Raw genomic sequence first — 72,089 nt, forward strand, 5'->3', positions numbered from 1 at the left:
TCAAGTGATGAAAGCTTCACCATCCTCCCCTCAAAGAAAAGCTCTAGCTCAAGGGCTTCATCACACAAGCCATCTCAAAAGCCATCTCACAAGTGCCTTATGGCCAAAGGTATGGATAACGATGTAAGTGATGATAAATCCAATGAGGATTCCCCCTCTCAAGAAGAAATCATTCATTTGATCAATGAACAACAAAGGGCCCTTAAGAAACAATCTAAAGAACATAAGAAATTCAATGTCTTCAATGATATTCATGCTACCTTTGTTTCTATTTATGAACAATTATTGACCAAATTCAATTTGCTAAAAAAAGAGCATGAAGAGCTTAAGGTAAAATTTGAGTGCATTGAATCTTAATCTAAGGCCCCTTTGGAGCAATCTACCTCTCTCTTTAATTTCAAGCATAAGGTAGATGATTCCACTTCTTGTGACATTACTACATAAACCCCTATATATACCGGCCCATCACTGTCGGTTCCTAATGGGCCAGCAGTAATGGGGAATTGCTGTCGGTTCATAAGCCGCGTGGAAAAAATACAGTCATCGTGGCTTACAAACCGGCAGTGATGCCCTGCTCCATCTTCATTGCCGGTTTAATCCACCGACCGGCAGTGATAGCAGAGCATCATTGTCGGCTTGTTATATGAGCCGATAGTGATATCTCGACTATATAAAAGTCGCCCTCTCCTTCCCCAAGCCCGAGCACACAACAGAGAGGAGATCTATTTGCTTGGCGGTGGCTATTTTTGGTCACCAAGTTCTTAGTGGCTTCAAAATTTTGTGGAATCCTCATGCCCTAAGTGTTCCAAGGTATCTAACTTCATCTCCAATCCATTTCTCGTTGAATTTTATTTGCTAAATTGCTCTAGATTTTTAAATGATGGAGATGCACCTATGGCAATGATGTTTTAAGACAATGTAGATGCAATTATATCTCATTTATTATACGGAAGCTTCAATTAGTAGCTTATGGTGGAAAGTGTCTTTATTATTGATTTACATAAGCTATAGGTTTGAGCATTTTTATTTTTTATTTTTAATGAATTAGAAAAATTAGCCATAAAATTAAGATATATAGCAAGCTTTAGTTATATTTTTTATATTTTAATTAATTTAGCAAGCCCCAATATAGAAACTTTAGGTATGAGCATATTTATTTTTTATTGATAATGAATTAGAAAAATTAGCCACGCTATTTATGTATGTTACAAGCTCAATTTTTATATTTTAATTAATTATCATGCTCCTATATGAAAACTTTAGGTCTGAGTGTATTTATTTTGATTTTTAATGAATTAGAAAATTTCTCCATGATATTTAGGTATGTAGCAAGATCCAATTATATTTTTTATATTTTATTTAATTAGCAAGCTCCAATATATAAACTTTATGTATGAGCATATTTTTTTTATATTTACTTAATTAGTCCTACAAAAGGGTTGAATAATAAAGAAAATTTCTATGGATGGCACCAACAAATACTCATCGGAGTACGTGAAAGCATACAAAAGGCGGCTCCTCCAACCTGGGCCAATTGCCGGTAGGAGATGATGAGGTAATTTATTTGTTGGTGATCGCAAAATCTTCTAGATGTTATGAATTTAGATTTGATATAATTATAGATGGACAAAAGATGGTTGTACGATGCGAGCCGTGTGAGTGCAGAGTACAAGAGCGGCGTGGATTGTTTCCTGGTACAAACCGCGGTGCACAAGTTAAATACAAAGTCTCAATACATGTGCTATCCATGTGTCGATTGCGAGAACAAGAAGCAGTTTTCCACCACCCAGCAAATACATTGCCACTTGATGCCAAGGGGCTTTATGCCTGGCTATACTCGTTGGACCGAGCACATTGAAGCTGAGATCGTACAGGAAGGGCAATACATTGGTAGAGAAGATGAATACTTGTGCACCGATATGTCGGCTGCTGAATACACCGATATGCCACCTGCTAGAGATACGTTGGTCGATGATGATCTAGAGGAGATGTTGGCCGACACCGACGCTGACGCCGTTGATCTGGAGCAGATGTTGCATGATGGGGAGGGGAACTTCACCAATGAAAGAGAATTTCAAAAGTTCCAGCGTATGGTAGAGGACTTTAAAACACTGTTGTTCCTGGGGTGCGAGAAGGAGCACACAAAGTTGTGTACCGTGCTTTCACTGCTACAATTGAAAGCAAGCAACGGGTGGTCTAATACAAGCTTCACAGAGTTGTTACTGTTCTTGCAGAAATTACTTTCAAAAGGAAATGTGCTGCCAGAAAACACGTAACATGCCAAGCAAGTTGTGTACCAATTGGGGTTGGAAGTGCAGAAAATACATGCATGTCCAAACGATTGCATGTTGTATCGCAGAGAGCATGCAGACTTGGAAGCGTGTCTCGTCTGTGGTGCATCACGGTACAAGCGTGACCGTGATGATATCGATGGTGAAGGAAAGAATAAAAGGCCTCCCGTCAAGGTGATGTGGTATTTTCCTATAGTCCCCCATTTGGAGCCTTTATTCGCGAACAAAAGGCATACCAAACTGATGTGGTGGCACACCGAGGAGCGCAAGGACGATGGAATGCTGAGACACCCCGCTAATTCTGCACAGTGGAGAAATATCGATAGGAAATACAAGGAGCCCTTTACAGAAGATGCGAGGAATATAAGATTTGCGTTGAGTATGGATGGGATGAATCCATTCAGCAACATGAGCAGTAGTCATAGTACTTGGCCTGTGACTCTATGTATCTACAACCTTCCTCCTTGGCTGTGTATGAAGCGAAAGTACATTATGATGCCGGTGCTGATACTAGGGCCGAGGCAACCTGGCAACGATATCAATGTATACCTGAAACCCTTAATGAAAGATCTTGTAATATTGTGGAACGATGGTGTGCAGGTATGGGATGCATACAAACGATAGAACTTCACCCTACGCGCAATGCTGTTCGTAACAATCCAGGATTGGGCAGCCCTTGGCAGCCCATCGAGCCAGACTATCAAAGGTTACAGTGCATGAGTGCATTGTTTGGATGAAACAGAGAGCTTATGGCTAAAGAATAACCGAAAAATGGTGTACCTAGGTCATCGTAAATTTCTTTGCAAGAATCACCCATACCGCAGCAACAGGAGAGCTTTTGATGGGAAAGTTGAGACTTGATCACCTCCTAAGCATCGCACTGGGAGACAGGTATATGACATGGTAAAGGGACTTAGGGTTATCCTTGGAAAGGTACGCGGGAGTACACCGGTTCTGAAATCAAATCTTAGAGCTCCTATGTTCAAAAAGAAATCTATTTTTTATGACTTAGCTTATTGGCTGGATTTGGTGGTTCGACACACAATCGATATCATGCACATTGAGAAGAATGTGTGTGATAGCTTGATTGGTACGTTACTAGACATACCTATCAAAACAAAGGATACACTCCAAGCACGAAAGGACCTGAAATGTTTAAAACTCAGATAGGATCTACATCCCGAAGATATGGAAGAAGGTGACAAATATCTTGGTCCCGCTAGCTACAGTATGAGCAAGGTGGAGAAAATTGCAATGTGCAAGTGCTTGCATGGAATCAAAGTTCCATTGGGTTACTCTGGCAACATAAAGAGACTAGTAAACATGAAAGATTTGAAATTAACTGGCATGAAGTCTCATGATTGTCATGTGATGATGACACAGATTCTTCCAATTGCAATTAGATGTATTCTGCCATCGGAGGTCCGAAACCCAATCATAAAGCTGTGTCCGTTCTTCAATGCGATATCACAGAAGGCCATCGATCCGACCAAGCTAGATAAGCTGCAGGAAGACGTGGTCGAGACTCTATCCCAGGTTGAGGCATTGTTCCCTCCATCATTTTTTGATATCATGGTGCATCTCATTGTTCACATTGTGAAAGAAATACGGATTCTTGGCCCTGTGTTTCTGCATCAGATGTACCCTTTCGAGAGGTTCATGGGAGTTCTGAAGAAATATACTCGTAACCAAAATCGGCCAGAAGGCTGCATGGCTGAGGGCTGGGGAACTGAGGAGGTCATTGATTTTTGCGTCAACTACATGAATCTCAAATTGATTGGTGTGCCTGTATCTCACCATGAGGGGAGGCTACAGGGGAAAGGGATGATAGGTGCAAACTCATTCTGCAAACTACTTTCACTGCCAGTGAAGTTATTGGGCCAGCAGTGAAAAGGGTAATTTCACTGCCGGTCATCATATTGAGCCAGCAGTGAAGGTACCCTTTCACTGTTGGTGCTCAAATTGAGCTAGCACTTTCACTGCTGGTCGTTATATTGAGTCGGTAGTGAAGGTACCCTTTCACTATTGGTGCTCAAATTAAGCCGGTAGTGAAAGCCCTCCCCTATATTATATTGGTTGATGCCCGCCCTCTGACTCTTAGAAAAATTGAGCCTTGACTATGCCCTCTATGACACCGCTGCCTCCTCGACACCGTCGGCTCCTCCCCGACATCGTCGTCCCTGCCACATCCTCCCCGACACCGCCGTCCCCGCAGCATCCTCCCTGACTTCGCCGTCCCCAGAGTCCCACCGTCCCCGTCCCCAGAGCCCCGCCATCCCTGTCCCGGAGCTAAGGCCACCATCTCCATCCCCTACACCACCATCCCGCTCGTGTCACCGTCGTCCGCGCTCGCCTGCCTCGTCGACCGATAGAGCAAAGGTAAATCCCCCGCCCTCCTTGGTATTGGGTTCCTCGCCGACCGCTGTCAGTTTGGAACTTGGTATTGGGTGAACTATGAGCTGTGCTGAAACACCATTGTGATTAATGAAGTAGAACTAGATGATAATGTATCATAGTTGCATTGGTAATAGACCAAATTGGTAACAGAGATCCCTTTCCACAGTTTATCCTGGTAGTGGTGTAAAGTTTGTTCTGTTAGAGTTCAAAAACCAGTAGGCAATTTGCTTGATGCAGTTTGTTCTTCACTGATGCAGTTTATTTTCATCCATTGTGATTATTTTCATAGCACATGTATGTTAATTGCGACTGATGTTTGCTTGATACATTCTATTATCGGGCAGTTTGATATGTGGTTATTGAGAACCAATAGGAAGAAATGAAGTATGATTGATGTATCAGATTGTCATCCAATTCAAACAGCATCCGTATACAAATGAAACTTGTAATCCAAAATTCACAAGGGACTTCACTACTTGATCATTGCCTAGGAGAAAATAATCACATTGCCAAGCATTGCATACTACTCATGTACGCATTGCACAAGGCTGGAGTCATGCATGTAGGGAAAAAAGAATAAGTACAGAGGGTGGCATGGTGATAGGAAAATATATATAGTGGCGATGATGATATGTCTCGAGGATGCATTCTTATTAAGTAAGCATTTATATGCCAGTCTAATAGTTCAGAGAGCAGCTTCTCTCATGACGAGCTGGAAGCCCTATCTGAGGTTGACCTCTAGAGTTTTCTTTTAGCCCAAGCTAAAAGAAAACTCTAGAGGTCAACCTCAGATAGGGCGTCCAGCTCGTCTTGTGAGAAGCTGCTCTCTGAACTAGTAGGAATGGCACATAAATGCTGACTTGAGAAGAATGCTTTCTCTCCAAACAGGTAATCAGTACTAAAGTCCTAATAAGGCCATTTGCTAGAGCCATTGTGCTGTAATGTAACATGAACACTATCTTTTCTTCATAGTAACATTTTTTGGTGTTAGTGTGGTTTGTAGTATATCATTTTTGCATATTCTCTGAAATTTAGGACTGCTATGATATGGTATGTTGTTCATCATGGTCGGCAAAGTGGAGTGTTCTTCAATTGGGAGGAATGCCACGCACAATTTAATGGATTCAAATGAGCATGTTACAGAGGATACAAGTCCAAACATGAAGTTGTTGCAGCATACAAAAGTCAAGTCATCCAAGCCGAGCTAAAATGGGCTAACTTTGAAAATAAGAAATGTGATTTCACGTGTAAAGATGTCATAATCCTAGTTCTGGTTGTAATCATCATTATTTTGCTATGTAAGATAATGTGACTTGTAAGATCAATGTGTCAAGTGTCAGTACCTTTATGCCTATTTTGCTTTGTAAGATGCAACTTTTTTTGTTAAATGTGGTCATAACCTATCGATTCCTTCATGGTTATCTCACTCTTTCGACAACCTCCCTCCCTCCCTCGTTGGATTTATCTCTATCTTCCTCCTTCCTCTACTCTTTATATGTAGAATACTCAATCGTTCGTCGTCATCGTATGCAGAACTCCAAGGAAGTGATGGCATCACCAACCGCCAATCCAGGCCAGGTGTTAGAAGGAGATGTAGTGCCACTGTCAAACATTGAAGAAGGTAGCCCGAGCCACTACCTCAACCTAGACCAAACAGACACCTGTGGAGGCCATGAGGTAATTCATAAGTAGATGAATGCATATGTTGTACATATTATTGTATAGGTTCCCAATAGTTTTTTCTCTTATGCGCAAATGCTTGATGCTCCAGAGGGTCACGACAATGATCAATCCCAGGAGCGGCATCGTCTCCAAGGTCCCTCGAAGATGCCTACAGGACAATTTGCGATCACAGAGGTCTCACCAGTAGGGGAGCCAATTGCACCAGAGAGAGTTCTGGGCCATACAAGTCAGTCTGTGGGATTACTGTTAAGGATCATGTGTCCATCGGCTACAAATTATGGACTGGTGAACGAGGTAATTTGCACATGGTTCATGATTCGATCAAGAATGATATCTTGTGGCCCAAGATATTAGAGAAGTTTGACTTCCCTAAAGAGACATATATGGAAGTAGTTAAGCATAAGACGCTAATGATCATGGGCCTTTCATTTAAGAACTGGAAGGGGACACTGAACATAACGTATATGTAGAAATGTACAACGTCAGGCTTCGGCAAATGGCCGCAACTGGAAGATCATTGGCAATCCTTTGTGGAGTACAAGTTGTCAGAAGAAGCACAGAGGTTGAGTGAGGTGAACAAAGCAAACTCGAAGAAGAACCTGTACCCCCACAAAGTCAGTAGTCATGGGTACTTGAGGAAAGAAAGGTAGTGGTAGCAACAGCTAGATGAACGACGAGAGAGAGGTGTCACACCTGAGACAGAGGGCTGGAGTGAACGATCGATACACTTCCTTCTTAGGAGGGGTGCTTCTTACTCGTCTGATGGAATCTTATCTCCAAAGACCTGGAAGCGACGCAAGATATTGCAAGAAAGCTTGCGGAAGCCCACGAGCAGTCTTCACAAGGCTCTTTCAAGCTAGACAAGGATAGGGACAAGCTCATCTTGGCCCTAGGAAACAAGGAGCACAGTGGTTGCACACGAGGTGTTGGGGTGATGGGTTGGAAATTTGGATTCCCAGGTGACGTCGGCAATTACAAGAGTCGAAAGAGATCCCAAGTAGTGCGAGATGCAGAACAAGAGGCAGAACAAGCTAGGATGACAGAAATGGTTGAACAAGCACTAAAAAAGGAGAGGGAACATACAGAAGAAAAAATAGCACAAGCAGGGCTGAAAGCGTCTCCTGATGGTGCGCGCTCCAGTCCCAGTGGTCGTTGGAGTAGCTGTGCATCTACGGGAGTTCCGGGAGCTGACTCCATCACTTATCCTGTGGACCTCATCACAGCACGAACACCGTGTGAACTATACATTGGTGGTAGGAACATTACTATCAAGGTGGCTTCCGGCGTGGCTTATCCTCGTGGCTCCCATGAACAATTGTACAGACGTCCGATACCGGAGGGCTACGCTGTCGTCGAAGTGGACGAGGCAGTTGACCAATACTGCCATGTTGAGGTGGAGTACCCCGCAGAGGAGGGGGTGAACACTATAGGAGAGAACGAGCATACATTCATCGCGTGGGAGAAGACCTACACAGTGTTTCCACTAGGCACAGCTCCCAAGAACCTCTACTCTCCAGTACACCTCAGGCCATCATCGCCTCTTAGATCTCCCTCTCCTCACCCATCTCCTAGAAGAAGTCCACCTCCTCAGCCATCGCCTCAAAGAAGTCCACCGCTCAAGAAGCCAGCACCATCAAGAACCGTAGCATCCAAGCAAATGACATCATCTAAAAAGTCAGTGGCATCTAGAAAGCCACCGACTGACTATGAACGCATCAATAAGAAGAAGGCCAAGAGCGAGTCAGGCCTAATCATTAAGGATGCTCCAAGCATTGCGGACTTCCTAGCTGAATCAAGAATAACAGCAGAGGAACTAGCATGGCTTACTGTGGGAGCGGATATCCAAAAGATGGATGTTACATGGCCGTTTGAGTTGACCAAACCTTTGGTCAAACCAGATATAGAAAGAAACCTTACAACTCAAATGCGTCGATTATATTAGTGGTATTTGGAGCATTCCAGATAGGCTTTTTAGGCGTTCCCCGTAAGATATACAGATGATTATTTTCTCAACGGGGATGGCTCCTTCTGGGTGTATTTCAATGACTTGTATTAATTGTATAAAACAGATGCTCTTGACGTGGCTATAGTCAGAGTGTGGGCTCTGTAAGTGACTTATGCATATAATTCACATTATATGATCTTGTACCTTGAAATTGCATAGCTAACTTCTCTCTTTTGTAAAATGGAGATCCAAGCATGCGGACAAGACTTAGATAAGAAAGTAGGATTCATTAATCCTGGGCTTGTGAACCAGAAACTTATAAGGGAGAATCCTAACTTCACCGAGGACTACATATTGAAGTGTCTGCTTCACCACCAATACAAGAAATTCATACTTTTACCCTACAATTATGAGTATATGTTTGCACGCCAGGGCTTCCTCATTTTATGGGCAACTCGATTCTAGTACTAATTTGCTATGGTGACATATTCTGCAGTTTTCATTGGATCCTCCTTGTCATCCACCTAGACTTGAGCAAGATCATTATCTTGGACTCACAAAAGAGAGATCAGACGACTTACCAACACCTCATCGACATGCTAAATAGGTTATCTTGAACATTTAATCTTCTCGATGATTGCATCTAAGTTTAATTGGTATTCATATTCACATACAGGGTGTACACAAGATATTGAAAAAAGAGTATCATCTATTTTCCAGTCAGCAAGCAATATGATGTAAAAACACACTTTTTGGTATGCAGGGAATATTCATGTCTTGCATTTCCTACTGAGTAAAAAGGTTCAATTCATTCCACCGATGAATCCTTTCCTCTTGAAGTGTATGAGGCAGGTAGCCGGCAATAATCTCTGCGTGTTTTATGTTGTTACTAACATGCACACATTCAGCCCAGATGAAGACGCTGTTAGGTTCAATGATCTTGAGGTATGAAATAACATATCGCTAACTTCTTTTCAATTTCTATACGTGTTCAAGGACTAATTCTTTCGATTCTTCAAACGCAATGCTCGAAACTACGCACAAATGCATTACAACCTACAGAAATACATGCCCTTCAAGAACAGATCGCCCGGTTCTTCTTATAACATACTATCAACCCAAACGGCTAGTTTCATGAATCGATCATGCCGTGCACGCATCACAGATCTTCAGATGACACCATTCCTTCTAGTAGAGAGTATGCGACCAGGAGGAAGGCTACCAAGGGGCTTTACAACGTATTATATTTCACCAAATGACACGATATTAATGTATGTCATTAATTACTATTTATTAATGAATGATATGAATTACTATGTATGATGCGAAGTTGGTATCGACGGGATGGCCTTCCAACGATGATGCGAAGGAGGAGCAAGAAGCAGCGGCTAGGAAGTGTGCCCAAGAAGAGGATGAGAGGCTGGCCCGTCAGCTGTGCGCTGCAGAGGAGCAAGAAGCTACATTCCGTAAGCATGCCCAGGAGGAGGAGGATGAGAGGGTGGCCCGTCAGTGTGCTGCGAAGGAGGCCGAAGGCTCAAACCGTAGAGGCGTTCAGACGTCAGACTTCAATGTCTTTGACACGCTGGCGAGCCTAGAGCTTAGGCGACACTGCGGTTGATCAGGTGTGGTCAGGTCCAATGCTCCACCACCATCAGCCCCCCAGCGTCCCCAGATGTACACATGCCAACAGTCAATAGTGCGGAGACGCGGTCCTCATCACGGGAGAGGAAGAGGTAGAGATAGAGGGATACTGGACTGGCTGAACTCGACCAACTTTTCAGGGAGTGACCTGTGAGAACTATTATGTACATATGTGTGTTTGTCGATGCCTATGACTTGAAATATGTGTTCATTACTATGTATTAATGAAGGTGCATTTATTATTGATTTACATTAAATATATGTATCATTGTATGCATGTATTGAGAGAGAGATGTAGAGATCGAGGAGTGAGAGGGAGTACAGACAGAGGGAGGAGGGGAGGGAGGAGAGGCAAAACACTACCGGTAGTGATTTCAGGTTTATCATTGCCGGCTGAATGATTTAGCCGGCAGTGATGCCTTGGGTATCACTATCGACTGAATCCTTGAGCTGGCAATGATAAGGCCCTTCACTGTCGGTCCACCGAGCCGGCAATGATATTACACGACTCTCATTGCTTGTTGCCCACTGTCGGCTCTAAAACTGGTAGTGAAGGTGGTTTTGGAACTGGCAGTGATGGGGGTTTCTGCAGTGTACGGGGTGGAGCCTCCGACTTGGTGTGGAGCGATGGCAAGACACGTGTACGGGGACATCAATACCCTTGCTTATGTGGCTCAAGCTCCAAAGTTATCATGGCGACAAGTGACCAGAAGAGAGGCTTGCGGTGAAGCCTTGTCTTGGTAGCTTGGTGGCTCAACCTACTTGGGGCCTTGGTGGCTCAAGGGCCATGACCGGGTACCGACCAGGAGCATGTCCTTTGTGGAGCTCCAACGTGGACTGGGGATGGCTTGTGTGCCACCGATACCATGGAATAAAAATCCTTTGTGTCGATTTTGTCTCTCTACCTTTTATACGTTTCTGCATTTACAACTTGCAATTTACCTTACTAAAGTAGGTTGCAATCCTCTTGAGCGGTAGAGTAGACACACTAGATAAACCTAGTTAGATAGAAAATTAGACAGGTCTATCTTATGAAGTTTTTGAAGCCATTAGTTTCTAAATTTCCTAATTCACCCCCTAGGACGTCACCGATCCTCACAATTGGTACCAGAGCCTTATGCTCTTGATAGGTTTAACCGGCTAGAGTTGTGTTGTCCGAAGTTGGGATGGATACTCATAGCACTTCACATTTCGACGACACTAATTTCCCCTGTTGGAAAATTATAATAACTTGTTATTTGCATGCTAAAGGTTTAGATGTTTGAAGAGTCACCAAAGAAGGGATGAGACACGACAAGGTTTGCCAAGTGACACAAGAAAGCACTACATGATTCAACAAACAACCCTGCCTTGGCCTTAGAGGCACATCCTTCAACACTTCAAATCTAAAACCTCACAAAATAAATTTAAGACCATCAATGTCATATTGAGAAAAGCGTCACTCCCAGAGCCAATGGACCATTCCACTTAGGCTAACCCAACAAAATAACTACCACAAATAACCATTCCAAAACTTACATAGACATTCCAATTACGAGAGATTACTCTCGAACATTAAAGAATCTAACATATAAGGCCCTATTTGGAAGCCCGGTTTTGGGTCCAAAACTGATGTAAAACACATGCCCTATTCTTTTTCCGAAGTGGACCGAAAAATTTGTTTGGATGACCGGTAGCACACTAAATTTCCAGCCCGTTTTGGCCCATTCTGTCGGATTGGAAAACAGATCTCGGGACGTCTAGAAAAGAAAACGATAACTATCGGGCGCAACTCCTCGTCTCGTCCCACCCCCATGGACTCCACTTGGCCTAGCTACGGCGGCAATCCGGTCGGCGACGGCTGTGGACTGGCGGGCGAGCGCATCGGAGACGGCTGGGGAGCGGCGGCCGAGCGCACCGACGGCTGGGGAGAGGCGGCTGAGCACATCGACGGCGGGCAAAATCCTCACCGTAACCGTCCGGTCCTCAGTCTGCGGAGCTGCCATCGTCCTGGCCTTCATCTGCACTGCCCTGGCCTCCATCTGCATTACCCTGGCCTCCATCTGCACTGTCGATGCCGTCCCGGCCTCCACGGCCGCCGTTCGGTCCTCAACCTGCACCATCACCGTCAGTGTCGTCCCTGTCTGTTGTCGTTCAGGCCTTGATCCGTCGCGGCCTATGTCTTTGATCTCATGCATCTGCGTTGTTGCTGTCGTTCGACAACAACGATGGGCTTGAACTCTGCATTCCAGCTCTAGGCAAGAGCAATAGGCTCCAGGCAAGAGCTATAGGCTCCAGGATATGGACATCTTTCCTCCTGCTTGTTGCAAATGGTGAGCAAATCTCTGTGATTTTGGTTCAGAATTCTTGATATGTTACCTTCCTGAGTTATGATTCATGTGATTTTAGTTGGGATTTGGATCTCTCTCACTCATTGGTTCTGAAATCATCTTGGTTCTGCTGTGATTTCTGTTCAAATTTGGATCTTATGGTCCCATTTGTGTTTGATTCATTTAATTTTGGTTGGGAATTGATCTGTAGAGAATTGCTACATGCTTGCTGATGCTACTAATTTACCGGGGGGGGGGGGGGGGGCTCACTAATTTACACTGCTATTTTTGGATCTTTGGATTCACTAATTTACACTGTTGTTTTATGCCTTACCCAAACAATATTTTTCAGGGGAGAAGTAATCCTTCGTATTCTTGTGCACAAGAAAATACAGGTGTAACACAATTACAGGTGAAAAAATTACAAGACTTCCAAACAGGCCCTAAGACATGCAAGCATTCCACCATAAACACGGGGTCTTGACTAAATCTCAAAACATCAACAACTAGGGTACAATCCTAGCAAAGATTATAAACACCTCCCAGAGCTCCACTCGGGTCTCGCCCTCAACACATCTTCACATCTAGCAAAAAGATTACCTTGACCTCATAAGGAAATTCCCTACACTATCCTAAGGTTTAGGATATGAAAACGTCATCATCTGCCTTCTAGGGTAAGGCACACATCGACCCACTTCTCTGACATCCCAAGAACGAATAATTAGGGTAAACGACATGGGGGCTAGTCCATCTCATACCCAAAACATTCGCTCTATATGTGGGTAATTGGATCACATACCTAACATTCGGTCAACCTCACCTGACAACGCAGAAGAGGTAACATGGGGTCCCTCCACTTAACTCATCTACAGTGCTGCACAACAGTTATGTTATTGACCCTCTTAAGCTTTTTGGTCCTACAGGCCACATCACTTCTTACTATTGAAAAGGACAAGCAACAACAGTAATTAGTCAATTTATTTGATCAATATATATAGAAAGAGTAATCATTAGACAGCTCTATTACATAGCAGCAAAAGTAATAAATAGTGCATAGAAACATCAAAACATGTGCACTGAAATGCAGATTCCTCTCCCACCTTATTTGTGCAAAGTGTGTCAAATTTCAACAACTTACCCTAAGACCTAAAGCCTAGGCTCTGATACCAACTATTACACCCTACTTTACAACTAAGCAAATATCAACCAAATATTCAAATTTTCGCAGCATCTTCTCTATAATTACGATACAACTGGCATCATAATCACATGCAAAAGATATAAGATATAAACATCATATGAAAATTTCTCACGACGCAACCACGCTATACAGTTCTTTACAGCAAGTAAACAATTGATTCTACTTCAAGGAAAACTTATTATGATGCAAACGACATACTACCAGAAACAAAGTTTCAGAACGCGAGTTCGGTTATTAACATTGTGGCAAAGAAGTGCGTGCAGCTACTAAGCCCCATGCCCATGATGCACGTCAACAACCTAGGTGTACCTGTAAGAGAGTAAACAAGGGTAAGATAAGCACATCAAGTAATGGCTATGAATATAGACATATCTCACCTAGTTAAAGAGTGATTTAGAAACAACTATTTTACTCACCAAGCAAGATCAAAACATATGAATTTAAAGGGAGTATTCTTCCATACGATATAATATCCATCAACATAACAACAACTACAACAATCTCCCATAAATCATAGCATTAAATTCTCTGATATTCTGTATTCATCAAATATTGTATAAATGTATGAATGCCATGATGTAACTCCATTTGAGAGGTTTGTGCTGGACGATGTCAACCTCTCATGCAACTCCATGTACCGGTACGAGTCACGCACGATGGCAGTAGTCAGCCTTTATCACCATATGAAGTGCATAAATACAAATGTACATATGTGAATTAATGTCAATTCTTATATTTTTCTTTTGATGACTGATGATAAATAGCACTACGATTGATTCATGATGTCAACGACATAATCCAAATCAATAAGAACGGAATGGGTTTAATTCGTCAAATGCAACATCATCTATGATTTGAATGAATTAGAATATACTTCAATTTTATTTGCAAAAGAAGATATGAATATAAACATAGTACTGAATTTTACCCCAATGTTACTTATCTTTTACCGATGGTTGTGGAGGAAGCTCGTCTAACCATGATCAGAGGTACCACCACACGGAGTCACCTGATTCTCCGCATATATTCTCTAGTAATGAGATTTGCTTCATTAGTATTGCATTCGGCATCAAAGTCTGCAGTATTCGCTTAAGCTGTGGTACTATTATTTTATTCTTGAGCACATTTGAGTGGCTTGCATAAAGAAGATAGATAACCATGGAAGAAATCATTTTGTCCCTTTTATCCAAAGGTGGGATAGATACAGCTTCACTTCACTCTCTACCAATTTATTGTTCAAATATAAATGGTGATACAAAGGGTGCACTGGTAGGAGTGCTGGAGTAATATTATAGCCTAGCTTTGCTTTGGACACAGCTTCGGTGCTGGTGGTGCAAGCTGCTGGATTTGGCAAGAGGAAGAGGAGAGGTTTCTTATATTCCAAATATAACTAAATTGTTGAAGGAAAATAGATCAGCCTGAGGACAATGGTTGAAGATTGCTATCAAAGGTCCCTCCAGAGCCTTTGGTCTCCAGACCCTCAGAAGGGGGCCTGACTTCCGGAAGCTGCGAGCCCCTTTAGGCCACCTCTCTGGTACGAACGTGGCCTTTCCAAAACTCAGAGCTACAGCAAGCCCCTCCGGTGCCTTCGGCCTCCAGACTCTCAATAGGAGGCCTGGCCCCTGGAGGCTGCGGACCCCTTCGGGCCACCCCTCTAGTGCCTATGCGGCCTCCCGAAGCCTAAAGATGCAAAAGGTCTCCGAAGATAATATTAGGAAAGAAAGGACACGCCCTATAACCAACCTGACATGAGGTGACAGACGATTAATGTCGGTGCAAGTGATCCTTATCCTGACACCCTAGTGCGATGAAAGTCGTCCTGACACCCCCGGTAGAGTAGCGCCAGGCCGCAATTGGCGACCAGCTCACCCCTCAGGGGGTAGGCACCACAATAGTTACCACGGTAGATATTTATCTTCTATGTAGGATAAAAAGTAGTTATCCAGGATAAGGCCTAGCAATTCGGTCAGGTCCTAGATATTTGTACATTGTGACAATGTACACTAAGCTATGTACCACCCTATAAATAGGTGATCGTCTCATCTGGGCAGGGACGGGTTACTAGGAGAATGCTCAATACAACACAAAGGACGACACACAGGACACAAAGGTGCACAAACACAAAGTCACACTATGATACTCCCCCTAGATCGATTCATTTTTCTACTATCAATGCATTTGTGGTGTTCCTTCCTCTCAAACATCATTGCCAAGCTTGAGTCTCCTCCTTAGAAAAAACTCTCACCGTACTTGCTGGGGCAAGACGATCTCTTGCTCCAACAATGCACCGTTTGTGAGAACTCGAACACAGAAGTGCTAAAGAGAGGTAGGAATCCACCAGAAAAACCATCAAAGCGCTAGCTCTAGCCACCATATCCACTGTTACAACCATATGCGTGGCTTTCTTAGCCATGCACACCGCATGCACCCTCCAGCCCTGATGCCGTGTGGGACAGTGTTCCTCCGGCCTTGACCAACACAGAACCTTGGGTTGGTAAGGAAACTCCAGACAACGAGGAAGCCTTCCAGCGTCTGCAAGGTGAAGACCTCGCCGCACAAGGAAAGGTCATGGCCGAGGCCGCAGCCAAGCAGGCCGCTTTCCAGTGGTTCTGGGCAGTTGAACCCAGGGGTATTCCCGTCTGGGCTTGGTCCCAAAGTATCTCCTTCGACAGCACCTGGGATGCCTCGAGTGAGCCACCATCTTCGGAGAGTCTGTCCACCTAGTGTCCTCCTTGGGCCCCTGAGGCAAAAGAGGGTTCCGAGGAGGCATAGGGCTCTTTAGTGCACAGACCCCACCAGGGCCCCTGACGCAGCCCTCATGATGCCAACCATGTGCAGGGAACCCCAAGTCCACCTCGTCCAGGGAGGCGTAGTCGGAGCCACTCCGGCTCCAAAAGCCGGTTCACCGAACGACCTCGACGGTCTCCCCAGGGAAGGAGGAACTGGGGAAACCATGGGCTCTGATACCCTCGGAGGCATACAGGTGCATCCTACACGGACTGGGGCGCGGCCATAACACCGATGACTACTGAACCCTCACAACTTTCTAGGAGGAATACCTCAGAAGAAAAGCAGGATACCTCACCGTAGAGGGAACTAGCGAACGACGACACAGGGGTCGGAAGCATGGGGCACGCTCCCGGGAAAATCCCTGGTCCTCCGACCCTGCTCCGTCGCCACCAATTCCGCCACCGGCGGTGCAATATCCCAGCGACGAGGACTAAGTTGGAGAATGCCGTCGCCAGACTCCGGACGGATTACCTCTAGAGCTGGGCAGTGGCTAAGGGATGAGGGGACCGAGGACCACCTCTCCCGACTTGCCATCAGTTTCGCCTCTGACTCACCGTTGCCAGCCTCCGAACAGATTATGTCTAGAGCCGGGCAACACATAAGGGTTGATGGGGCCGAGGACTACCTCTCCCGACTAGCCTTCGGCTTCGCCTCTGACACGCAGTTGCTAGGCTCCGGACGGATTACCTCCAGAGCCGAGCTATGGCTAAGGGCCGAGGGGGTCGAGGACCACCTCTCCCGACTAGCCTTCGGCTTCGCCTCAAACACGTGCTCCCCAGGCTTTGGGCGGGTTGCCTCCGAAGTCGGGTAGCAGCTAAGAACCCGAAGGGTCGTGGATCACTTTCGGAGCTTCTCCCCAAAGGTTCCAGATGGATTTCATTGGGTCAAAATTTGGAACAAATTTGGAAGAAGGCCCTACCAACGTCGAACCCTAGGAGTACGTGATGTTCGGGGACGACGAGGTTCACCACTGCTTCGCCCGGCCCTCCTTAGTTACCCTATGTGTCTACCGTACCAGATTTTTGAGGACACTTCTCCCCAAGAAGGAACGAAGCCGGCTATGATCTATATGAAGTCTCGATACATTGATCATCCGAAAAACCAACCATCACCTACGAAGGGGTCGAAGAAGCGTGGCACGAAGGCACAAAGACATGCAGTCACCTATTCGAAGAATCCCCTTACACTTCAACCCCAAAAGAGATACAATCACCCCCAAAGATCCAAATTATATTGTTAACAACTCGTGCATCTAGAGGACGCATGCAAAGAAGCAACAGTACAAAGGCAGCTACGGAGGAGATAGACCCCGAGAGAGCAAACCAGGGGGAGAAAGAGTACAAGGTGGCAAAAAGCAACTATGGCCTAAAGGAGGGCCATAGTCGAATGGCAAGATAGGGATGTCCCACGGCTTCACCAGAAGCTCCCCTGAAGATCACCTTCACCTCCTACGGGTCCCGGTAGGGGCCGCGCATGGAGCGGTGTATGCACCTCATCTATAGCCTGCGTTGTGGAAGCCAATGTAGTAGCTAGCCCCCGAGCTATCAGAAGACAAAGAAGAAACCGAAGAAGCCACCGTCGGGGCCTCCTCCCCCTTCTTCCCGGCCTCCTCCCTAGCTGCTGAAGCCACAAGCTTCTTCGTAGACGCCTGCTCCTCCTCGTCGTTCCCCCTCTGCAGGACATCCCAGTCAGTCTCCTCATCGTCGTCGGAAATATCAATGATCTCAACAAGCGTGGTCTCCTGTACTGGGGGTTGAGCAGGGGCGGTAGCCAGCTGTCCACCCCACAGGGATGGAAGCAGAACGGCCACCGGTGCCACCACTGGTAGTTGAGACGGCCAGCCCAGTAGAAGCAGTCGAGATCATCAACATCTCCGAAGAGGATGAGGAGGAAGACAATGACATGTTCAAGTCAAGGTTGAGTGCTTATCCTGATACCCCAGTGCGATGAAAGTCGTCCTGACACCCCCGGCAGAGTAGTGTCGGGCCGCAATTGGCAACTGGCTCACCCCTCAGGGGGCAGGCACCATAATAGTTACTACGGTAGATATTTATCTTCTATGTAGGGTAAAAAATAGTTATCCAGGATAAGGCCCAGTAATTGCCAGATCCTAAATATTTGTACATTGTGATATCTTGTAAACTAAGCTACGTACCACCCTATAAATAGGGGGTCGTGGTCATCTGGGTAGGGATAGGTCATAAGAAGAAGCTTAATACAACACAAAGGGAAACACTAAGGACACAGAGGTGCACAAATATAAAGTCACGCTGTGATACTCCCCCTAGACCGATCCATTTTTCTATTATAAATACATTTGTGGTGTTCCTTCCTCTCAAACTTCGTCTCCAAGCTTGAGTCTCCTCCTTAGAAGAAACTCTCGTCGTACTTGCTAGGGCAAGACAATCTCTTACTCCAACATAAATTGTAAAAAAAAATAATCAACATAGCAAGGGAATAGGCACATTGAAAAAATCCAGTAGTAATTCCATCACCATAGACCATACCATTTGTCTCCAGTCCTAGGGGAAATTGGAGGAGCCATTTCACTACTTGTTCCATCTTGCTAATTGGGGTTATCTCGCTCTCCTGCCGTCATTCCCCATGATTAAATATATATCTATCTCTTGGCTTCCACCATAAATCCAAAAAATCAGTCATGGAGTCAACTACGCGGGCTCGATCATGGCAACACAAGTCCAATAGTCCCAATAGTGCACCTGAAGCACCAACAGACATATTTGACACCATAAATAGAGCAGACAACAAGCTGTCATCACCCCTGGAGAGCACATACCGTGTACCAATTCTCATGGAACCAAATTCTTTCTCAAGCCAGACTCCAATCAGTAGGAGACTCAACATATTAGCAAGCATGTGGACGGTGTATACTGCACAAAAACTATAAACAAAACATGGCACACCTCTCCTTTCGCCTTGCTTCCTTCTCGGCACCAAAGTAGCAGCAAGCCATGGGCCTAGTAGTAGTGACGGCTGCAGCTGCAGCAGCAGCCGGCAGCAAGCACCAGCGGCAGTTGGCAGCGCAGCCAGGCTGCCGAACAACCGGCGGCATGAGAGGAGGCAACGCACCATGGAGCGTCAAGCTGCTGTGGCGGTGCAGTAGGCCGTGACAGCACAGTGCACAGGAGCGGCGCGTGCGGTGGGGAGGGGCAACAATGCGATTGGGAAGGGCAGTGTGGCGCGACAGTGCAGTGGGGAGGAGCGGCGTGATGACCAACAGCAGCGAGCCGGCGGCGTACGGCTAGGGGCGGTGGTGATCAGGAGGGAGGTGGTGAGCTGTTGAGCAGACGACAATGGGGAGTCGGGAACAACAGACTCGATCAGTCAGGAGGAGTCTGGATGGATCGGGGTGGTGACCGATCCATCCACGACTTTATCCCCTCTCATTTGTTTTTTTAATTAACGGTCTAGGTTCATTGGGCTCGCTACGGGTCACAAGGTATCCGAAGTGGACTTTTAAATAGCAAAATGGGTTTGTCTCAACGAGATCTAAGCGGCTATGGTTTCCAATCTTCCATATGAGCAGCGGATTTAAAAGTCAACTATTTGGTTCATATGGTAAACACTAATGAAGACAATAAATACCTTTTTAATTCTTGAAAAGCCTTCTCTGCATCTTCCATCCACTCGAAACGGTCGTGTTTCTTTAGCAGCTTGAAGAAAGGCACCCCTCATTCGCTCATCTTGGAGGTGAATCGACTAAAGGCCGCTATGCATCTTGTCAATTTTTAAACTTCTTTCAGTGTTCGAGGTGACCGCATCTGGTCAAGAGCCTCTATTTTGCGTGGATTGGCCTCAATGCATCGACTTTACACTAGGAAACCGAGAAGCTTGCCGGACGGGACGCCGAACATGCACTTCTTGGGGTTAAGCATCATACGATACTTCCTGATGTTATCAAATGTCTCCTTGAGATCATCAACCAATGCATCTTTGATTCTAGACTTGACTACAACATCATCAATATAAGCTTCAATGTTGTACCTAGTCGAGGGTCATAAACAATTTTGAAGACATCGTTGATGTAGCGCCAGTGCTCTTCAAATCGAAAGGCACCTTTACATAGCAAAATACACCAAAGGAGTAATAAAAATAGTTTTTTCTTCATCTTCTATCCCCATGCTAATTTGGTGATACCCTAAATAGGCATCTAGAAAACACAACAATTCACAACCTGCCGTGAAGTCGACTATCTGGTCGATGCGAGGAAGAGGAAAAGGATCTTTGGGACAAGCCTTGTTGAGGTTGGTGAAGTCAACACACATTCTCCACTTGTTGTTGGCTTTCTTCACAAGGACTAGATTCGTGAGCCGTGTAGGATGATGGACCTCTCGGATAAAGTTCATCATTGGGAGTTTGTCGACATCCTCCTGGATGGCTTGCTTTCTATCCTCTGCTAATCTTTGTTGCTTTTGCACCACAGGTTTGGCACTGAGTTCCATAGCTAGTTGACGCTCAATCACCTCCCTGGGGACCACGGGCATGTCGGACAGTTGCTACGCAAACACATCCTGGTTTGCCTGGAGGAAAGCGATGATATCAAATTCTTATTTGGGATCAAGGTTGACCCTATCTTGACCATCTTGGCTAGTTCAGACGGGTCGAGAGGCACTGCCTTGCTGCCACCACTTGCCTTCGTGTCCTTAGCACTATCTTTGTTCTCACCTTTGGTGGCGTTGTCGGATCTGGAGGCATTAGTGAGGCTCACGAGCTTGGAGTCCATGACCTTAGTGGCGGCTTGGTGCTTCTAGTGCTTAGACTCCACACTTCTTGAGGTAGTTGCCATTTGGTAGAAGTGTTCGACCATATCTAGGCTCTACTTATTGCATTTTATCACTCCACGTTGATCTCCCTTGATAGTTATGGCCCTATTAGGGCATGGAATCTTGAGCACCTGGTATGTGTCGTGCACTATGGCCATGAACCTACCTAACAATGGGTGACCTAGGATTAAGTTATAGGCCATCTCGAAATCCACAACATTGAAGGTCAGCTTGTCTATATGGAAATTGTCAAGTTCGCCAAATGTGATCGACAACTCGATCTGGCCAAGTGGCAAGGTCGATGAGTTTGAAGTTATAGAAAGTCTTAGCTCCTATCTTGAGCTTAGACCTTTGGATTTTCATCTTGTCTAATGTATTAGCAAAGATGAGGTTGAGCGAGCTACCCCTATCGACCAAGGTCCTATAGACTTTGACATTGAGGATAGTAGGTTGGATCACAATCAGATACTGACCCAGTGTGACCGCGGTTGGATGGTCAGCTTGATCAAAGGTGATCAGGACTTCCGACCACTTGAGGTATCGAGGAGGCCTGGTCAGAGCTAGGTTGACCTCCCTTTTGACCGCCTTGTACTGCGCCTTGGACTTGTATGAGGCGGATCCTCCGAAGATATGCACCAAGCTCTGGCCGGCCCCACGGAATTTGGGATCATCATCTTTAGCATCTAGCTTGGCATGTTTGCTATGGTAATCAGCAAAAGCAGCCTTAAGCTTGTCATCGAGCTTCTTTTTAATAACATGACATTCGTAAAAGTCATGATGGTTGATCCGATGGATGGGACACTAGTTTCTGCCTCCACAGCTCAGGCCCTTATTATCCCCAGTGTTGCGAGACTTGCTCCTATCGACTGCAGCCATGGTCGTGTTCGAACCCTTGAGCTTATCACCAGGTTCCCCTCATTCTTTCAGGACTCAGGCTTGTCCTTGCTAGACTGAGGATTTTTGGCGTATGCCTAGGCTCCAACACACTTTGTGCACTTGTCAGCTAGCTCAAAGAGTTCTTTCACCGTATTGATCTTCCAAGTAGCAAGCTTCCTGACCAGATCTTTGTCCTTGATGCCTCGCTTGAAGGCGATGATGAACAAGTTGTCGAAGATGTCCAGGATCGTATTGCGCCTATCACTGAACCTGCGAATGAAGTCCCGAAAAGACTCATCCTTACTTGGTTTAGCTGATGGAGATTGTCTTCCGTTTCTAGGCGCTCGAACATTTCTTAGAAGTTGGTGATGAACTGAGCCTTCAGCTCGGTCAGATCAAGTTGGATGGCAGGTTTAGCAATAATGACCTTGTAGGTCCATCGACGATGGTTAGTAGGTAATTGGCTATTACCTTGTTGTCGCCACTAGACGCACAAATAACAGTGGTGTAGATCTGTAACCACTTATTTGGGTTGAGCTTTTTGTCATACTTTTGGATCGGAACCGCCTTCAACTTCTCGTGCCATTGTATCAACCAGAGCTCCAGTGTGAATGCTTCACAACCTCCATCGAATTCTTCAGGAGGAGATGGGGGGGATTGATACGCATGTTCCTTCAAATGGGTGAGTCACGTCGGTCATCTCATCCCGGAGATCTGCAGTCGTTATAATGATGGTCTTCATCACGGCGTTCCTCACGACAGTTATCTATCACCCTCTATAGATCGTTCCTATCATGAGGGATGTGGTTCCTTAAGTCTTCCTAGTTCCTGCATCTATGGATGGGGCAGTTACAATCTAGCTCGCAGGATTGTGCTCGGGCTCGACCACCTGAGCTTCTTGTTTGGGTTCCCTCGACTCAGGGATGTTCACATACGTGACTCCTCGAACCAATGTCTTGTTAGCTGGGGTGCCTAGAGCTGCTAGGGTTATTCACTCAAGCCACCTGGATTTGAGCCGCATCGAGCAGAGTCTTGAGCTGATTGACCATCGGAGTTAGAGGATTCGTTAGATCCAACTTAGGGAAGGACCTCAGAATCATGAGCTCCCTGGACATTAGCTTCCAGAGTATTAAAGACACCACTTCCCAGACTTGGCTGTGGTCAAGCCGATGTAGCTCTGCAATCTCTATGTTGAGGGAGTTCGTTCCTCAATCTTGGAATCATTGTGGGTGGGGCACCACTCGAACAGCAGGCATTCCCAGGCCAAGTCAACGTCGAATATCGGGGTTCTCCTAAATTTCCTCAGCCTGTTAGTGATGGGTTGTGTTGGGGGCCTGCAGAGCCCCAGTTACTGCTAATGGATCCTCGAGGATTCTTTCACCATCGTTCATCATGGTGTTCGGATACTCCACATTTTTCTTGATGGGTGTGCCGTTGGCTCCGGCCATAAACATGAATCGATTTGTTCAGCTGCTGTGGTTGTCGGTGGAGCCGTCGTCACCACTTTTCTGACTCTCGCCGTCACTGTCGGTGTCCATGAACTGAAGAATGTTAGGCTCCTTGAGATCCCACTCGAGGTGTCCTACCTCGCGCTATGTGCCCAATGAGATGGACTAGATGATACCGGTGTGGATTGGTTTACCTTGATCGTCCTAGCGGTATGTTATTGTTCCAAATGTGATCTCTGAACCAGCAGGAGGCGATACGAAGATGACCGTTGTCGACTCGAAGTGGTCATAGAATTCAGTGTCGAAGAATCCAACACAACTGTGCACTTGAGACATGATCGATCCTAAAAAATAGATGAAAGCCCCTACCTAGCGCGCCAACTGTCAAAGATTAGTTCCTGATAATATGTCTGTAATTGAACTAAGGTACCTTTAAGATCAGAGATCGAGCATACAGGTTCGGGCCCCCGAGGCGGAGTAATACCCTACGTCCTGTGTGGATGATGATGTATATAGATTGTCTCGAGTACAAGCAAGATAGCTAAAACCTTATACAATGGAGTAGATCGGATTTAATCTAATTTAGAGTTGAAGTCGCCGAGTATCTCCAAGGCTAGGGTCTGTATGCTTGCGTTGAGTTGCGGAGGCGTTAATCTGTTGTGAGTTGTTTTTTTCGAGGGTTAGGATCCCCGTCTTATAGAAGGGTCCTAGCGCTGCCTGAGTTCTAGCCGTAATTGATAGGGAGTCTTTCATCTTGCCAGTAAGGTAAGACAATTAAATCCAATTTAGATATTAGTCGTACTTAGGTTGGTTAACCCGATCGAGATCTTTCAAGTACAGGTATTCATGATCTCCGAGTATATCAAATCTCGCATATTCGGATTCACAATATCTAGAGTTGTCCATCAGATATACGATATATCTTATCCGTATATGATGTACTCTTATACGTATATAACCTATAGTTAAATATTCTAACAGCCACAATGCTTACTTGATTAACAGTTCTAATCAAAGGGAATAAAAACGAAAACATGCAGCACTAACGCATGCACATTCATTTACGAGATCCACGTTTGATTCACAATAACCAGCTATCTGGGAAGCCGATGTTCTGGAACCTGAACAACGAGTCCGTCGAGTCCTTGCCGGCGAGCCCCAGCTCGTCGCCCTTATCCACGACGGTGAGCGGTGATGACAGCAGGAGCACTGGCGGCAGCCTCTCGACGTCGGCGCCGTCCCTGGGTAGCGCAACAACGAGGTCGCGGTCCAACATGAGGAAGTGCAGCGTGATGGGACGGAGCGCGTGACGGTGCAGCGACAAATTCTGGCTGAGCGACACGGTGTCAAAGCACTTGACATCGACCGCGGTGGAGACCATCCAGGGTGCTCACCTTCTCACCGCCGACGCGGGACACCACGAGCAGCCTCGACACCCTGCGCACCGCGCAGTGCAGCTCCAGGAGCCCCGACCGCGCCAACGCCACCCCGGGCGTGGCTTCCTAAGCCACCGATGACACATAGATGAACCCTTCGTCGGTGCGGCTGATGGTGAATCCCAGCCGCGTGTCCCCCGGTCGCAGCCGCAACCCCAGCCGCGTGTCCCCCGGTCGCAGCCGCAGCTCCAGCGCCGCCTCACCAGCGGCCGGCGTGTACCACAGCCGCATGGCCCGCACCACGCCAATGTCCACGCCGTGGTAGTCCTCGAACCAGTACAGACTCGCGTTCGCCATGCCCGCCAGGTCCGATAGCAAGCCCATGTTCACCATCGACAGCGCCGTCTCGCCGGAGATCTTGGTCAGCAGCGCCTCCGTTTGCACGTTCATGAACACGGTGGGCATGCCGGAGGCCTGCGACGACAGCAGCCAGGTGTCGGCGCGTGCGAGGGTGTCCTCCAGCGAGTTGTACCGCGTGTTGGACCCGTACGTCCCTTGGGCAGCAGCAGCAGGGACAGGAAGCATCTCGCCCCCAGCACGGGAACAGATCCCACATCTTCTTCTCCCACGGGAACGGCTCATACGCGTGCCGATCTTCACGTCACGCAGCGCATACAGCAGCTTGGTGTTCTTGGAACCTCAATTCAGGGAGCATCATGTCAGCAAATTTCCAAGTACAGTGAAAGAAGTAGAGATTCTTTTTGAAATCCTGCATATGGGAATTGTTTGAGTTCTTGACCACAAGCCACTTGACAATGTTATACAAGTCAATTTTTGCAACCTAGTTTTTTATGCTAAAAAGATAGAAAAATGAGCAAAGAATGAACAGAAGAATGCAATGATGAAACATACCTTGGATCCAGGAACAAGAGTTACTAAAATGCCCTCAAGAAGTTGATCACTAGTATTGGTATTTGGTTCCTTGACTTTCACAAGGTCACAAAGCTCAAGACCGCTTGCAATTTGCAAGCCATTTTCTTGTTAGTACCATTCCATAATGCATGGATACCTATCAAAAGTAATCAGTGATCACCAATTTGTTTGATGAGATTCATATATTATCTAGAGATAATGAATAGATGTGATTTGAGACGTGTAAAAGACAATTCCAGTGAGATATGTGTGGCTTTCTTTCTGTAAATTATTGAGAGTGATTTATGGTAATTGGTTAAAATTAATGATCAATTTATCAATGCAAAAATATTAAGATATATTGCAAACAATACATTCTGTTTGTTCTCTTCTTTTAGGCATGTCTTTCAATTCAAGACGCATTCAGTTGCTCATTTCCTATAGTTCCAAGGCAAGTCCTCCGAGCTTTTGAAACAATGAAGTCTTGATACACTGAATATATATATATATATATGTGTGTGTGTGTGTGTGTGTGTGTGTGTGTGTGTGTGTGTGTGTGTGTGTGTGTGTGTGTGTGTGTGTGTGTGTGTGTGTGTGTGTGTGTGTGTGTGTGTGTGTTTGTGTGTGTGTGTGTGTTTTTAAAGGAAATCTATGGATGTTTACCTGTACATATTACAAACGCATGATTGGCATATGAAAATGGTTTCGCATCCTCTTGACTCTGTGATATAATATGAATAAATCATGTGTGCTTTATCTGTTCTGCCATAATCATGATAGTTCTTTATATATGAATTAGTTAATTCTAAAAGATTAGAGTAGATTCTCTTCCACATTTGTGTTAGCTTTAGCGGATTGGGCTTGGAAGTATAATCTTCTTTTTTTATTACTTTTCATTTTTATCTATTTGATAGCTTGGATCAAGGATGTCAATATTTGTTTACAATTTAGTCTGCATCATATTATCACAATCTTAGGCTGGTTGATCATTGTTGCCAAGATTTGATCTTGCCATTCCGTCAGGGATTCTTGATTCTTTTTTTAGGTGTGTTTCATCCAATCAACAATATTATCTCATAGAAATTTTTAGCTCCCGTTATAACGAACAGACATTAAGCTAATTTAAGGAAAAAAGGCTTTGGAGTCTTATATGAGAGAGGGTGAGAATCTAGTTTGATGGATCACGGTAAATATTTCATAATATGGATTGGTCCCCTCGGTCGCCGTATCAAAACACCGTATATTTACGAACTAAGGGGTTATGTCAGAACTATAAAGGTACCATACAACATTCGGAGTACCAACCAATTTATTATACCTCTTTCGCAAGAATAATACAGGGTTTTACATTCATGGTTTGCTCATTTCCTTTTTAGAGAATATTGCTCCTTGTAGGATACTTCCGTAAGAGACTATGGTGCATCAGAAATGAATCAAGGATATTTTCATGATATAGAAGTGCTGTCAGTTTTCATGGAATATCTGATAACTTTAGCATGTACTACATTTCCCTTTAGATTCTTGACTTTTGCCCATAAAAACAAATCATTTCGTTTCGTCTATCTAGTGGAAGTCCAAACTGTAATGAAGGATGACCCATTGATCTGGTAGGTGGGCCCTCCAACCCGTGCGGGTCAACAGTGCACTACGTCTAGAAGCTAGCCACAATCACACTCGCTGCCAGTGACCACTTACTGAAATAAAATTGCAGTAAAATCCTCCACTAAATTATGGACCTAACTAACGTATGCATGTGCATGCTAATACCTTTTCACCGCACACCCCTAATTAGGAAAGTGACTAATTCGTTGTTTCCCTAATTAGATCAATTAGCCAGATTAGAAAAGGCAGCTAACGTCTGATTGCTCAAGTACTATTGGGTGCATGTTGGCGCAAGAGATCATCTTGCCTTAGCAAGTATGACGAGAGTTTCTTTTAAGGAGGAGACTCAAGCTTGAAGACGAAGTTTGAGAAGAAGTAGCACCACAAATGTATTGATAGTAGAAAAATAGATCGGTCTAGGGATATCACGGCGTGACTTTGTGTTTGTACACCTATGTGTCATGTGTGTTGCCCTTTGTGTTGTATGGAGTGTTCTCCTTATGATCTGTCCCTGCCCAGATGCCCACGACTCCTTATTTATATGGTGGTACATAGCTTAGTGTACAAGTTATCACGATGTACAAATATCTAGGATATGACCGAATTGCTAGCCCTTATCCTGGATAACTATTTTTTACCCTACATAGAAGATAAATATCTACCATGGTAACTATTGTGGTGCCTGCCCTCTGAGGGATGAGCCGGTCGCCAATTGTGACCCGGTGCTGATCTGTCGGGGGTGTCAGGATGACTTTCATCGCACTGGGTGTCAAGAGAAGTATCACTTCCACCGGCATTAATCGCCCATCACCTTGCGTCAGGTCGGTTGCAAGGGGTATCATTTCTTCCTTGATATTATCTTCGGAGACATGCTGCATATTTAGGCTTCGGAAGGCCGCACGGGCACCAGAGGGGTGGCCGAAAGGGGTCTGCAGCCTTCGGAGGCCAGGGCTCCTGCTGAGAGTCCGGAGCCTGAAGGCTTCGGAGGGGCTTGCTGTAGCTCCGAGTTTTGGGAAGGCCACATACGTACTGGAGAGGTGACCCGAAGGGACCCACAGCCTCCGAAAGTCAGGCCTCGTGCTGAGGGTCCAGAGACTGAAGACTTTGGAGGGACCTTTGATAGCAATCTTCAACCATTATCCTCAGACTGGTCTATTTTCCCCTAACAGTGCCCCTTATTCTCTAGCCCTGACGTTCAAAGGGGTGAGAGGATGTAGAGGAAAACCAACTCCAGCCTAGTATACTAACAAGAATGCCCGAAGGCCATTCCCTATCCCTGAGAAGTTTTTTTGGTGGGAACCGTGGGCGTTGATGGTGAAGCTCAAGGCTGATGGTGCATTGGTGGTGACGACATGCCCCCGAATTTATGCTGAGGTCGGAGGTGCGGCTGACATCAAAGTCGAAGATACAAAGATGTATTGGCAGAGGAGGCATGCTCCAGAGCCTATTGGAGTTGGTATATACGGTATCAGGACCCGAGGCCGGAGGGGCGTCAGTAGAGGTGATGCACTCTGGGGTCCGTGCTGAGGTTGATTTAGATTATTCGAACTCTTTGGTGATGGGTCTTCTTGCCATTTGAGTTTGTCAGAGTGGAGATTACGTGTGGGATTAGGGGACTTCTCACGTTTGCTTGTTTGAGGACGGCAGGATGGGATGTGTCACTGGCGCGTTTTGACTAAATAATGCGTGATTTCATTTAGGGTCTTGTGCCCATGCCCCTGGCATGCGCCGAAAGGAGTCTAGGTCATTAATGTGACGGACGTTCGTGCGAGAAAATGAGGCGTTGTCGTGGGATGTTGCCATGTGCCAGCGGAACAACTGGGATATGGTCAAGGACCCCAGAGATTAATGAGGACGCCATAGAGTGATGCTGTGTTGGTTCCGCTTCATCTCCCGGGTATACAGGGTTGCTTGGCCTGGATATAAAGCTAGGGTCATCTTGCTAGATTTACCATTGCCCCACAAGCGAGCACTCAACCTCGACTTTGAATATAGCATCATCTTCCTCCTCATCCTCTTCAAAAATGTCGATGATCTCGATTGCTTCTACTCGGGTTGGGCCATCTCGGTTGCCAGCGGTGGCGCCAGTGGCTGTGTTGCTTCCTTCCTTGTGGGGTGGACAGCTGTCTGCTGTCCTCCTCAACCCTCAGTTCAGGAGACCACACCTGTCGAGATCATCGATATTTCTGACGACGATAAGGAAATTGGCTGGGATCTCCTGCGGAGGGAGAGCAACGAGGAGGAGCTGACAGCTTCGACGTGGAGGGAGGAGGCTGGGAAGAAAGGGGAGGAGGCCCCGACGGTGGCTCCTTCGATTTCTTTTTCGTCTACAGACAGCTCAGGGGTCGGTTACTACATCAGCTACCGCGGCGGTAGGCCACAGATGAGGTTGCATACACCGCTCCATGCGCGGCCCCTGCCGGGATCCGTAGGAGGCGAACGTGGCCTTCCGGGGAGCTTCTGGTGAAACCGCGGACATCCCTGTCTTGCCATTCGACTATGGCCCTGCTGTGGGCCATAGTTTCCTTTTGCCACTCTTTCTTCCCCTGGTTTACTCTTTCGGGGTCTGTCTCCTCCATAGCGGCCTCTGTACTGTTGCTTCTTTGTACACGTCCTATGAATGCATGAGTTGTTAATAATATGATTTGGACCTTGTGGGGTGATTGTATCTCTTTTTGGGCCGAAGTGTAAGGGGATCCTTCGAACAGGTGACCGCATGTTTGTGTGCCTTCGTGCCGTGCTTCTTCGTCCCCTTCGTAGGTGATGGCTAGTTTTTCAGATGATTGAGGTATCGAGACTTCGCATAGATTGTAGCCAGCTCCGTTCCTTCCTGGGGAGAGGTGGCCTCAGGAATCTGGTAGCGGTAGACACATAGAGTAACAAAGGAGGGTCGGGCAAAGCAGTGGAGACCTCGTCATTCCTGGTCATACGAGCTCCTCGGGTTCGGCATTGGAAGGGCCTTCTTCCAAATAATTCTAGATTTCTGACCCAATGAAGTCCATCTAGAACCTTTGGAGACAAGCTCTGAAGGTGGTTCGTGACCCTTCAGGTTCTTAGCCGTTGCCCGACCCCGAAGGCAACCCGTCTAAAGCCTAGCGATGGCATGTTGAAGGTGAAGCCAAAGGCTAGACCAGAGAGATGGTCCTTGACCCTCTTGGCCCTTAGCCGCTGTCCAGCTCTAGAGGTAATCCGTCGGGAGCCTAGCGACAGCGTGTCTGAGGTGAAGCCAAAGGCTAGACGGGAGAGGTGGTCCTCAACCCCCTTGGCTCTTAGTTGGTGCCCGGCTCCGGAGGTAATCTGTTCGAAGGCTGGCGACGGTGTGTCGGAGGCGAAGCCGAAGGCTAGACAAGAGAGGTGGTCCTCGACCACCTCGGCCCTTAGCTACTACCCGAATCCAGAGGTAATCCGTCCACAGCCTGGCGACGGCGTGTCAGAGGTGAAGCTGAAGGCTAGATGGGAGAGGTGGTCCTTGACCCCCTCGGCCCTTAGCCGTTGCCTGGCTCTGGAGGTAATCCGTCCGGAGCTGGCGACGGTGTGTCGGAGGCGAAATCGAAGCCTAGATGGGAGAGGTGGTCCTCGACCACCTCAGCGCTTAGCCGTTGCCTGGCTCTAGAGGTAATCCGTACGGAGCCTGACAGTGGCGTGTCAGAGGCGAAGCCGAAGGCTAGACTAGAGAGGTGATCCTCGACCACCTCAGCCCTTAGACGATGCCCGACTCTAGAGGTAATCCGTCTGGAGCCTAGTGATGGCCTGTGAGAGGTGAAGCTGAAGGCTAGACAAGAGAGGTGGTCCTTGACCAACTAGGCCCTTAGCCGCCGCCCAGCTCTAGAAGTAATCCGTCCGGAGCCTAGCGATAACGTGTCGGAGGTGAAGCTGAAGGCTAGATGGGAGAGGTGGTCCTCGATCCACTAGGCCCTTAGCCGCTGCTCGGCTCTGGAGGTAATCCGTTCGGAACCTGGCGACAACATGTCGGAGGTGAAGCCGAAGGCTAGACGGAAATGGTCCTCGACCCCCTCAGCCCTTAGCTGCTGCCTGGCTCCAGAGGTAATTCGTCCGGAGCCTAGCGATGGCGTGTCGGAGGCGAAGCTGAAGGCTAGATGGGAGAGGTGGTCCTCGAGCACCTTGGCCCTTAGTTGCTTCCCGGCTCCGAAGGTAATCCGTCTAGAGCCTGGTGACGGTGTGTCAGAGGCAAAGTCGAAGGTTAGATGGGAGAAGTGGTCCTTTATCCCCTCGACCCTTAGCCATTGTACAGCTCCGGAGGTAATCCGTCCAGAGCCTGACGGCGACGTGTTAGAGGCGAAGTTGAAGGCTAGATGGGAGAGGTGGTCCTCGACCACATCAGCCCTTAGCTAATGCCTGACTCCAGAGGTAATCCGTCCAAAGCCTAGCGACGGCCTATCGGAGGCAAAGCTGAAGGCTAGACAGGAGAGGTGGTCCTCGACCCCCTCAGCCCTTAGCCACTGCCTGGCTCTAGAGGTAATCCTTTCGTTGTCTGATGATGGCATGTCAGAGGCGAAGCCGAAGGCTAGACAGAGAGGTGGTCCTCGACCACCTCAGCCCTTAGCTGCTAGCTGGCTCCAGAGGTAATCCGTCTAGAGCCTGGCGATGGCGTGCCAAAAGTTGCTATCTCTGCAATAAACAGTTGGGGATTTCATACTATTTTTCGTGCCACGCAAGTGGGCTTTTACTTAATATTAGAATAATCTTCATAAACGACGTATGAATCGTGTCTTAGATGAGACTGTAGGGTAATTACTTTACCTTTTACCATACGTGTTTGAGTCACGTGGGCCATACCTCTTCCTACGTGGAGGGTGATTTATACCCCTTTGGTCTGTTGGCTGTGCCTCTCGAGGGGCTAGTGGGTTTCGCAACCCTCCAGCATGGGGGCGTTTGCCTTCAAGATGCCAGTGGATTTTGTTCGGTAGGCTTTTTAGAACCTCTCCATCTGGCAGAGGTTTTTGAAAGGCATCCCCACTTGCGGGGTTTTTTGAAGACTCTCCGCCTTGCAGAGGTTTTTGCAAGGCTCTCCCTCTCTGTCCTGTGGAGGTTTTTGGAAGGCTCTCCGTCCTGTGGAGGTTTTTGCAAGGCTCTCCATCCTGCAGAGGTTTTGTAAGACTCTCCATCATGCGGAGGTTTTGGGAGTCTCTCTGTTTTGGTGGAGGTTTTGCAAGACTCTCCATCTTGTGGAGGTTTTCATGTCTCCCCGTTATGCCGGAGGTTTTGAGGGACTCTCCGTTCTTGTTGGAGGTTTTGCAGGACTCTCCGTTTTTGCCAAAAGCTTTGTAGGACTCTCCGTTTTCACTGGAGGTTTTGCAGGACTCTCCGTTTTTACTGGAGGTTTTGTGGGACTCTCCGTTATTGCCAGAGGTTTTGTGGAAGACTCTCCGTTTTTACCGGAGGTTTTGTGGAAGACTCTCTGTCTGGCAGAGGTTTTGGAAGATACTTTGTTTTTTGTGGAGGTTTTGTTTCCCCTTCGGCATGTATTAATGCTGAAGGCCCTACATACTACCGGGGCTATGCAATACCTTTCAGAAAACCTAGACAGTCTTGCCTTCCATGTGACCTAGGTATACTACACCACGGTGTGCACGCTTCTCGTGCTCCTGAGGAAACGCCTCAGGTGCACCGCAACACTGTCCACCAATGGTGTGCCCCGACGCATGGCATTTATACGACTGAAGCTATGCAATAACTTACAGGAAACCTAGGCTTGATGCCTTCGTGATGACCTAAGCATGCTACGCTCGCGGTGTATAAGCATATCGTGCAACAAGGATTTCTTGAGACAACATTCCTTAGAGCACCGCATCCTCACATTAAGTTCATCCCTTCATATGCGGCGTCCACACTACCGAGGCTATGCAATGCCTTCCAGGACACCCTGCATAACCTGCCTTTTAGGTGACCTAGGCATGCTACGTTATTTTGCAGGTGTGTGGGCTCTACTGCCTACCAGGGCAAAGCCTACCCTCTGGGAAACCTTTTGAGGTGACCTTAGGTTTAGGCAACCAATGTTATAGGTGCGTGGGCGTGTCACGCCTCCTGAAGAAATCCTTCTAGGGCACCTTAGCAAAATCTTCCTTTTGGGTGACCTAGGCATGCAGCGCAGTTGTAGGTGTATGGGCCTTATTGTCTACCGAGGCTACACGATACCTTCCAGGAAACCTAGGTAGTTTTGCCTTTTAGGTGACCTAGGCATGATGCGTTCGCGGTACATGGACTTGTCACGCCTCCCGAGGAAATCCCTCAGGTGGCGCCGCAACACTTTCTATCAAGGAAGTCCCTTGATACGTGGCAACTACACTGCCGAGGCTACATAGTACCTTCCAGGACACCTAGACAGTCTTGCCTTCCAAGTGATCTAGACATGCTGCATCTGCAGGAGTGTAGGCATTTGCATGGTTATGTACTAGTTAAGTTTTATAGTCTACTGTTGGCAATAAGCAGCTAATTGTAGTATAAGATATGGCTAGGTCAAATGACTATTCATAACTCATGCCAAATAAAGATGTAACTTAAGTTCTACTACTTACTGCTAAACAAGGACATAATCTAGATTTACCATTTGTACCTAGTGGCTATCTGTTGTAAAGACTTCTAGAAATAAGGTTGGAGGCCTCCAACATGTTTTGACCTTACTGTATGAAAGATAGACCAACTACATAAACTGTTGTTGGAGCAAGAGGTCGTCTTGCCCCAACAAGTACGGCGAGAGTTTCTTCTAAGGAGGAGACTCAAGCTTGGAGACAAAGTTTAAGAGGAAGGAACACCACGAATGTATTGATGGTAGAAAAATGTATCACTCTGGGAGGAGTATTACAACGTGACTTGGTGTGTTTTCACCTTTGTGTTTTTTTTGCTATCTTGCCCATTCTCTCCCCTAGAGGACCATGGCATCCTATTTATAGGGTCGTGCGTAGCTTAGCATGTAAGTTATCATAATATACAAATATCTGGGATCTGACCGAATTACTAGGCCTTATCCTGGATAACTACCTTCTAACCTATCGGGGAGATAAATATCCACCGTGGTAATTATCGCGGTGCCTGCCACCTGAAGGGGGCGAGCTGGTCGCCAACTGCGGCCCGGTGTCGCACTGTCAGGGGTGTCAAGGCAGCCTCCATCATGCCGGGGTGTCAGAGCGGCGTCCACTAGCCTAGGTATTTAATGCCGGTCACCTCATCGCAGGTAAAGTATGACCGGTGCTTCCCTTTTGGTAGATCTTTCTTGAGGCCTGATGACTCACCCATTAGCCTCCGCGAAGCCGGCCCAGGCAGCGAGAGGCTGAGGCCTCGGAAGACCGAGCCTTTGGGAGGCTGAGCCTCCGGGAGGCGGGACTCCAGAAGGCCCGGCCTTCGAGAGGCCGAAGCCTCAGAGACTGAGCCTTCGGGAGGCTGAGCCTTCGGGAGGCAGCGCTCCGGAAGGCTGGGGTTCTGGGAGGCGAAGGCTTCAGGAGACCAAGCCTTTGGGGGGCTGAGCCTTCGGGAGGTAGGGCTCCAGAAGGCTAGGGTTTCAAAAGGCGGAGGCTTCGAGTGGCCGAGCCTTTGGGAGGCCGAGCTGATTAAAGTCGTGGGGGTTCGGCAGTCGTCGGTGTTGTGGTTGCGCCCCGTTTCGTGCAGGATGCACCCGTATGCCTCCGAGGGTACCGGAGCTTGTGGTTGATGTTGAGGTCGTTGCCGGGGGCTGCATGCTCTGGAGCCCGTGGTTTCCCCTGATGGATACACCAAACTATTACCAGTACAACGGCTATGATAGCTGGTGCAATGGAGGATTGAAGTTTGAACTCTTCGGATTGTTCGGTATGAGTAAGAGGATACTCACTGGATCCAGTGTTAACAAAAAAAAGTGGGTGGTTAGGCAACGGCTATAATTTGGATCTCTAGCCTATAAATACCCCTCACTTGGTTTCATTTGGCTTGCTAGCAACCCAGAGAAGCTCATACACTATGTGCGTCTTCAAAAAGCAAGAGAGAGCATTTGAGTTGATTTCCAAATCCCTAATTGAAGATTAAAGACTTTATTAGTGCTTGAAGAGTAGCAAGTGTGCATCTAGCTGTAGTCTAGATTTGATTTTGGTCAAGTGAAACTATTAACTTGTTACTCTTGGTTGGTAACACCTAGTCGGTCTTGGTGATTGGAGGTGTTCTCGGTAAGCTCTTGGATTTCTTGTGGAAGCCTTGGGAAAACTATATATTTGGTTTAATATCCGCCAATCCGGAGATAGAGAAGTAACAACCATGAAGGAGTATCTGAGTCTTGGTGACTCAAAGAGGAGCGATATCTTTGGTGGATGCTCCAATGAGGACTAGAGGGAGTGTCAACTACTTGATACCTTGAGAAAAATCTGTGTTCTCTTGTCCATCTCTTTACTATTTCATAATTTAATTTGAGCATTTACATTCTTGTAAGCTTTCAAATTCTGCATCTTCTTAGTGTCTTTGCTTGCTTGCTTCGTTGCCCTCTCCTAGCTTGTTTGTGTAGTCACATTTTCTTTCTTTTAGGCTAAGGTTGCTATTTGTTCTAGATTTCAGTAGAAGTGTTTAATTGTCCAATTCTCCCCCCTCTTGGGTCATTTGATCCTTTCAGAGAGCCTCCAACCGAGTCTATGGAGCGGCTGCAAGCGTTGTGAGCAGGAGGAGTGACGCATTCTGAAGCGGCAAAGCATTACCTTAGTGAATATAGTGGTGAGCATCTATGTGCACCTTGTAGGAGACCCACCGGTGTATTGAAAGCTCTAAGTGCTAGAGTCGCAGAGTTATCCGACCGGGAAGTTTGGTTCTTACAAGAGGCTCCAACGTTGACTATTGGTGAGAGGCAACTCATCAATATGACATGAAAAATTCGTCACGTTGAGTTTGTATTTTCTATCTCACTTACATTCTACACTTATTTATTGCACTATCTAAATTTTGTATTTATCTTTCCTAGAATTGCATTGGTAGTTGTTAGGATTGGAACCTAGGGAGCAAAATTTTGTTATGATAGATTAGTCACATTAGATAAACCTAAAACACTTTTAAATAGAAATTGATTTTGATTTATCTTGCTGATTTGAGCCAATTAGTTTTATAATTCCAAATCCACCTCTTTTAGAGCGTTACTGGTCCTTACAGACTTTGAACAAGAGCGGCTCCTTAGGAGGAGTAAAACAAACACATCTGCTAGGCTCACTGCACTAAATTCTTCACCATTATTTCCAGATAAAACCAGCAAATTGTTGTGGAGATAAGGGTTTGCATTTTTCTCACCTCGATTCTACATTTCTGAATACAGTGTACAGTTCATTAGAAATCCAGTGGTCCTCTAGGTCAACAACATTCAGAGAAGGATTTTCTTCAAGATAAGTATCGATGTATCATGCAAATATATTTAAATTTAATATATGGAGATGCTACAAATGAAGTTTTATTGATACAAAATCATTCATAAAGCACTAGAAATTGTAGGAACGGAAATTTCATACATGATCCGCAAAAATAATATTCAAGAAGATTGCCACCAGTGGAAGCAAGGAGTAAAACTTTTTACTGTATCCACAGTAGGAAGCTATGGCTTGTTCAGACTTCAAAGCAACAATGAATTTGGCAAAACCGTATCCAGAATCAATTTGATATTTTTCTGCTGTATTCTAATGGTAGGGCCTTGCATAATTAAGCCTTGTGGGGTACAAAGCTTGCAACACAACATCCATTTAGGATCAACATACTACAGACATCAAGCAATCATGAATTAAACTGCTGAGGGGTGCTTCTCAAATATATCATTTTTGGTACTACATTTTTTGCAATTGGCGCGGCCCTTGTTCCAACTTGACAATTAGGAGCTCAGAATGAAAGTTGATAGCGCCTTTTAGTACAAGAGCAAGTACGGTGTATCAAATTTGTATGTTTGTGCAGGGACAAGGACAGTATACCAAATTGAAAAGGTTGAACTAACTATATCCAACGGGAAGGATTCTTAATGACTGAAGAATACCACATGATCAGATTAAAAAAAAGAGCCATAAAGAAAATTACAAAGTGTATGAATTAACTATTCACGTAGACCTTCACATCGTCACTCCCAAGAATCCAGCTATTCAGTGTGTTGGGTATGGCCGGAATAATTAGAAACTACAAGTACTAGAAACATGGTACGATATTATGCCTAGGAGGACATACAACATGCTGCCTCGGCTGGAGGGGCTGCCTCCTGACCAGGGACGATAATCTTTGTTCCTTTCAGTAAACTTGAGTTTCCACTAGAATCAGACTCCTCGTTGGCAACAGGTTTTTCTTGCTGACAATCCGGTAAATCTCCGTCAAGACAGACATGAAGGCATTTTCAACATTGGTGGCCTCAAGAGCAGAGGTCTCCATAAAAAAGAGGTTTTCACGCTCAACAAACTCCTTTGCATCTTCTGTTGGGACAACACGAAGTGTGCCTATCAGATTTGTTCCCAATTAGCATGATAACAATGTTCTTATCCGCAGGCCTTGTAGTTCCTGAAGCCACCTTGCCACATGATCAAAGGACTGGCGCTTGGTGATGTCATATTCTAACATAGCTCCAACTGCACCTCTGTAGTAGGCACTTGTTACTGCTCGGTACCTGTTACCACATTCAGTAAAGATTTAGATATTGGGAGTGCGAAGGTTTACATAATGAGAGTGCATAGATGAACTATGAAATATTCCCTCTACTCTTTTCTATTTGATATTTTAGGAGTGAAAATATGTCACCTTTTTCTTTACTTTGATGTTACAGGAGTTAAAAAACAGACAAAGCTTAATTCTTTCAAGTGCCACTGCCTCGTACAATTTACGAGGTTAAATCTCTTTGTTCACTGGTCACTAACACCGAGGTGGTTCAAGAGACAAGCAAAGTAACAAACTTAATTAGATGGCACAAGACACTTCTTTAACCAGGACATGGCCATCGTGTGTGTGCTTTTTCTTATTGTGCGCAAAAAGCTAAAACATCAAACAAAAAGAACACAGGGAGAACATCCGTCATATTTGTTAAAAATATCAGTATACGAAGCTTGAGTGTTGGTGAGATGATGCAACCTTGATACTTTCTGACCTTTGTTCCAGGGAGTGACAAGTGACCTATTACTACTGTTCTATTAGGTGCCAGATTTAAGTAGGACTAGAATTACAACAAAGTTTTGCTTTTGGTCTTCCATTGGCAACAGAGAATATATCTCTGGACATGGATGTTGTGCACCTAGGTGCACATGCACCTCTTATCTACACCATTCATAGTGCACCATCATGAGTTTATTCAAAATTCATATTTTAAATGGTTTTATGTTAAGATATTACGCCTCAAAATAGAGGCAGAGTCCTAGTCAGATACGTTCCAACACGCGCATATAAATATAAGCCATCCTTGTAACTTGTACTCTGAGCCATCATAAAACAGATTTGTCTTCCAGTTATTTTACCTCTGCATTTGAGGGTTTTTCCATGTTAAATCCTATCTTTCGGATCCAAATTCCTAACAACTGGTATCAGAGCCAGAAAACACAAAGGCTCAAAAAAATTCCAGTCTTTTGGTCCAGTACTGTTCACTACAGTTCGAATCGAGCGCTACTGTTTGCCATCGTCCATCAGATCTACAGTCCCATCCTCAGTATTGTTCCTCCGTACGCCAGCCACCTTCATTGTTGTCTCTATTCCGCCATTCCCATCGCTGGGACCTGCTCCTTCCCGACCATCAGGTCTCACTGTCCCCACCACGCTCCGAACGCCTTTTGACCGCACACATGAATTTGTTTTTTCAGCTGAGTTTTGCTAAGTGCACCCAGCTCGCATACCAAGAAGTTTGCGCGCACAGTTTTTTGGGCTGAAAATTTCTACGTGCACCCGAAGATTTACACCAAGGACAATATCAAGCAACCGAGCAACACAAATTTGCATGTTCTTCCATGCCGGTTTGTTTTATTTCATATTCATATGGTGCTTTCTATTGGTTTTGAAGGAGGGTTATATATCTGGTATTGTGTCAAACTCTCCGTTATGCAGCTGATTGCTGATCATGCCTTCTTTCACCGATGGTATGTTTCATTGCTCCTTGGTGCTATCATTGGTGCTATTATATTTAGGCCGTTCTGCACGCTGCTATATTTTCCATGAGAGCATTACTCAAAAATATGCTAGTTTGAGGAGAGTTTGGGATAATATTTTATTGGATCGCTTTGAGTTAATCATTATGGATGTTTCAACAACATCGTTCATGTCAGCTTGATGGTTTATAAACACTCTTCAGAGTTTGTTATTTCAAAGTGGATGTTTTGCTCTGAATTGAGTTCAAGGTAGAGGATCCTGAGTGCAAAAGAGGAGTTTGTTTTTTCTACTAGATTCTATAGCATTTGGTATTGCAGATGCAATATGGTTTCGTTGTCTTCGCGCACTCAGAGATGTCTAGTACAAAGTATGATGCATAGATACTACAACATTTCGTACTACATTAAGTAGTTCTTGTTGTTTTAGAGACAGAGATGTCTGCTCGTGATTGTAGAGAGGCATATGCCTGCTCGTGACTGCAAAGGTCTATTGCAGAGGTTTTATACTCTGTTGAATGCACAATATGCCTTCATCCGGACTATTGCTTCAAAGTAGTGTTACCTGTACACAGACACGGGTGTTGGAATTCGACTCGGATTCGGGTGTCCAATTCGGTAAAGAAAATTTGGACATACGAAATACAACTCAGAATCCGACACGGGTATCGGAATCTGATTTGGATTCGGGGTGTATGATTCAGCAAAAAAAGATTTGGACACGGGTGTCTAGGTAACAGTGCTTCAAAGGAGCAGTTAATGACCATGTCATGGGGTTCAGATTCTTTCATAACCGTCAGTTTGGTGTACGTGATGGTCACACATGCAATTTGCTCTTGCAAGAGCATTGTTTGCCGAGTTTTATGTTCTAGGTGATGTATATATGGTTCCATGAGATGAGTTCTTCACGAATTTTTTTTTTTACCACTACAGGTGATATTTTGGCTTATGCCTTTTGATGATTAAGCGTTGTTCTAGTTTGGATAACAAGGTCAGTTGCACAGACTCAGACTTTTGCTGGGGTTATAAATTAGTGAAGACCCAGATTGTTCATCTGTTTTGTTGATAGCTGTGCGTTGAGATATACTGGTTATTTGCTCAATTTGACTTTGTATGAAGTGTTTAGCCCTTTGGGATTTCAAAGATAAATTCTTCAAGAACATATTTATAGGGGTTTTGAGTCACGGAAGGTTTGTTAAGATATTATGCCTCAAAATAGAGATAGTGTCCTAGTCAGATACGGTTCCAACAGATGTCTATAAATATGGGACACCCTTTTACCTTCTACCCTGAGCCATCATAATACAGATTTGTCTCCCGTGGTTTTTTACCTCTGCATTGGAGGGTTTTTCCATGTTAAATCCTATCTCTCAGATCTAAATTCCTAACAGCATCACACCCCAGTCCACTAAGAATAGTGTAGGATAACTGTGCATATGCACGTAGGTGCACATTCTTTTCCCATACATCTTTCTACATATGTATCTCTGAGAAAATATTTGCTCTACGATATTAATTGCATGGACACAAAAGATGCAAAGATGTGACAGTAGAAAAAATGATATGAATATCCAGGATAGGATACTTTTACTCATCCTCTAACATTAGTTTTTTTAGTATTAGTACAGTATATCAATGTTGCATTAAGCATTATGCGCAGATACTACTGTCATAATGGATTGTTACCAGGTGCTGCAAGCTATACAACTAATCATTTTGGTAAAGTACTTAGTTGCAGACCTCAAAACTCTTTTAGTGTTTTAGTGTACTGTCTGTGCCCTTTGTTTCTCCATTTTTTTAAAGAGAATTACAAAATGTTGAATAACTGGATCTTGATCCTTTCCATGGATAATTTGTTGAAACATAGGAGTAGGTCAAATGCGAGGCAGCTTACACACAATACGTGTCTAATATTTTCTTTTGTTTTGCTTGACAATAGGGTATGAAGGCACTGGTGCAATTATATCTACAATTAGATTCAACTCACTGATGTACAATTTCACGTTTTTAATAATAAGATAAACTGATGTGAGCAAGTAATAGATAAATTTTATTATTTGAGCATTTAATTCCTTCTTAGCTAGTTACCTCGCTATTTGCCCACTCTTTTTGAAAGGCACTATCTTGTTCCTGATTCATAATGTAATTATATGATTTTGTAGTTTGCACTAAGAAAAATAATTGGCAATGTTAATATCTGATAGATGTTGAAATCTAAAATATGCTGTTATCAATTAAGTACCCGATATATCTGATAGAGTAGTAAGATCGTTTTCCAACAGTAACATCATTCCATGACCATTTAAAACAATAAAAACAGTTCGCAAAATACATGCAAGAAACAGACAAATTTAGAGGCATTGATTGGGATAGTGCAGGGCCAATGGTGTTGGTCCAAAGTATGTAGCCTAAACAAGAGCAGTATGCTTGAACACAACATACCACCCAACCACGCGATCATGTTCAAGAACCAATAACGCACCTGCATTCCACAACAAAATCTTCTTCAACAAACAAATATGGAACCACCTAACCAGCAGAACCTCACCTATCTAGGACATAACCAACATCTGCTGTTCTCTAGACTCCTAAGGAAGTTTCTTGTTACGCTTATGCCTATCTTTATGCATCACCATCAGCATAACAAAAATCACATAAATAGCATCGACATTGCAAATCTTTCATTGCATACTATACTTTCCCCACACGGGAACACACAACAAAACCACTTCTTTTGGATCAAGAAGCCTTTTTTAAAAAAGAAACTAACTTTTGACCACTTCTTCTTGGATCAAGAAGCCTTTTTTAATATCTCAAAAAAATAAGCTTTTTTTTAAAAAAAAAACTTTCATCTGGTGTCCAACAAACAAATGCATAAACGAAACCTAAGAGGAGAAAGAAGAGATGGGCTGGTTGAACAGTTTGATTACCTCTCCTGGCCGGCGGTGTCCCAGATCTGTGCCTTGACGGTGCGGGCGTCAATCTGGAGGGTGCCCGTCTGGAACTCGACCCCGATGGTGGCCTTGGAGTCTAGGCTGAACTCGTTGCGGGCGAACCGCGCGAGCAGCTGCGACTTGCCCACCGCGGAGTCGCCGATGAGCACCACCTTGAACACGTAGTCGATCCTCTGCCCCACATCCCCGTGGCTCCCGCCCCCAGACATCGTGGTGCGCCGGCCGGCTGAGTGATCCCAGCAGAGACAGAAAACTCTCTACGATCTTGGCATCAGGGAAGAACGGGGGAGTTCTTGGTCGATCTCCCTGGAGAGTTTAGTAGGATTAGAAGGGGAAGAAGACTTATTTGGTTGTGCGAGGGGATCCTCTGAACAGTGATTTATGAGTGAAGGCAGAGATGAACAATCACATCAAAATCTACCCATCAAGTCAGAGGATCAAATTCCTGTATGAGGAGAGAAAGAACAGATAGTGATTATTATTAGGAGGAGCAGAAGAATTATATAAGTAATTAATTTAATTAAGGGAAAAATGTAAAACCCCTAAAAGTCATTTGGATTTTGATTTTCCTCTAAAATTTGTTTGGTTGAAAAAACCCTAAAAGATTTTGTTTTGTTGAAAAACACACTAAAAAATTCAAAAACAATTAAAAACAAATCATAAAAAATTCTAAAAAAAATAGAGACAATTCTAAGATCTTTTGTGAATTTTTTTTAAAAATAATATCATTTGCATCATATTTCATGTAGAGGAAGTTTGAAAAAAAATAAGAAAAACGTGCAGCTCATTTATTAATTCGAGTTAAATGCATAGTTAATTATTTACTAATCTAAAAATCATGAAACCAATTTTTTAGTCTTCTTACATGATCCTCTATCTTCTAAAAATACATGAAATTTTGAAATAGTTATTGTAACATGCAGGATTGAGTAAATATGTTGCAGATAGATTAATTCATAACTAATTCATAACACCCCAAAATTAGTGAAACCACTTTTATTAGTTTACTTAAATAATTATTTATGTAGAAAAAATAATGGTAGACATGACAAAGTTAAAATAACATGAGTTAATAAATGAGCTGCACATTCTTTTTTTCAAACTTCCTCTCCATGAAATATGATGCAAAGGATATTATTTTTTAAACCAAAATTTTACAGAAGTTCTTAGAATTGTCTCTAGTTTTTTTAGATTTTTTGTTATTTGTTTTGAATTTTTTGAGGGATTTTTCAACAAAGTCAAACTGGGGGGGGGGGGGTTGCAGCAAAAACAACTTTGAGGAAAGTCAAAATCCAAGTAATTTTTAAGGGGGTTTCCAATAATACTGAGATAGGGGTGGTGTTGAACTTAAATTTTTGACCTTAGACTACTCAAATTTCTAGTCCAAAATTTACATAGTATATAGCCTAGAGAAAAAAAAAACTCAAAGAAGAAAGAAAGGAGGTATAGAGAAGAAAATAATAAAATGGCAACGACAAAAAGGAAAAAGAATTGGACTCACCCCAACAATGATTAGAGTTTTGGTCCAAATATTTTTTTCTTTCTAAGTTTTCTTTATTCTTTTCCTTTTCTATTATGTTTCCCAATTGATTAATAAATTCTAAAAATGAAAGTAAGGCTAAGAAATACCAAAATACTTCAATTAATTTTGGAAAAAATATGGAGGGCTATTTGGAACATAAGGAACACTCTAAAAACATTTTTTGCTCATGAAATTGTAGTATTGTAATCTACTATTTGTGTATGACCTTATTTCATATTTGAACTATTTATATTATAATTTTTGTAAAATTTCAGACTTGTTTGTTTAATTTATGATATTATGAGACTTTTTAATATATTTATATTATATTTTGGTAAATTTATACTTGTATATTAAATGTGCAGTCTTACGAAAATTTAGAGTGCACGCCAAACAAAAAAAATCCTAATTCCACCAATAGACATACGAGATTACAACTTAACCCACCAGAGATCAAATCATAGTGTCCACAATTTACACAATAATTTCTTCCAGCGGTTTCATTCACCCACAGCCGTGGAATTGTAGTGTACATGCTGTGCGTCATCCATTTGATTGGAAAAAGAATAAAAACCTCTTAAAATGCAATCACAATGGTATATTTTATCCTACGGAACAAAAGCAACCTTAATTGCAACAGAAGGCACGTAGGAAATCGCAGGTGCCAACATACTCGCATCGCTTTGTTGTTCATACAGAAGAATCGACCAACCTAAGATCAACGCGGCTTATTTGCTGGCCGAGCTACAAAAGGTGCTCAAATTTGGCTCATTCAATGATTCCCGTGTTTTTCTATCCCTGTTTCCCAAGCCCTGTTTGTTTAGATAACGCTCACGAATGAACACGACATTTCATTGCAATATAAAATATAGAACGATCCATTGTTCGGCAGACTATCGTTCATATGAGATATCCTTCAAACATCACTCCTGCGAACAATGCACTGCTCACTTTTGCTTATGGAAACATCAGAAGGCAGTCCATCAATGACCTTCCAGCTTGTAACAGCTTCTGTATCAAAATACATGGTTAAAAACAACTAAGTGTAAGGTGAACCACCATAGCAATTCAATTCACACAAGCAATCAACTGATCATACTGCCTATCACCCATATTTTTTGGAACGCCGGACCAGACATATTATTCTTGCGTTGCAATTCTCTAGCATCTGACCAAAATAAGAAATATATTTGAACTGAAAAAAGTTCAGACAGAAGTTGGATAACCAGGAAATTTGTCCGTCATCCTACTTGAGAGCAACAAGTCACTATTCCAAACATGATGTACATTAAAACATGTCCACAAATAATAGTGTATTCAAACCAAAATAGATGAACACTACACAATACCAAAGCTACTGGAGAACCCCGGGAAGCCTCAGATTTGTGTCATTCCAAGATATATGCTGAATAAATGAACTTCTTGGCTTTTCTGCTGATGAACAAAACTTACAACGCTGTTAGTGATATCTCCTGCCACTAGTTAGTTCTGTTAGCAAAAAATGCAGCAAATTGGTGCCTTACATCTCCCCTCAGATATGAACACCTCATGTGTCAGTAGTATTGTTTCCTGGGATTGTTCTGCAAAAAAGGCACAACCATGATGTAGGAAGAGATAACAGACAGCTCATTTGAGAAGTTAATGGCAACCAACTTACCAGAGGGTTCGGCCTATAACGGTATCCAAGCATCATTCGCTTCTTGTATTGCTCGTAGATGTCATCTTCAGCTGAGACCTCACCAGGCTGGACTGCACCAACACCAAGATGGTCCTTTTTCACATCTCCAGCCATAATGGGATCTGCACGGCCCCTTCGCTCGCTGCCAAGACCCTCACCTGCAGAGTAAAGTACATGAAGTGGAATGAAGTATATTTCACTTATAGCCTACTAATGTGTTCGCTGAAAAGGTTCAACCGGGACAAGGTAATTGAGAATCGATGCATGCAACAAATTCCCGAGAAAACAGAATCCACCATAAATAGTTTCTTTCTGGTGTTTGGATCGAGAATTTCTGACCTTAATGTTGACACCAGCTTTGTACAATAATGATGATTTGATGGAAGAACAAGACAAAAGTCTAGAGAGATGGGAGACTAACAGAGGAGATAGGATTCAGACAGCACGAAATAGAAGAGATCAAGATAATAATTCAGATAGGTGTTGACAATAAACTTAACCATCGACCAGGTCCAAACAGCTTGTTGGGAGTTGGGGTTTGTTCTGTATTTCTTTACTGGTTATAATCTTCTCTACAAGGTTTTAAAAGGAAAATTACTGTGTGCTGTACGAATATTGATATTCAAAGGACTAACCTTCCCTCCAGCCCATCTTAGATAGAAGTTTGTGCCCAATATTGTCTGCCTGAATCTTAGCCTTTTCGGCAGCTTCTTTCGTAGCCTTTTGTGCTGCAGCATCATTACAGCGTGACATAAACTTTTCAAGTTCTTCTGGAGGAATGAAGTCACCCATGTGGTGTCCCTTCTTAGGAGGTCCTGCAAAACAAGAAAAATTGTACCAGAATAAATATTGAAGTCCCCACATCCTTCCAGTACAGAGAATAATATAACAGAAAAGGTACCTTGAAGAGAAGGAGGTGGCGGCATTTCATCTTTCGACTGCCTTGGTGGCCTCTTCCGTTCTTCCTGTGCAGCCTTCTTCATGTAGAATTCCATCAAGGCTACAGGATCTGAGGGTGCAGACATATTGGGATCACCTGTAATAAGTTGAGCCAGCACTGATCCCATGTGCTAATAATAATTATAAAAAGATCAAATAGTTCCAAGTTGGAAGACAATGGCATTTACATCTTCTGAAGCAAACTAGAAATCAGCAATATGACAGGCAGTAGGTTCAGCAGTTCACAACAAAAACATTAGAATATATCTATTTTATGCATTAGGCCACAAGAATGAGACAATCAAAAAACATTGAAGACACAGTAAGAAGAAATAAAAAGCTGCTAGAACAACTGAAAATCTAGACTTGGATGACTTGCAAACTCAAACAAACTATTAGTAACCATGAGAACCCAACCTAGGAACAAAGAGAAGTAATCAAACAAGACAAGCTTGGGAAAATAAGTTCACATATCAACAAAATCAAATAAGACAAGGAAACCATGATTTTACTGTAACTAGATGAGCTACCCTGGGAAGAACTACCCTCATATGCACCATACAAAGCTGACGCGGGTGTTTGATAGTTAGACTTTTGTTCAAATGAGCTTCTATGCGGACCAGCTGGTGCTTTGGAGCTTGCAATGCTAGAGTTAGCTGCATTAACAAGAGCATAAGGCATCAAGACTTGCACAGAAGTTTTGAATTATAAAAAACTAAAGATATTGTATGCCAATAACCATTTTTTGGTGCTTCAGCCTCCTTTGACTGAGCAAGAACCCTTTCCTCTTCAGCAAGCCAAAACTCATAATATTTGTAGTCTGAACAGTGCTTATCAAATAAAAATCTACAAATAACCGAAGATTTATGTTAAAAATTTATTAAAATATCAGATCATAGAAGTTGAAATTCAAATGTTAAAGATATTGCAATCTAAAGATCTTTTTTCGACAAAAATAAACTACCACACACAAACAGATGCTGTTGATCAGAAAAAAGGGAGTGCAGTCATACTTGAATGGTGTGTCTCCAGGATTCCTTTGACGTGTGATATTCTCAAACTGTCTGCCATTTTTGGCAACAAAGCTTGCTAATTTGTCAGCAACTTGCCGCACTGTCATATCATTTGGTGGTGTTGGGGCTGCATGTCACTTAAAGAACTGATTAATATCAAGCGCATGAACAAGGCAATGCAAATTACTGCAGTAGCAGTAGTGCCACATTCCAACTCTTTCAACCAAAATCCTTCCCAGCAATGTCGATACAGTTAATCTATAAGTTGCAGTCATAAGAAAAAAGCCAAAACCTTCACAACTTTCAGCTTCCAGGAGCGACTGATATGTGTGCAGATGCTGAGAAAAAGATTTTTATTTTGTAAACCTAACAATGTATGCATGAAGCATAAAAGGAGAGTTCACAGCACCTTGGTGCAATAGCATGCAACTTTCATGGCTAGTTTGTGAAGGATTATTAAATACTATAAGTTGGTTAATTTCACTACCGATATGTAAAAAGTATGTAGTGGGTTAATTGCAGTACCAATAGGCATGCAATGCAGTTTGTTGCTAGATGCTACAATAACACGCTCAAAGGTATGGAAGCAAATGCTGAGGGCAGAAAACTACACATAAAAAACACATAGTATAATCCTCTGTATTGGCAATGCATACTGTAGGCATGTGAATAGAAATTTAGAACTCACTTCACAACTAAAAATCTAAGGTAGATAGCGTACATGTGAAGCGACGTGCATCAAATTCTATGAGTAATCCAAAATCGAATTATTGGGTATAGCTAAAGTTTAAGCGCGTTTATTGAATTAGAAGTCTTATTGCAAAGTTATATTTGATTGTTTGATGTCAACTACATCAATAAAAATCCAAGAAGATATAACAATATGAAAGAAAAATGATAGCAACAAAAAAATGAACAAATGATTACCAACAGCCCCTGTTGGGGCAGCCGCCACAAGAGCACCAGCTTGCACAGACTTCTGGCGCTTGGCAGGCTCCTCCTTCTCCACATCTGCCGCATCCTCATCCTCATCATCGGCTGCAAAAACAGGTGTGACCGTGACCTTGGCCTTCTTCAGGCTGAAGGCCAGCTTTCCACCTGAGCCGACTGGCCCAGCCTTCAGTTCGAATGGCCTCTTGTTTGCTGCCACCGCAACCCCCTGCTTGGGGTTCACAGGCTTAGGCGCTGCGGATGAGGCTGCTGCAGCGGCAGCCTTCTCCTTCTCCTTCATCTCCTGCTGCATCTGCTTGAACCTCTCCAAGAAGGAGCCATCATTGGCGAAGAGTCCCTTATCCATGGCTCACAAACACTTCCTCCTTTCCCAAGCGCTTGCCGCCTCAAACAGCTACAATTCTTTAACCTCCAATTAACACACCAACGTTGCGCAAAAAGCCAATAACGCTCGCTACGTACAGATTCACTCACAGACGACCGAACCCTATAAGCGAATCGGTGGTTGCTCCGATCAAACAAACTTTATCTCCCCAAAATAATCCGAAAATCCTTCCCAAAAAAAAGACGACGAGGAATCGTGAGCGATCCAGGCGACTATACTGGATGAAACTCCGCAAGAAAAATTGGAGCAAGTTTCAGGATGGAGGCGCGAGGGTTGGAATCCTCGGATCGGATCGGCCAGGGGAGCGGATGGGCTGGAAGATTTACCTGGTACGGACGAGAGGGATCGGACGGGAAACCCTAGAGAGGAAAGTTTCGTGCTGAGGGTGGGGTGGGGATCGGGGAGAGGGAGAGTATGACTTTGCGAACCCAGGTTTACTGGGTTTGGGGCCCCGGGTAGGGCAAGGGTCGGGCCGGCCTCAGCCCGACCGGTTTTTGGGCTGAGCTCAGGATGTGTTTGGTCGGTGTCCATCCGCTCCTCGGTAGTCAGGCCACAATTTGGCCATCCTCAGCTAATTTGGTCATGGTTAGACCAAAATTTGATTATATCCAGCTATTTTGACGTGTATTTGGTTGAAGACCAAAACTTGACGCTGCCCAGCAAATTTTGGCCACGCCTACTAAGCCCGCGCTGATTCCTGGCCAAATCGTGGACGGGCAACGCCCCCATTTCGGCTTGGCTGGCTCCGGTGAGAGTTAACAAATTCGTTGGTTACCGTTCGAAATTCGCAGTAACCGACCTTACCGTTCCGCTCCGATAATATAAACCCATCGATTACCAAATTTGAATTCAAAATATTAAAAAAAAATCAAAAAAAATTATAAAAAAAACTAGAGACAATTATAAGAACTGCTGTGAATTTTTTTAAAATAATATCATTTACATCATATTCTATGGGACACGTCGTGACTTGGTTGGTGTATCGATACGGCTTTCAGATTGATGGAGAACGCGAATGCAAATCCAGTGCGCGTGCAGAACACGTCTAGAAACCGGACAGCGGGTATGTCGACCTTGATTTCGATAGTTTGGCTGCTCTACTGGCCGACCTAGTTGGTGAGGGTGTGGGGAACATCATGGGGTATGCACCGGTGAAAAGGCTTGGTGATTTGACCTCTAGTTGATCGGGAACATCGATGCCAATCAGCTATAGCACGTTGTCCTGCGGCTGTCGGCGACGGCGACGACCGTGGCGGCGTAGATCAGGCTTTGGCCGGGGCTAGGGCTTGGCTAGGAACTTAGTATGATGCTAAAACAGTAGTAAAGGAGGAGAAGAAGGGGTCCTCACCTTGCTTTGGTGGTCGAGGAAGAAGGATTCGCGGAGAAGACGACGTAGCGCATCACAGGCGGCGGCTCCGGCGAACGGCGGCGCTCCGGCGATGCACGAACAGGGCAGTAGCGACTTCTAGGGCTTGGGGGCGTGGAATAGAGGTAGGAGAGGGCGTGCAACTCATATATATAGGGCTAGGGGTGGCTGGTTGAGGTGCAGTCCAAACCGATCACGAATTGGATTCGAGTTCGAGTCGGTTACGGTTTCCTTTTTCGCAGCTCTTTATTCCAAGGATGATATCTCTATTGTCTGGACTCTAAATTGAATGTTTCTTGATCCTAAATTGTAGTACTCGAAAAGATCTACAACTTTGGTAGTCATTGGAACTTCTGAAAACTATATCTTGATTTCCAAAAATACGCCACAAGATAAGTTGTTTTAACTCGGACTTCTCTGCGCAGTACTGATTTCGGGGGCCATAACTCCTAGCTCCATTATCCAAAAGGTGACTTCCATAAGTTCAAATCGAAGATCACGACGAGACCTACAACTTTGGTATTGTCAAGATTTGCATTTGAGACCGTTTTGAACTCCGAAAAGTCATGAGAAGATGAGGTTGTCCAAAACTCCGCGAAAATTTATAGATTCGTGGATCCTTTGTTGGGCCATCTAGAAGACTTGGCTAAGGGTTTGGACTTGAGCAAGATTAAGCTCAAAGATACTTTAGATATATCTAGAGTTTAGAAAAGAAACTTTTACAGAGAAATTTAAATAGGATTTGAATTTGAATTGAGTTTGGAGTGAATTTAAGAGAAACAAAAAAGATGAGGTTGAACAAGAATAGGACTAGATAAGGAATTTGAATTTAGATTTTGGGTAGAATTTGAGAAAGAGGAGAGGTTGACTTTAAACAAGAATTTGGATAAGATTTGAATTGACCTGGAGAAAGATCAGGTATAATCAAGTATTGAATAGATGATGAATTCAAAGATTTTGAATTCCAACCATTAAGATCCTTAACTTATTCACTACTGAGTTTTGTAAAACCTTTTCAAAATCTTTTTCACTCAAACACCAAAGAGAAAGAAAAAAAAGAACTCTAATGCATTTACCTGGCTCCTAACAAAATTCAGCATGCAATGCATACAAAATAATAACATATATTAATTGATTGATTAAGAAAATAGGTTTTAAACCTGTACTACTGTTTAAGCTATTCAATAATCTTGAAAAATTTTAGAAATTTGAGAAATCTGAAAATCAGGGTGTTACAAATCTACCCCCTTAAAGGAATCTCGCCCTCGAGATTCGGGCCGATCGGAAAAGAGACAAGGGAACTTGGTCTTCAAAAATTTCTTCTTGCTTTCCAAATTGCCTTTTCTTCTCAGTGTTAACCTCATTGCCCTCACAAACTCTGCCCACTTTGCTTTTGACAGCTTCCGCATCTGTCTTGACAAATCTTGATTGATTACCTTGAGTATGTTGGATTTTCTCGGATATTCCATTTCTGATATCTTCAACGGTTGTAGTTGTCTCTGATGCACTATCTTTCTTGAGGTTCCAGAACCAATAGATTGGCTAGAAAGTCTACCCCCTTTAAAAAGGAGTGGACTTCTCTGACTTACATTTCCAGTTCTTGAGAAGTAGATAGACATGTAGCCTTTGACATGGAATATATCACTCTTTTTTTTTGTGCCTACTGAGCTTCTGTGAGCTTGATGGGACCTCGTCGATCTTAGCTATCTTGAGTAACAACTAGAAAGTCGTGATAGTCTGAATGTTGAACTGAGATCTTCATATGGGATTTGGGGTTGATCCAGTTCCGTGTGGGGTGCTTCATGGGACATCTTTTGACCCAGCATGTATGTTCTCCAGAGTGGACACATACCTTCTTATCGTTAGGTACAAGGATCCTCAGGGGACATCCATTGGCATAGCGTCATTCTTGTTCACAGCAAAAACACACCTTCCTTATAGGGGTACTCTGCAAATTTTCTCTCGACCTGTGAAACTTCTTGGTTGACAAAACAAAGTGCTTGTTCAGGAGTGAAACGTAACAGATAACTATTATTTGCTTGATGGTCTTCAAAGGCTTTCTTCCTCTTCTTGTTGTTGCCTTGCTTTCTACGCTCGTCTTCTGCACCCAGAGCTTCGACGATTTGTAGCAGACTTTCTATATTCTGAGTCATATTTTGAAAGATCTAAGTCTGCATCTCCAAAAATTGTTCCATGTTGAATTGAGGTTGCATCTACTGGATGTTGTTGTTGGTGGTGGTGGTACCCTTACCAAGTTGATCTTTCTTTGTGTTCACCATCTGATTGAGATTGAGGCAAGAGGTTGGGCATGAAGAGAAAAGGCTAGAAGGAGAAAACCCAACTATACTATCAGCTATATAGATATATAAGGAATGTCGCTGTTATCGGATGCTAAAGCATCCCACAACGCATTCTAGCACTCAAACAGAAAAGCTGAATCACACAAGGCACACAACACAAGCACACACTACTAACCTCGCTCTAACGTTTACGAAGATTAGGAAAAATCCTCCTATAACTCAAAGAACTAAAACTAGAAGAAGCGCAGAGGCAGATCTTAGTGTTATGGTAGATGAATCTTCCTTGTAGTGATGGATCTTCATCTCTATCTTCACGCAATGCAGGAGCGCCAAGAGAGATCTTCAAGTGCATCCTCCTCAACAAGAGTAAATGGGATGGTTCAACAACTAATAGTTTGAACAGGGGAGTGTTAGAAATTCATTTTTCTCAAAAGAGTGAAATAGGTAAGTAGAGAGAGAAACTGAGAGGTCAGAAAAGCACAGGGATAGGGGTTTTTCAAAATAGGCTTTTATAATATAACCTTATGGCACGACCATTCTATCTAGGCTTGCGTTCTACGGTCAGTATGGCTATGATACCACCTCTGTCACACTTAGTTTTAACGGTCAAAACCAGATGCGGCTTATGTGTGCCTAGGATGTTCGACACACATAAGGGTGTCACAGGTGAAGTAACAAAAACAATACTTTTATTAAATAAACGTTAAACTCTTACAACAATTGACATATATTGTCTTCTATGAAGATATCTGCAGCGGAACAGAAGCATTGGTGCCCAACAACACCGCAGGCAACCGACCGGGAGACACGCGCCTAGAACATCACAACCTCGTCTTGATAGTTTTCAATATCCTCACTCACTGAGCAGCAGCACACATGTCTCATGGTATAGTGAAAATAGCAAGTGTGAGCACATAAAGTACTCAGCAAGTGGGGGAAAGTAATGATATGCAGGCTTATATCAAGAATAGGCTAACACATGATATATTTGCGTAAATGCGAGTAATAAAAATATATTTGGACTCAAAAGCGTTAAGCAATTATTAAGTGAATGTAACCCAAACAGTTCAGCATCCAGCATACAAGGCTCCCTACCTTGCACACCATAACCTTCTAGTACTCCCTGTACTATAACCAAAACCATCTAGTACTCCATGTACCAGAACCATAACCACAACCATCTAGTACTCCCTGTACCAGAACTATAACCATAATCATCTAGTACTCCCTGTACCAGAACCATAACTACAACCAAACCCATAACTACAACTAAACCCATAACCACAACCATCACCCCTTAATCATGTGAGGATCCAAGTCTCTCATAACCGTGAGCACGGCTATTATAACAGTTTTACACACTGCAGAGGTTATCCAGCTTTCCTCATGAGTCAGTGAATTCCATGTTGCCGTGTTCGCGAAACACTTAACACACGCCAGTGGTGTGCTGCCAAGAATCACTGTATGCCACTTTCCACTAACCAGAGACTAATCCAGTATGTGTCTGCGCACTAGGTTTCACCGCCAGGCTTTACGTAAGCTAAGCTCCTACCCAGAAGCCCCCTTTTGTGTTGACCCAACACACACTGGATAGGCTCTAATCAGTATGTCACGCCTTACCCATATCAGCCTCGTGGTTGGTACGTTACTTCTTGGATTGTTGCTCCACGAACCGGTCCTTACTTAGGTTACTTGAGCAAACACTAAACCAATATCTTAACCATGACAACCATCCAAACCACTTTGCTCAAGGCCTAAGGTTCCATGTTGCTAGACCATTAATATATGAACGACATTTTTGCATATGTTCATTAGTCAAGATTATGACACTTCTCAACATCTCAAAAGCATGGCTAAGCAATCTACCCATAAAGACACCTAACCATAAAACATCTAGGTTCCAAGGGATGATAAGGGAAAATCTAGGGAAAACCCTAACATAGGTGACTACTGATAGACATTGCATGCAGTTTTGTAAAACAAAACATTTAAAAATATAGGTTCAATATGATCAAGGACACTTGCCTTTTTCCCAATGCTGCTCAGTGTTCTCGAAATCTTGCTCTTGAAGTCCCTCGAACTGCTCCGGAACGTTATCAACTAATCACGAGAACTACCGACAAATAACACAAAGGAAACACTACGAACAATATACAAAGCATCATTAAAACACTTTAAAAATACTATGGTTGGATAGGGATGATTTTAGAAACGTTTAGACGCAAGAATCGTCTAAATCAGAGTTAAGATGAAAAGAGAATAGCTTTCGGGAGATGGATTAGACTAAAAAGGAAATGCTGATTTTCCGGAACGATCTTCCTATGGGAAAGGCTTTATTGCACAATCACTGTGTCAGGCTTGACAACATTATTGCGCAAGATTCAAGAAGTGTAGGGCAGACTAGACTTCACTGACTAGGCTAAGGAGAATGATGTGGTGCTGACTTGACATGCTATGCAAGTACCATCTTGGATTAAAGAAGTGATACGTAGAGATCTAGTATCGATCACCTATGATGGATCAGAAAGGCTGAAGGTTGCACTTCTAGGTTAAGGATACTACTGGTGACTCTATATAACGGTGGTGGTTTGGGTTTCGTCGGAGATGACGATCGGGCACGTGGCCACCGACATTGAATGTCAGCTTCAATGGTGTTTCGGTGAAATGAGGAAAGCATGGCGTAGAATGCGGAAATACTAACTTAGTGGTATGGTTGGTTTTGGATGGGGTCATCCGAGGTAGTGGCAAAACAACGATGACTGCTGTTAGGTTTGGTGGTGACCGCGAACAAATGCAAGAACGAAGACACTCGTGTTCCCAGAGATTAGCTATGAATTTTGAGGAACCGTTTGAACAAGGATGTTCATATAACCCGGGAACACAATGCTATGGTATGGGTTTTAGTAGATCATCCACTGAGAGGAAGAATGATCAGCATAGATGAGACAGGTGTTGGCTGCGATGTGCTGTGGTTGGCAATGGCGTCCTGGTCATGTCGCTGCACAAACGGGGATGGGCTCCTAGGGTAACATATAAGACTCCATGGGACACGTCGTGACGTGGTTGGTGCATCGATACGACTTTCAGATTGATGGGGAACGCGAATGCAAATCCGGTGCGCACGCAGAACACGTCCAGAAACCGGACAGAGGGTATGTCGACCTTGATTTCGATAGTTTGGCTGCTCTACTAGCCGACCTAGTTGGTGAGGGCGTGGGGAACATCATGGGGCATGCACCGGTGAAACGGCTTGGTGATTTGACCTCTGGTCGGTCGGGAACATCGATGCCAATCAGCTACAACGCGGTTGTCCTCCGGCTGTCCGCGACGGCGACGACCGTGGCGGCGTAGATCGGGCTTTGGCCGGGGCTAGGGCTTGGCTAGAAACTTAGTATGATTCTAAAACAGTAGTAAGGGAGGAGAAGAAGAGGTCCTCACCTTGCTTTGATGGTCGAGGAAGGAGGATTCACGGAGAAAACGACATTGCGCATCACGGGCGGCGGCGGCGGCTCCAGCGAACGGCGGCGCTCTGGTGACGCACGGACATGGCAGCAGCGCCTTCTAGGGCTTGGGGGTGTGAAATAGGGGTAGGAGAGGGCGTGCAACTCATATATATAGGGCTAGGGGCGGCTGGTTGAGGTGGAGTCCAAACCGAGCACGATTCAGGTTCGAGTTCGAGTCAGTTACGATTTCCTTTTTCGCAGCTCTGTATTCCAAGGATCATATCTCCATCGTCCGGACTCTAAATTGGACATTTCTTGATTCTAAATTATAGTACTCGAAAACATATACAACTTTGGTAGTCATTGGAACTTCTGAAAATGAAATCTTGACTTCCTAAAATGCGCCACACGATAAACTGTTTGAACTCGGACTTCTCTGCACATTACTGATTTCGGGGGCCATAACTTCTAGCTCCATTATCCAAAAGGTGACTTCCATAGGTTCAAATCTAAGATCTCGACGAGACCTATAACTTTGGTATTGTCAACATTTGCATTTGAGACCGTTTTGAACTCTGAAAAGTCATGAGAAGATGAGGCTGTCCAAGACTCCGTGAAAATTTACAGATTTCGTGGATCCTTTGTTGGGCCATCTAGAAGACTTGGCTAAGGGTTTGGACTTGAGCAAGATTGAACCCAAAGATACTTTAGATATATCTAGGGTTTAGAAAAGAAACTTTTGCAGAGAAATTTGAATAGGATTTGAATTTGAATTGAGTTTGGAGTGAATTTGAGAGAAACGAAAAAGATGAGGTTGAACAAGAATAGGACTAAATAAGGAATTTGAATTTAGATTTTGGGTAGAATTTGAGAAAGAGGAGAGATTGACTTTAAAGAAGAATTTGGATAAGATTTGAATTGACCAGGAGACGAATTAAGTATAATCAAGGATTGAATAGATGATGAATTCAAAGATTTTGAATTCCAACCATTAAGATCCTTAACTTATTCACTGCTGAGTTTTGTAAAAATCTTTTCAAAATCTTTTTCACTCAAAACACCAAAGAGAAAGAAAAAAAGAACTCTAATACATTTACCTGGCTCCTAACAAAACTCAGCATGCAATGCACACAAAATAATAACATATATTGATTGATTGATTAAGAAAATAGGTTTTAAACCTATACTACTATTTAAGCTATTCAATAATCTTGGAAAATTTTACAAATTTGAGAAATCTGAAAATCAGGGTGTTACAGAAACCCAAAAGTCTAGCAAACGCTGAATATTTGATCTTGTACGAAGTACTATTTGTCATCCAATGGATAGTCCTTGTAGCATCATGATCAACATAATAGGTAGCAAAAAATTGGGCAATCACTTCTTCACACCAAGGATATTCAAATGCCATGATATCCTTCAGATTATGAAACTCACAAGCTGCAATTACTTCATTAAAGATGTGATTATCTTGGTTCGTCATCTAGCTCCAATCAGTCCATTGCATACGAGATGTGGGATACTTCATGGGAAGAATCATTGACTCATAGTAATCCTCCTAAAAGAAGGTCCATAATGATTATTAGTGGAGAACCTATCAAACTCAAAAGGTTTTGATTCTCTTTGCTTCTTGAAAATAGTAGATCTGCCCTTGTAGCTGATGCAATGCCTTGAGTGATTATTAGCTCTGTCAGGCATGTGCATCCTCAAGAGTCCAATCTCCTCTTGTGGCTCTATCTCAACATTTTCCTCAGTTTTTGCCTGAGCACTAGAGGCACCACCTCTTCTAGGTGGTAGAGAACCACCTCTACTAACATTAGCAATTTGCGGGCTTTGCTCAATTTCGGGCATAGCTGGATTTGGATTTCTACCCCTACCTGCTGCTTGTTTTATGTTATTTCTTTGTCTTGAGCTTTCCGGTTGAGATGAATCGGTTCTAGCTTTGATCGTCCTCCCATAAACATGTTTGCCTTCCATCACTGATCCTGAGACAGATAGGTATGCGCAAAGACTTGAGATCTAGCGAAATAAGATCAGAATAAAATCTAGACATTAGTGTTGAAATTAGTGAAGATCGGAAGTTCCGATTGGATTAATCGGAAGTTCCGACATGGATCGGAAGTTCCGATGTCCCCGACCGGAAGTTCCGACTTTCACAGTCCAGCACCAAAATCAAGATTTCCATGATTTTTACCAACAACTATGAGGGATGGGTATAGATCCAACATCTAAGGACCACATGTTGTACTTCCACCGAAGGGATTCACAAGAGACTTAAGATTGCAAGAAAACCTAACGGGGACGAAGATACCTTGAGGGAGAGCACACACTGGAGAAGAACGTCGATTCGGAGAGGAATCGGAGTCTCCGGCCGAGGGAGAACCTAAATCAGAGGAAGAACTGGAGGTTCCGATGGCTCGGAATGTTCGGTCGCCGGTGGAGTGTGAGACCAAGGTGAGAGGCAACAGTGAAGTGACAGAATGAGGAGAAAAACGCTTCACCGAGGGTAAGGTGCTGTTAACTTCCACACATCGAAAGTTCCGATATGTGTAAATTTTTAGAAAGACTAAAGATCAGAAGTTCCGATGTATAAATCGGAAGTTCCGATATGCTGATATTTTGAGGGAAGAATCTGGGTGCTTTAACTGATAGGATGTTCCGGTCTGAGACACTGAATATTCTGATAGGTGCAAATTTTTAGCAAAACATAGGTTTCTTTTGAAGGAATTTGAAACTGAGATTTGGAAGGACTTTTAGAGAGGTTGATCAGGCGAACACTTTGGTTGTTTTTCCACTTTTGATCAGTGAACACACAATCAATCAAAGCTATAATCACAAGTGGATCAACACAATCTGAAGATCAGAATGGATAAATTGGTATGAAGATGAACCAATAAATCCAACAAGCGGTCAAAAAGAGCAAATGGAACCAATAATGGTGAATTGACTTAGAGGTTGGTCTTGTATGAATCCAAATATTGTAATAGGATCAAAATTCATTTAGAATGAGATCCTTTAGCACTAGATTCACATTTTGCGCATAAGTCACCCAAGGGTCACCCTTTTTTTTTTTGCAAAAATATCAATTTATTCATGTCATGTGGTTTGTTTATGCTCATTGAGAGAACAACATGTTGCCAAGACATGTTCACCATATTAGTTCAAACTCATAGGCAAATATACAAATATTGTATACAAGGGGTCAAGCCACGTTTCGAGAATCTAAGATATTTAGCTCATTTCTCAACTCACAAAACCTATGCTCATCTAGGGGCTTGGAGAAGATATCCACAAATTGTTTTTTGTCCTTACGTGTTGTATGTATATGTCTCCCTTTGTGGAGTGATCACGAAGGAAGTGGTGTTAGATATCTATGTGCTTGGTTCGGGAATGTTGGATGAGGTTGTTGCCTATCTTGATTGCACTTTCATTGTCACACAAGAGAGGCACTTTATTCATATAAATTCCATAATCTTTCAAAGTTTGCCTCATCCAAAGCAATTATGCACAACAACTACCCACGGAAACATATTCCGCTTCAGTGTTGGATAGAGCTACGGAATTTTGTTTCTTGGAAGACCACAACACTAGAGACCTACCCAAGAATTTACATGTACCTGTGGTGCTTTTCCTATCCACTTTACAACCCGCATAATCCGCATTGGAATACCCAATGAGATTAAAACTTGAACCTTTAGGATACCAAAGCCTTAGGTTAGGTGTATGAACTAGATATCGAAGAATTCTTTAATATCCACAAAGTGACACTCCTTGGAGTGGCTTGAAATCTTGCACACATGTACACACTAAGAATAATATCAAGCTTAGATGCACAAAGATAAAGCAATGAGCCTATCATGGAACGGTGTACCTTTTGATCCACGGGTTTACCATCATTGTTGAGGTCGAGATGGCCATTAGTTTGCATGGGAGTACGAATAGGCTTGGCATTCTCCATGTTAAATCTCTTGAACATATCCTCGATGTACTTGGTTTGACATATGAACGTGCCTTCCTTGAGTTGCTTGATTTGAAATCCTAGAAAGAACTCCAACTCTCCCATCATTTGACATGTCGAACCTCTTGGTCATCATTTTACTAAACTCATCACTAAAAGACTTGTTAGTAGAACCAAATATAATGTCATCGGCATATATTTGGCACACAAATAGATCATTATCAGGCTTTTTAGTAAAGAGAGTAGTATCGACTTTCCCAATTTCAAAGCCATTCTTGACTAGAAAATCCTTACGATACTCATACCATGCTCTAGGAGCTTGTTTAAGCCCGTAGAGTGCCTTATAGAGTTTATAGAAATGAGGTGGAAATTTAGGATCCTCAAACCCAGGAGGTTGTTTAAATATACTAAAACTGTGATAGGTGCATTGAGAAATACACTCTTCACATCCATTTTATAAAGCTTGAAATCATGGTGAGTAGCAAAAACATGTAATATATGGATTGACTCCAATCTAGTAACGGGGGCATATGTCTCACAAAAGTCCAAACTGATTGACTCTAATCTAGTAATGGGGGCATATGTCTCACAAAAGTCCAAACCTTCAATTTATGTGAAGCCTTGTGCAACTAGCATTGCCTTGTTCCTTGTCACAATTCTGTTTTCATCTTGCTTGTTGCGGAACACCCATTTGGTGCCGATCACATTTTGGTTAGGCCTTTCTGCCAATGACCATACTTTGTTTCGGGTGAAATTGTTCAACTCTTCTTCCATTGCCATCACCTAATCCGGATTTTCGAGTGCGTCTTCTACCTTTAAAGGTTCCAAAGAAGATACAAAAGAGTAATATTCATAAAAATTAGCAACTCGAGATGTAGTAGAGACTCCCTATTTATGTCACCAAGAATATTGTCGGCGGGGTGATCTCTTTGCACACTTTGATGAATTCTAGGGTGTGGCACTTGTGATTGAGGTTCAACTTCATCTTCTTTATCTTGATTAAGGCATGTGTTGGATTCTTCTTGATCTTAATTTGTGGTTGGAGGCTCCACTTGAATTGATGAAGATGATTGATTTGAATCTTCTTTAGGCTCTTGTGGTCTTATCTCAACAATCGCCATCCTCTTGATTGCTTCACATGGAATTTCTTCTTCACTTGAAATATTAGGATCAATTTGCTCTACTTGAGAGCCGTTAGTTTCATCAAATGTCACATCATACACGAATTCAACACAACTGGTGATTTTATTGAAAACATGGTATGCATAGGCATTTGATCCATATCCAAGCAAGAAACCTTCATCTACTTTAGAAGAAAATTTGGAGGATTTTTTCTTCTTTTTGAGAATAAAACACTTACTTCCAAAAACACTAAAATATGAGACATTTGGTTTGTTACTGGCAAGTAGCTCATATGATGTTTTCTTCAAGATCCAGTGAAGATACAACCGGTTTGTTGCATGACACATGGAGTTGATGGTCTCTACCCAAAAGCCACCAGAGATCTTGTATTCATCAGGCATAGTTCTTGCTACCTCAAGAGCGTGCAGTTCTTCTTTTCAACAACCTTATTTTGTTGAGGGGAGTAGGGTGTGAAAATTCATGCTTGATTCCTTCCTCATCAAGAAATTCTTCAATTTGAGTGTTCTTAAATTCACTCCCATTGTCACTTCTAATTTTCATGTCTTCAAGTTGAACTCATTTTGGACTCTTCTTGCAAATTTCTTGAATGTTTGTTGAGTTTCACTCTTTTCATGCAAAAAGAACACCCAAGTGAAACAAGAATTATCATCAATAATTACTAATCCATATTTATTACTGCCAATGCTTATGTATGCAATAGGACCAAAAAGTGTTGGGGAACGGGTAGGCTATGCTAGCACAAAATAATCTTTCTCTACCGCATTCAACCAGGAAGCCATGCGAGTAGGGGATCATGAATCATTACCACTTGACGAGCAGTGCAGCGGAAGAAGAGTTGGAGCAGACCAATCCAACGTCGTACGCGTCAAGTAGTCGATCGTCAACCTCGTCCCGAGCACGTCCTGAGCACCTTCCGAGTACTCGCGAGTACGTCCTGAGTACTCCCGAGCGCAACCCGAGTACCTCCGAGCACGTACCGAGTACCCCTGAGCATGACCCGAGCACCCCCGAGCACGTCCCGAGTACCCCGAGCACGTCCCGAGCACCCTTGAGCAAGTCCCAAGTACCCCGAGCACGTCCCGAGTACTCCCGAGCAGATCAGCACCGCAATAGTAGCAGCGCCTCTACGGTATCCACACGTACAAGGATGGAATCGCCGTGCGCCGGTGTGGTAGCACCGCGCGCCCGGCTAGGGTTTCGAAGGGAGTTCGGGAATAGGAGGCGGACATGGTTTTTGGTGGCAAGATCTATTTTTCAGAAAAAACTCTATGCGCCTTGGCCCCTGCCTATTCTTATATAGAGCACACTAATGGGCCTTTAATCAACATTAAAGCCCATTATGACTCTAAACCCTAATGGTCCTTTAATCAACATTAAAGCCCATTAGCAGATCCAATCCGCAAACTCGATCGCCTCTAGGGCATATCACCAACAAAAAGATCCATATGAAGTCGCTCCAAAGATCTTGTGGTCGTCATGATGTTCTTGGCGGGATGAAGTGCTCTAATTTACTTTCTGGCTTGACATGCACTACAAATCCTATCTTTCTCAAAGGAAATATTTGCTAGTCCCAAAATGTACTTGCCCTTTAGAAGTTTGTTAAGATTCCTTATATCGGCATGGGCTAGCCAATGATGCCATAGCGACCCCAGGTTAGATTTAGCCATTGTCGGTGTATCAGGAGCCGAGGGTCCCTGAGTCCTGAGGCTCGGCCAGCCATCCACCACATGGCGCCATTCCACGAGGTCCCTCCTAAAGGATGAGAAAAGCTCAAGTCCCGGGAGAAGGTGCTCGGGGTCACAGTCAGTGGTTCCCGAGCACCCCAGTTCCCCGATGATCCATAGAGCCTAAAGTACCGGGAAGAAAGTGCTCGGGGAGGTGCCTGGTCACCCCCGAGCACCCTAGTCCCCCGACGATCAGAAGAGCTAAGTTCCGGGAGAGAGTGCTTGGGACTACGTGCGGCAGCTCCGAGCGCTCGGTTCCCCGAGGATCCGTGTAAGAGTGCTAGGAAAAGAGTGCTCGGGGCTACATGTGGCAGCCCCCGGGCACTCGGTTCCCCGAAGGATCGTGCAAGAGTGCTCGGGAGAGAGTGCTCGGGAGGCGAACAGTACCCCCGAGCACCCGGTACCCCGAGGACAAGGATAGGCATTCTCGGGAGAGAGTGCTCGGGGAGGTGAACAGTACCCCCGAGCACTCGGTGCCCCGACGACCCAGAAAGGCCCCGAGGGGCCCGCCGATGAGGTGTCCACCAGTCAGAGGTCTGATGTCGCATTTAATGAGCGTGCGTGGCCTAACATCTCCAACTGCTCCCGCCGCGGCGTCAGTTCCTGCCATGTCTTGGCAGAGAGGCGTGGGGCTATTAATTGCACGGGTCCCGTCCCGTATCATCCGGCTTGTCTTGGGATAACATCGCGAGGATCAAGGCGTTCCATCTGCCGCCCTGCCGTGGCAGAGGAACAAGACAGGGCGGGCACGCCGTGTTGCTCTGCGGCTGCCCGGTGGGCCCTCTCCACGGCGCTCGTTGCCAGGGCGTTTATGGTGACAAGTGACCGGGCGTGCGGTGTTTTTTCCACCCCCGGTCACTTCACCCAGAAGAAATGATGACACCTTTTCCAGTCATGGCGTCTTGGAACTTGTGCCCCCTCCTTCCCGTTCGGGGCATGTCTCGGCCGGCAGGTATTTAAAAGAGCCGGTAACACAGAAGAGAAGACCATCCAACAATAGACTACGAACATAGCAAGAATCGAAGAGATAGATCTAGAGCCAGAGAACACAAAAACCGAACCATCGACGAACACAACGCACAAGGCACAACGTCAACAAAGAAGAACGAGAGACACTGTGAGCTAGGTTGAGTACAATTCCAACCGAAGAACAAGGAGCCTCAAGCTCTTAGTTAGGCCAACATTCTTGTAACCAGCAACATCCTTGAGAGGCTTCCTCAGGATAGTTATAGCATCCATACAGGCGTAGGGTATTACGCCCTCGTGCGGCCCGAACCTGTCTAAATTCTGGTGCATTTACTTCTTTTTGCACTAGGTCGTCACCCCCACCACCGGCCGATGCATTTACTCTCATTCATTTCTCCGACGAACTTATTCAGGATCATCCCCCCGGCCGAATCTCTAAAAAGGGGTCTCTCGGGATCCCTGCGACAGGAGTTAATCCTCCGACAGCTGGCGCGCCAGGTAGGGGGGAACATCCCTGAATCTGTTTGTTTGTTTTCTTCCACAGAAAAAATGGCCGGCGGACACCGCCTCTAGCGTTCCGGCTCTAGTTCCAGCGAGGAAATGCAGCCCCTCGCACAGGAGGCCCTAGCCGCTGCTGCGTCCCAGCAGCAGCCGCGATCTGCACGCGCGGCGTTCCCTTCCCAAGGGGACCAAGGCGCTGGGCCCAGCAGGGCCGCCGCCGCCACCGCCGGTGCACCATCCGACCCCCAGCTGGTGGTCGAAACTCCGGCCTCCAGGTCCACCTCTGGACAGCGCCGGGTGCCTCTCCGGCGTAGGCTCGCTTTCAGCGAGGCTGGCTCCGGGAGCGCGCTACTTGCGGCGCACACTCTCCTCAGGCATCCACCTGTTCAGGCGACGCCGGAAACCCCAGAGGGCCGCTGGATCCAAGAAGTCGCTGCCCTGGTCGACATTGCTCGCCGCCAGGTGCTGGCCGAGAATTCTCGCGCCACCACCCAGCGTGGCGCTGCCAGAACCGGCCCATCAACGGGCAACGTTCGCACAGGCCGGGGGGCCTCCAGGCGGAGCGCCACCCCCTGGCCGCGTCCGAAGCACAGGACCTCCGCTTGCGTCTCAACGAGCGGAGGGGCCACGAAGATGCGCGCGTCACTCTCGAGCGCCAGCGGGAGACCCGGTAGGAGGCTGAGGCTAAGGACCAGGCTTCCTCTTTGCCGGCCCAAGATCGCCAGGATTCCCCGGCTCACCGGCGTTCATCGCCAAGGAATGCCACCCGCACCACGAGGTACGGCACCGGCTGCCGTGCCTTCTCTAGTGAGCTCCGACGGGTCAAATGGCCCTCCAAGTTCCGCCCTGAGCTGCTAGAGAACTACGACGGGTCGATCGACCCCGTTGAGTTCCTCAAAATATACACTACGGCCGTCCAGGCGGCCGGTGGCAGTGAAAAGGTGATGGCAAATTATTTCCATGTTGCCTTGAGGGGCTATGCCCGTTCTTGGCTCATGAACTTACCCCCAGGATCTATTAGCTCCTGGGATGACCTCTGCCACCAGTTTGTGGCTAATTTTTAGGGCACGTTCACGCGCCCCGGCTTGGAGTGCGACCTCCATGCCGTCAAGCAGCAGGAGGGGGAGACGCTGTGGCGCTTTATTCAGCGCTTCAGCCAGGTCCGCAACACCATCCCGCGGATAGGCCCCCACGCTGTCATCGTCGCCTTTCGGCAGGGCGTCCGTGATGAGCGGATGCTTGAGAAGCTAGGTACGCACGAAATTGAGACCACTGCGGAACTCTTCGCACTGGCCGACAAGTGCACCAAGGCGGCGGAGGCCCGGGCTTGGCATGCTCCGCGCCCCGCCACCGACCAACCAAGTTCTTCCCGCTCCGACAGGCGGGAAAAGAAAAAGAGAAGAAAGCGCGAAGCCGCTCCTGTCGAACCGGCCCAGGGCCTCGCCCATAGGCCGGCCCAAGAGCCCAACCGCCGGCAAGAACGCCGGGCGGCCGCTGACAGACGGCCTGCGCCCGCGAGAGCCCTGGCCAGGGCCCCTCCTAGGGCCTCGTCTCCCGCGAGGGCCCTGGCACCTGCAAGGGCACCAGCTCCCGCAAGAGCCCCGGCATCCGCTCGGGCTCCTGCTCTGGCGAGGGCCCCCGCTCCCGCGGGGCCCGAGCCAGGCAAATGGTGCCCTATCCACTAGACCAGATGGCACGATCTCACGGAGTGTCGTACGGTCAAAGGCCTCATCGAGCAGCGCCAGAGGGAGCGCGATGAGTCCCGCGGGGGAGGCGATGCTGAGGCCGCCCCCGGCAACGCCGAGCTCGGCTTCCAGGAACCCGAGCATACAGTCGCCTTCATCGACGGAGGCGCTTACACGCCTTCCTCGCGGCGTGGCATCAAGACCATGTGGCACGAGGTATGCTCGGCAACCCCGAGCGAAGAGGCCGCCAGGCCCCTGAGGTGGTTGGATGCTCCGATCACATTCAGTATAGCCGACCACCCCTCCAGTACTGCAGGCGTGGGGTGACTACCTTTGGTAGTGTCCCCCACCATCGGCAATTTCAAGGTCGGCAGAGTGCTGATCGATGGGGGCGCATGCCTCAACCTCCTCTGCAAGGAGGCCTTCGAGAAGCTGCAGGTGCCCTCCAGGCGCCTAAAGCCGTCGCTTCCATTCTGCGGAGTGACACCCGGGCACTCCCTGCCCCTCTGGCAGGTCGAGCTACCCGTAACCTTCGGGAGTCGGGACAACTTCCGCATGGAAAACATCCTCTTCAACATCGTGGAGCTCCCCCTCCCCTATAACGCCATCCTCGGGCGTCCAGTGCTCGCCAAATTCATGATGGCTACGCATTATGCGTATCTCACAGTCAAGATGCCAGGCCCAGTTGGCCCCATTTCCGTGACCGCCGACTCCAGCGGCGCCGTTTCTTGCTGCGAGCAGTCGTACATGGCTTTGGTCTCAGCCCAGGCTGAGGTCAAAGGCTGCCCAGGGGGCCCAGGACCCTCTTCATCCAAACCCCGACTCGTCGCCGACGCCTCTGTTCCTACAAAGGAGGTCGTGGTGGGCGAAGACGCCTCCCAGGTCATCCGAATCGGCAGTGACCTGGACGGCAAATAGGAAAGCGCGCTCATCACCTTCCTCCAGGCTAACACCGACGTGTTTGCATGGCAACCGTCCGACATGCCCGGGATCCCTAGGGTGGTGATTGAGCACCACTTGGCTGTGCGCCCGGACGCACGCCCGGTGAAGCAGAAGGTCCGGCGGCAGGCGCCTGAGCGCCAGGAGTTCATCCGGGAGCAGGTCAGCAAGCTCCTTGATGCCGGATTTATCTGAGAAGTCCTCCACCCCGAGTGGCTGACGAATCCAGTTATCGTCCCGAAGGCCAATGGCAAGCTTCGCATGTGCGTGGACTACACCGACCTAAATGAGGCTTGCCCTAAAGATCCTTTTCCCTTGACCCGCATAGATCAGATTGTAGATGCAACCGCGGGGTGTGATCTTTTGTGTTTTTTAGATCCAAACTCTGGATATCACCAGATTCGCATGGCCATAGAGGATGAAGAGAAAACTGCTTTTACCACCCCGGTGGGGACTTATTGTTATATGTCAATGCCTTTTGGTTTGCGCAATGCTGCGTCTTCTTTCCAGCGTGCCATTCGCATCACCCTTGATTCGCAGGTTGGCCGCAACGTCAAGTCCCGAGACCGCGCCACCCTGCTCGATGACCTTGCCGAGACTTTCAACAGTCTTCGCACTACCCGCCTAAAGCTCAACCCCAAGAAGTGTGTCTTCGGGGTACCCGCGGGCAAGCTCCTTGGTTTCTTGGTTTCCAGCCGAGGAATCGAGGCCAATCCAGAGAAGATCCAGGCCATCGAGCAGATGCGACCCCCGGCTCGACTCAAGGAGGTTCAGCACCTCGCCGGCTGCATGGCGGCCCTCGGGCGCTTCATCTCCAAACTTGGGGAGCAGGGGCTCCCCTTCTTCAAGCTTCTGAAGAAGACCGGTCATTTTGACTGGATGCCGGAGGCCGAGCAGGCCTTCCATGATCTGAAGAAGTACCTCACCTCACCACCCGTGCTGGTGGCTCCATCCGAAGGTGAGCCACTACTACTCTACGTATCGGCCACTCCTCAGGTCGTAAGCATGGTGCTGGTGGTGGAGCGCGACGAGTGCGCAGGGCCAAGTGCTGGGTCCCAGCTCCCGGCTGCCCCCGGGCACTCACCCGTCCTCGCGGCTCCCCCCGAGCAGGGGGTCGAGTCCGAGCACTTGGCTCCCCCCGAGCAGGGGTCGAGCCCGAGCACTCGGCTCCTCCCGACCAGGGAGTAGAGCCCGAGCACCCGGTCAGCCCCGACCACGCCGCCGAGCCTGGGGGCTGTGATAGCCCCTCAGGTGAGACTGCAGTCCAGGCCCACCGGGTACAACGACCGGTGTACTTCATCAGTGAAGTCGTCCGGGAGGCCAAAACAAGGTATCCCCAGGCTCAGAAGCTGCTCTACGCCGTGCTCATCGCATCCCGGAAGCTGCGCCACTACTTCCAAGCGCACAAGGTCTCGGTGGTTACTACGTATCCACTGGGACCTATCCTCCGGAACCGAGAAGGCACCAGACGTGTTGTCAAGTGGGCGGTGGAGCTGGCGGAATTCGACCTGCACTTTGTCAGTCGCCAGGCAATCAAAAGCCAGGCGCTCTCTGACTTCGTGGCAGAATGGACACCCGTCCCCGAGGTCGTCCCAGAAGAGATTTCTGCATATCCCGGGCATGATGCGCCCGGGTACTGGATCATGCACTTTGACGGTTCCCTCTCGCTGAAAGGCGCGGGGGCCGGAGTGGTTCTCACCTCCCCAACGGGTGAAGAACTCCGGTACGTCGTGCAGCTACAGTTCCGCGCATCCAGCAACATGGCGGAATATGAAGGTCTCATCGCTAGCCTCCGAGCCGCGGTGGGCCACGGGATTCGTCGCCTCCTAGTCAAGGGAGACTCCCAGCTGGTGGTCAACCAGGTATCCAAAGAGTACCAGTGCATGAATCCTCAAATGGCGGCGTACGTGGCAGCAGTCAGGAAGCTGGAGAAGCGCTTTGATGGCCTGGAGCTGCGGCACATCCCTCGCCACGACAATGCTCTGGCCGACGAGCTCTCCCGCCTGGCCTCCTCCGGTGTGCGCGTCCCTGCCGGAGTCTTTGAAGAAAGACTCACACGGCCTTCCGTCCTGCCTGCCGAACAGGATGAAGGGGAAACCTCGAACTTAATTCAGGGGACCCCGGCGGTGCCCTCAGTGGGAAGCCCCGTCAGGGTGCCGCCGTCCGGCGAGTGCGCTGCACTTGCTGAATGTTCTCAAGATGCCTCGTGGATGGACGACATCCGAGGGTACTTGAATGGAAAGTTCCTTCCCGGGGATGAGGTGTCTACCGAAAGAGTTGCTCAGCAGTCCAAACGCTATGCCATAGTAGATGGGGATCTCTACCGGCGTAGCGCAGGCGGTATTCTCCTGAAATGCATCTCCCGGGCAGAAGGCGGCGAGCTTCTCGCTGAGATCCACGAGGGCGAGTGCGGTGGCCATGCATCGTTCCGCACGCTGGTCGGGAAGGCCTTATGGCAAGGTTTCTACTGGTCTACAGCCCTCCAGGATGCTTCCGAGCTGGTTCGGTACTGCAGGGCGTGCCAGTTCCACGCAAAGCAGATTCACCAGCCAGCTCAGGCTCTTCACACCATCCCCCTGTCATGGCCTTTCGCGGTCTGGGGGCTGGACATTCTGGGTCCATTTCCCTGAGCAATCAGGGGCTATGAGTACCTCTACGTCGCCATCGATAAATTCACCAAGTGGTCAGAGGCGGTCCCAGTCATCAAGGTGACCAAGAACACGGCGCTCCAGTTTATCCGCGGCATCACCAGTCGCTTTGGTGTCCCGAACCGGATCATCACCGACAACGGCACCCAATTCACAAGTGCCCTGTTCGGGGACTACTGCGAAGACCTCGGCATCAAGCTCTGCTTCGCCTCCGTCGCTCATCCTCGGAGTAACGGGCAAGTTGAGCGCGCCAATGCAGAGATACTGAAGGGCCTCAAAACCCGGACCTATAACGTGCTCGTAAAGCACGGGAAGGGATGGGTCGACGAGCTACCTGCCGTGCTATGGGCCAACCGGACCACGCCAAGCCGCGCCACCGGGGAGACTCCATTCTTCCTCGTGTACGGCACTGAGGCAGTCCTCCCCTCCGAGCTCACTCTAGGCTCCCCTCGGGTGCATGCCTATTCTGAAGGCGAACAGGAGCAGCAGAGGCGCGACGACGTCGACTACTTGGAGGAGCGCCGGCGGCATGCCGCCGTCCGGGCAGCTCGTTACCAGCAAAGTCTGTGGCGCTACCATCAGTGCCATGTCCGGGCCTGGTCTCTCGAGATGGGGGATCTAGTTCTCCGACGCGTCCAGTCGCGCGAAGGAAAGAATAAGCTATCCCCTATGTGGGAAGGCCCTTTCACCGTGATCGGGGTCCCGTGAGAAGGCTCCTTCCGGCTGGCTGCAGAAGATGGGCAACCACTCCCCAACCCATGGAACATCCAGCACCTGCGCAAGTTCTACCCGTAGATGGCCATGCTCGCGGCTCAGGTCAACCAGGCCGGTGGCTTCCCTCCCGCCCAAGTTGACCGGGGGCTACCACTAGCTGGGTAAGTCACCCAACCTTGTAAAAAATTATCAATTCAGTATGAATATTAATATCCAATCGTGTGTCAATTTCATTTTTCTGGATTCCATATGTTTAATCTGTCTGGTGAGATGCTTGATTGTGTGAGAAAAGTTCGCTCTCTCATTTTCCCCGCTGATAAAAGAATCCCGGTCGGTATGCGCGCGGGCAGTTGCCGCTCACTTACGTCTGATGTGGTAAGCTGTGGTGTTCGGTGTCGTGGTAGGCTCCCGGGCACTACCGAGTCCCTGGGCGCCCTGGGTAATCCTATCGCTCGAGCTGCTCGAGTAGTCCGGAGCCTGGGCCCCAGGGGCGGGCTGTCGGTGCTCGGTCGAGTCTGTCATACCCGGGCGCCACCGAACCATAGGACCTCTGGGTTATGCCTCTGCCCGCTCTTGTCCGCCGATCTGGGTATTCAAGAGGTCTCACATCAAAAATGAGAGCAGTCTATAACAAGTACCGCACTAACAGAGCGCACCAAACAAGGATTTTCTCCATTCTCTCTTAAGTCACAGATCGACAATCAAAGCAAAAGCAGCTCGACCGCGAGGGCCTCGATGCCTAGGTTGCTGCTCGGCCCCAAGGGACCTCGGGTGGTCCTACCGCTTAAGCATGAGTGGTCGAGATCACCCGACCCCGGACTCCTCACGCGCCCCTTGATGCTCGGGCGCCCCGGCTGAGGGAACCAAGTCCCCGGGCACCCCGAGCTCGGAGCGCACGCCCCTCCTGGATCGGTTGGCCGAAAGGCCGACAGCTGTCCGGTGAGTGGTTAAATTCAGACGAATTTACGTTCAATAATATTTTATTCCTGAGTCGTCCTCAGGGGCCCTCGTATTCTAATCTGCCCGGTGAGATGGTCTCCTCGCGCACAAAACCCTACCGTGTGTCAACTTTTTCCTAGAACGACAGAACGGTCCGTAGAAAGGTGTACCGTACGTGCGGTAATGTCTGATCGAAGTCTTTCATGGTGGTCGTGGTGTTCGGTCTGCTTTTAAGGGCCCTAAGCACTACCGAGTCCCTGGGCGCCCTGGGTAATCCTATCGCTCGAGCCGCTCGAGTAGTCAGTCCGGAGCCTAGGCCTCAGGGGCGGGCTGTCGGTGCTCGGTCCGGTCCGTCTTAAGCCCAGGCACCACCGAACCATGGGGACTCTTGGTCGCATTCCCGCCCGCACGTGTCTCCGGTTTGCTGACTGAGTGGTCGCAAGATGGAAAAGTGTTCACCGGTCATGGCGTGCTTCGCGCTGGATCGATCTATCTCCCGAGCAAGGAAGTTCGTGTCTTTGTCTTTTGACTTAGCCGATGCGGATTCGCGAGGGCTCGAGGGCTGAACTCACCGAGAAGGACGGTTGGGACGGCATCGTTCTCGGGGAAGGAAAGGTCGGATCAAACCGACTAAGTACTCCTCGGGGCATCAAGGCAAAACATCAGAAGAAGCGCTAAGTACTCGAGAATACCGGAGTTGCGAGCCCAAAGAAAAGCTTCCATTATATTTACAAAGGAAATACAAGCATTTCTAAGGGATCACTCCCGTATTTACATCAAGTCAAAGAAAAATGAAAGAAGAAGAAACTACAAAAAGCCTAATCGGAGTCGGCGTCGGAGTCGGAATCGTCACGGCCACCCCCGGGGGCTGGCGGCGGCGGCACTTCCCGCTTGATGCCGGCCGCCACCTCGGCAGCGGTGCTCCAAACCGCTTCCAGGGCGGCCTCTTCCTTGGCTTCGACTACTCCTTCCTGAGCTGGCTCCAGCGGGAAGTTCGAGTCTTTGCTCCGGTAGCA

The 72,089-nt window shown here is 46.0% G+C and overlaps 1 protein-coding gene and 2 pseudogenes across 4 annotated transcripts; all 3 read right to left on the reverse strand.

The window, feature by feature from the left end:
- Window positions 1-17,749: 17,749 nt before the first annotated feature.
- LOC133896837 (uncharacterized) lies at window positions 17,750-29,734 on the reverse strand (annotated as a pseudogene).
- Window positions 29,735-37,262: 7,528 nt separating this feature from the next.
- On the reverse strand, window positions 37,263-42,721 carry LOC133896614 (ras-related protein RGP1-like; annotated as a pseudogene).
- Window positions 42,722-44,950: 2,229 nt separating this feature from the next.
- LOC133897726 (SURP and G-patch domain-containing protein 1-like protein) lies at window positions 44,951-49,162 on the reverse strand. 4 transcript variants are annotated; one of them, XM_062338540.1, is made up of 8 exons: window positions 48,339-49,162; window positions 47,412-47,538; window positions 47,138-47,244; window positions 46,944-47,054; window positions 46,361-46,495; window positions 46,095-46,274; window positions 45,439-45,617; window positions 44,951-45,361 (listed from the first exon to the last, which is right to left on the reverse strand). In XM_062338540.1, exons 1-8 carry the CDS (start codon window positions 48,706-48,708, stop codon window positions 45,335-45,337), a joined length of 1,236 nt encoding a protein of 411 aa, XP_062194524.1. In that variant the 5' UTR covers window positions 48,709-49,162; the 3' UTR covers window positions 44,951-45,334. The 4 variants fall into 4 exon arrangements, with proteins under 4 accessions (XP_062194524.1, XP_062194523.1, XP_062194522.1 ...); XM_062338539.1 differs by having other exon boundaries at window positions 46,929-47,054; XM_062338538.1 differs by having other exon boundaries at window positions 46,911-47,054.
- Window positions 49,163-72,089: the final 22,927 nt, after the last annotated feature.

This window comes from Phragmites australis, chromosome 17, assembly GCF_958298935.1.
Source record: "Phragmites australis chromosome 17, lpPhrAust1.1, whole genome shotgun sequence".
Classification (NCBI taxonomy): Eukaryota; Viridiplantae; Streptophyta; class Magnoliopsida; order Poales; family Poaceae; genus Phragmites; species Phragmites australis.

Bases quoted from the DNA above. Each gene is read 5' to 3' on its own strand.
- LOC133897726 (XM_062338538.1), bottom strand. From the start codon at position 48,708: ATGGATAAGGGACTCTTCGCCAATGATGGCTCCTTCTTGGAGAGGTTC. The intron at 47,539-48,338 runs GTAATCATTTGT...AGTGACATGCAG, and splicing joins TGCCCCAACAGGGGCTGTTG to CCCCAACACCACCAAATGAT. The intron at 47,055-47,137 runs GTTATTGGCATA...TTGTTAATGCAG, and splicing joins GGCTGAAGCACCAAAAAATG to CTAACTCTAGCATTGCAAGC.